The 72,089-nt window shown below is 36.4% G+C and overlaps 4 protein-coding genes across 5 annotated transcripts; 2 read left to right on the forward strand and 2 right to left on the reverse strand.

Annotated features, from left to right (window-relative positions):
* Positions 1-12,452: 12,452 nt before the first annotated feature.
* Positions 12,453-14,271, forward strand: LOC113273619 (probable phospholipid hydroperoxide glutathione peroxidase). 2 transcript variants are annotated; one of them, XM_026523276.1, is made up of 7 exons: positions 12,453-12,630; positions 12,730-12,775; positions 12,943-13,019; positions 13,120-13,181; positions 13,541-13,659; positions 13,812-13,979; positions 14,101-14,271. In XM_026523276.1, the coding sequence occupies exons 1-7, from the start codon at positions 12,470-12,472 to the stop codon at positions 14,134-14,136; spliced, it is 669 nt and encodes a 222-aa protein (XP_026379061.1). In that variant the 5' UTR covers positions 12,453-12,469; the 3' UTR covers positions 14,137-14,271. The 2 variants fall into 2 exon arrangements, with proteins under 2 accessions (XP_026379061.1, XP_026379060.1); XM_026523275.1 differs by having other exon boundaries at positions 12,453-12,775.
* A 17,104-nt stretch (positions 14,272-31,375) lies between these two features.
* LOC113274965 (BEACH domain-containing protein C2-like) lies at positions 31,376-51,530 on the forward strand. The gene is made up of 33 exons (XM_026524392.1): positions 31,376-31,502; positions 31,758-31,798; positions 31,964-34,064; positions 34,980-35,767; positions 36,482-37,192; positions 38,169-38,303; positions 38,840-38,944; positions 39,032-39,145; positions 39,451-39,527; positions 40,224-40,305; positions 41,100-41,429; positions 41,816-42,435; positions 42,957-43,041; positions 43,302-43,496; positions 43,655-44,200; positions 44,291-44,434; positions 44,546-45,025; positions 45,323-45,471; positions 46,022-46,091; positions 46,211-46,294; positions 46,388-46,444; positions 46,566-46,634; positions 46,786-46,872; positions 46,955-47,071; positions 47,277-47,426; positions 47,523-47,607; positions 47,703-47,823; positions 48,070-48,166; positions 48,249-48,362; positions 48,996-49,365; positions 49,621-50,393; positions 50,530-50,652; positions 50,863-51,530. Exons 3-33 carry the CDS (start codon positions 32,030-32,032, stop codon positions 50,935-50,937), a joined length of 8,988 nt encoding a protein of 2,995 aa, XP_026380177.1. The 5' UTR covers positions 31,376-31,502; positions 31,758-31,798; positions 31,964-32,029; the 3' UTR covers positions 50,938-51,530.
* An 11,291-nt stretch (positions 51,531-62,821) lies between these two features.
* On the reverse strand, positions 62,822-63,858 carry LOC113273620 (carboxylesterase 1-like). Its single transcript, XM_026523277.1, has one exon. The coding sequence runs from the start codon at positions 63,812-63,814 to the stop codon at positions 62,870-62,872; it is 945 nt and encodes a 314-aa protein (XP_026379062.1). The 5' UTR covers positions 63,815-63,858; the 3' UTR covers positions 62,822-62,869.
* A 1,306-nt stretch (positions 63,859-65,164) lies between these two features.
* LOC113274966 (berberine bridge enzyme-like 8) lies at positions 65,165-67,100 on the reverse strand. The gene has a single exon (XM_026524393.1). The coding sequence runs from the start codon at positions 67,014-67,016 to the stop codon at positions 65,403-65,405; it is 1,614 nt and encodes a 537-aa protein (XP_026380178.1). The 5' UTR covers positions 67,017-67,100; the 3' UTR covers positions 65,165-65,402.
* Positions 67,101-72,089: the final 4,989 nt, after the last annotated feature.

A 72,089-nucleotide genomic window follows, 5' to 3' on the forward strand; every position in this document is an offset into this window, starting at 1 on the left:
TTGTGTGTGACAAGCTAAGTTTCGATCTAACGGTTGGAAGATATTAGCTTGGTTAAATCAGGTTTTTCATCTAAAGGTGAATATTGAATGCTTTGTTACCAAGGTAACTTGGATTGCAAACCCTGATTTGAAAACTATATAAAGGAGACATCTAGCAACTGGAAAAACTAATCCCCACACCTCCTGTGTGATACTATATGGTTTTTCTAGAGTTGATTCTCCTTTAACCTTAGGTTTCTTCTCGAGACCCTGTAGGTTAACAACTGAAAGACTTCATTGGGATTGTGAAGCCAGACGAACTACTTCTCTTGTAGTTGAGCGATCTGATCTTGCCATTTTCTATCGTACGAGTTCAATTGAATAATTGACTTGATATCATATCTCCGATAGGGAAAGATAAAAAGAAATCACAAACATCTTCGTCTCATTGTTTGTGATTCCGCAATATCTAGTTTCGCTACCATACGATTTAGATTATTGTGAGGTGACTGATAATTCTAGGCTGTTCTTTGGGAATATAAGTCCGGGTTATCAATTGGTTTCTGTTCACCTTGATTTTATCAAAATACGGAACAAAACTCTTAGGTTTATCTGTGGGAGACAGATTTATCTATCATCGCAGACTTTTCTGTGTAATACAGATTTGTTTATTAAAGTCTTCGACTTTGGGTCGTAGCAACTCTTGGTTGTGGGTGAGATCAGCTAAGGAAATCAAATGCGTAGTATCCTGGTGGGATCAGAGACGTAAGGAGAGCAACTGTACCTTGAATCAGTCTGATATTGATTAGGGTTCAACTACAGTCCATACCGAAGTTAGTTTGTAGTAGGATAGTGTCTGTAGCGGCTTAATACAGTGTGGTGTTCAATCTGGACTCGGTCCCGGGGTTTTTCTGCATTTGCGGTTTCCTCGTTAACAAAATTTCTGTTGTCTGTGTTATTTCTATTCCGCATTATATTTTGTTATATAATTGAAATATCACAGGTTATGCGTAAAGATCAATCAATTACAATATCCAACCTTTGGTTGTTGATTTAAATTGATTGACACTTGGATATTGGTCTTTGGTACCATCCAAGTTTATCTCTCTAGTATTTGATAAAGGCTCACAGATTCCCATTTGCTTGAGTATAGATCAAATCGAGAGATTGAGATATTAACTCTTTGATATACGTTGATCTAGATTGAGTCTGACTGTCTAGTTGTTTCTCTAGAAAGTATATTGGAGTTAGTCCATACAAATTGCTAATCGAAATATTGGGTGAGGTTGTTAGACCCCCGCTTTTTCAATTGGTATCAGAGCAGGCAAACACGTTTAAGACCTCAAAAGTCTGTGTTTGTAGCGATCTGACTCTATGGACAGAGGTGCTATCTCTATTAACATACCACCATTCTTCGATGGATCAAACTACTTATGGTGGAAAATTGCTATGCGAGCTTTTCTTCAAGAACGTGATTTTCAATCATGGGTATATGTAGTTAATGGATATGATGCTCCCGTTGTGGCAATAGGTAACGCTATTGTTCCAAAGAATATTGGTGAATACGATGCTTCCGAGATACTTGCTGCAAAGCAAAACTCCGATGGTTTGAATGCCATCATACATGCCATTACACCAAATCTTCAGCACCATGTGTCAAATTGCACTAGATATAAAGATGTGTGGGGTATATTAGAAACCGTATCAAAGGAAATACCAGTGAAAAAGAAGCTAGGCTTCAAAACCTAAATTCCGATTGGGAAAACCTTCGTATGGCAGATGAAGATTCATTTCATGAGTTTATTCACAAAGTGTCTGAAATTGTTAATGCATCCTTTGCATTGGGTAAGACTATTCCTGAAAAGGACATTATGATGAAAATTTTCAGATCGCTGCCATCTAAATACGATTCTAAGAAGAATGCCATCATTGAGGGAAATAACCTTGATACTCTCTCCATAAATACTCTGGTTGGGAAGCTAAAGATCTTTGATCATGGACACTCGTCCAAATCCAAGGATGTGGCGTTCAAAGCACTAAAAGACACAAAATTACTTGATAAGAATAAAAATGTGTACATCTCTGAAGATGATCACTCTGAGACGGATTCATCAGATGAAGATATTGACAAATCGGTCTCGATGATCACAAGACAGTTTAGGGATCTTCTATTGAAGAGAAGTAAACGGTTCTCCAGAGATAAGCCAAAGGCATCAGTCAAACCTCATAATCATATTCCTCCTAAAAACATGGACGCTGATGAAACTGATGTCGAGGATATGCCTCAGTGCTTTAAGTGTAAGGGTTTTGGTCATTTTGAAAACGAATGCCCAAATCGTAGAAAATACACTGGGAACAAAGGTCTTGCTGCGACACTTGATGAGATGTCTGACAATTATGATTCTGATGAAGAAAAAAAATCAAGTGTTTGATTTTGTTAATTGTAGCAATACATACATAAATCTTGATAATCTTTTAGAAGAGAACCCAATCAAGATGGAAGAATCAATTGACCCTTCTCTTGGAAACTCTATGTTTAATGTTTCAGGATCTACTTTGTGCCTAGCAGCTTGCACTTCACAGGCGCTTGAATCATCTTATGCGTGGACATGCTCGTATTATTCTCTCAAGGGTCATGAAATTTCAAAGTGTTTCAAGTACAAACACAAGATGAGATATGTCAACAAGCTTCAACGAAGAGCAGATCGTCTTGCTACCAAGCTTAAATTAGCGGAGAAAACAGCTGAGGTATGTAAGATCTTATCTTCATCGAAGAAATTAGTTTCCAAAGATAGATTTAGACCACTAGACATGGTCTAAACATAAGGAAAGGCATGGTTCCATGAATTCCAACCAAAAGGGTCATGGTGGACAAATTGTTGTTCACCACAACACAACTTGATTGTGTTGTCATGTGCATCTTGTCTCTTGTGCCTGTTCAAAAGAGACAAGATCTTGCACACCACAGGCCTTAAAAATTTAGTTGTTTTTAGCTTTCTGTTGTTTGATTTTTGGAATTCCTCCATATCACTGTTGATATTGGAAATGACCGTTTTGTCAAAAGAAAAGGGTTATTATCGACAATTCTACTCTTTATAGGGTTGTGAGTTGGACATGTACGAACCTGTTTAAAGGTTTCGAAACCCTACATTCCTTTTTCCTTTTCTGATACTCTTTATATCTTAAGACTGCTTGTTGAGATTGTGAATTCCTCTCACAGAAAAAACGGTTGCATAAGGGTACTCCAAGCATCATGTCTTCTAATGGAAAAGATATCAATATGATTGTTAAGCCATCAATCACCAAGGAAAAAGAGAAATCTCCTTTGTCTCCAACTTTGAATAGAAAAAGAATGAATTTGAGGAATCCAAGAGCAGTTCCTTCTAATTCTCAGAATTTTCTGATGTTCTTGAAGAGTTGAAGCTGGAAAGAAAACAGATTCAACAAATAAAGGCTTGTATTTTAAGATCGTAAGAAATTCAAAAGGCCCTGCGGCCCTGGTTCTACATCATCAACCAAGACAGTTTACTGGTATTGACTCCTTCCTCCATAAACCATACGTACCAATGGCTGTTGACGACAAGGAGTTCGGGGACGATAAGGATTTTTTCAAAGATCTTAATGTCCAGTAAATCTTCTTAAGAGAATTTTTATTCTTGTTTTTGTTTAAGAAGGATAACTAGGGTTTGGAATAACCATTATCGTGAGTACACATAGCTATGTCCAACGTTTTTCATCTTGCAATGTTTTTAGATTTATTTATTTAAATTCAAAAGTGATTTGGAAGATGATGTTTGCAGTATTAATCTTTATGGTTTTATATATTACAATATGTTATGGGATATGTATGTTTGCGTCCGTGAACTATTATTGTCCCATACGATGTCAAAAGTTATCTCTTTCATATGTCGATATGCATGTATTGATACAAGATCGATGAACTTTTGACAAACAAAAGTTAAGCCTATCATGTCAATTCTTTGACGGAAGATAGGTTAAAATCTTTTGTTTACAAATATTATGTATATTATATGTCGTTATGCAAAAGATAGAATGAATCTTTGTACATTCCGCAGTATTGATCATCCCTGATCCATATTTTATGTATATATTGTGCGGCTCCATAAGTCTTCTTATGTGAGCATTTCCAACTAAACAAATCATAGATTCGTTTGTGATTAATTTGGTTGTGTATTCCGATTAAATTAATGATGGGTCCTCTTGTGATTAGTTTGATTGAGAATTTTTGGATACAAAATCATTTCCTTATGGTTTTTGGTGTCCAACGAAATCCTTATTTTCTTATAAAAGTAAGGTCGCTCTTGTTATTCTTTCGGGAATGACATCAAATGGGGGAGAGTTCTTTTGAACTTGCGCTTAATTTCCATATCTTTGTGGGGAGTGCGGCTGTGGAATATTTTAGGGGTTATCTTGTATCTTTATAAACTCCTTGATGAATGCATTTAGCTTCGGCTTTATGATTGCATCTAAACAAGTTGATATGTACTTTTCTTTAGTGTTGAAGCATCTCCGTGGAAATTTCATTAGGATCCCGTTTTCGTACCTTTGCCAATTTTATTGACAAAAAGGGGGAGAATTAATATGTAGTTCACACTACAAATACATATGGTTTACGTGTTTTACGGATCATTATGTAAGGGGGAGTGGTTTTCATGTTGAGATGAAAGTATTAACTAAGGGGGAGTGATACATATCACCATAGTATTGTTGTCGAAGTTGTGATATAAGAACTTTGATACTGTGTAATAATACTATGACAATGTATAAAAATGATCGAGAGATTTTGTTTTATCATTGTTATGGCTACGGATCTTCAACAACTATGATGCTGAATTGAACATCTATGGAAACATGGGAGTACTTGGAAAATACGAAGTTTTCGAGAATGTTGAAGCACCAAGGAGATCAAGCATGTGGACGAGAAACTACAAAGTTTAATTTATTTTGTAATCCATATGTATTGATAGTTTTGCCACTAAATTTACAAAGGGGGAGATTGTTAGAGCATTGATCGGTCGATCTCGCATGCGTTACTATCTCAATCATGTTTGTCAAGTTTAGTTGTCAAAACTATAAGTATTGATTTCTAGACTACTTATAACTAAGTCTCGGTTTAGGACAGTTTAGTGTAGTTGAGCTCCAGACTCCATGGCAATCATCTTACGAAGACGAAGAACTACTCAAGGAACCAGTGGAAATTTATCCGACTAAAAGGTATGTGGAGACTCGAACTTATCTATCACTCAAAAGTCTATCTACTCTATCTCCTACTCTTGAGACAAAGTCGTATAAGTATGATAGTTTTCATACATACACATTTGGTATTTCAAGCTGAGTTTACTCGCCTATCTTTTTCTCGAAATATGTGTTGGTAAGCTTTCGCTTTAAACACTTTTCATCTTAACCCGTGACGAAAGTCATGATGACGTTTCAATCTTGAAAATAGCTTTGATGACGATAGTTGTGAATAACGACTGTTATAACATTATAGAAGAATGTTTCAATGATTAAAATGTAGAGTTGAGATTACGTAACCAACTATGGATATAAGCATATATAGTGTGTTCACACATTAGTTTATAAATCCATGTGTCGGAAACCAAGTGTGTGCATATGTATGCATATGGTATTGGTGAAGGAGACAGGTTGGGTACGCGTACCAGCGGAAGTTTTCAAACCGAAAATTTCTGCTGAGTTTGTAAGTTTGCAAACTGTTAAAACAGTCACCTTAGGTACGCATACCCGTACGCGTACTCACGGAAGTTTTCGACCGAAAATTTCTGCTGAGTTTCTAAACTCAAATCCGGTAGCTATGGTACACGTACCCGTACGCGTACCCAAGCTGGTTATATTTCTCAAATCGGAAGTTCATGAACTAAAACAATAAATCAATAAGGAATGCAATCTTTGCAAACCGTGGCTATATTGTTCATGAATTGATTCAAGTGAATCAAACCGATTTGGTTTCAATTGTGTCTATTCGTAAAGACCTAAGCATTTGAACAACTCTTCAACTAGTTCTTATGAGTCATTTGAACTAGTTATGTGAAGAAGATGAATATGGTTAATATGGAAGTACTCATATGGCTAACCATTGGTTAACTATTTGTGAACCAACTAAGTGTACACGTTTAGGTACAGTTACTCAAACCTAAATGAAATACATTTCATTTGTGTGTGACAAGCTAAGTTTCGATCTAACGGTTGAAAGATATTAGCTTGGTTAAATAAGGTTTTTCATCTAACGCTGAATATTGAATGCTTTGTTACCAAGGTAACATGGATTGCAAACCCTGATTTGAAAACTATATAAAGGAGACATCTAGCAACTGGAAAAACTAATACCCACACCTCCTGTGTGATACTAGTTGGTTTTTCTAGAGTCGATTCTCCTGTAACCTTAGGTTTCTTCTCGAGACCCTGTAGGTTAACGACTGAAAGACTTTATTGGGATTGTGAAGCCAGACGAAACTAGTTCTCTTGTAGTTGAGCGATCTGATCTTGTCATCTTCTGTCGTATGAGTTCAATTGAATAATTGACTTGAGATTATATCTCCGATAAGGAAAGATAAAAAGAAATCACAAACATCTTCGTCTCATCGTTTGTGATTCCGCAATATCTAGTTTCGCTACCATACGATTTAGATTATTGTGAGATGATTGATAATTCTAGGTTTTTCTTCGGGAATATAAGTCCGGGTTATCAATTGGTTTCTGTTCACCTTGATTTTATCAAAAGACGGAAAAAACTCTTAGGTTTATCTGTGGGAGACAGATTTATCTATCATCGTAGACTTTTCTCTGTGATACAGATTTGTTCATTAAAGTCTTCGACTTTGGGTCGTAGCAACTCTTGGTCGTGGGTGAGATCAGCTAAGGGAATCAAGTGCGTAGTACCTTGATGGGATCAGAGACGTAAGGAGCGCAACTGTACCTTGAATCAGTATGATATTGATTAGGGTTCAACTACAGTCCAGACCGAAGTTAGTTTGTAGTAGACTAGTGTCTGTAGCGGCTTAATACAGTGTGGTGTTCAATCTGGACTAGGTCCCGGGGTTTTTCTGCATTTGCGTTTTCCACGTTAACAAAATTTCTGGTATTTGTGTTATTTCCATTACGCATTATATTTTGTTAGATAATTGAAATATCACAGGTTGTGCGTAAAGATCAATCAATTAGAATATCCAACCTTTGGTTGTTGATTTAAATTGATTGACACTTGGATATTGGTCTTTGGTACCATCCAAGTTTATCTCTCTAGTATTTGATAAAGACTCGCAGATTTCCATTTGCTTGAGTATAGATCAAATCGAGAGATTCAGATATTAACTCTTTGATATACGTTTATCTAGATTGAGTCTGACTGTTTAGTTGATTCTCTAGAAAGTATATTGGAGTTAGTCCATACAGATTGCTAATCGAAATATTGGGTGAGGTTGTTAGACCCCCGTTTCTTCAAATGTATCATCTGCAAATTGCAGATGAGACACCTCCAAGCATTCTCCTCCACTTGGAAACCATGAATTTGTTTCCTCAGCACAGCATCATCCATCAATTTTGAAAGAACTTCCACCACTAAAAGAAACAAAAAAGGAGAAATAGAATCTCCTTATCTCAATCCTTTAGCTGGCTTAATTTTATCAGTAGAACTCCCGTTAACCAAGACAGATATATGTGAAGAAATAATACACCATCTGAGCCAATTAATCCACTTGGAACCAAAACCATGTTGCTCTAGAGTCCTGAACAAAGTCTTCCATTTGACATTGTCAAATGCCTTCTCCATATCAACCTTACAAACCAAACCTAGAATCTTAGACTTCAGTCTTCTATCTATACATCAAAACCCCATCCAAAATTTGCTTGTTCTTTATAAATTCTCCTTGAAAATCAGACACCAATTTGTGCATCACCATCTTCAGCCTATTAGAAAGCACTTTAGACAAAGTTTTATAAGCACTGTCAAGTAAACTCAGTGGCCTAAAATCTTTAGGTGCACATGAGTCCTTCTTCTTTGGAATCAAGGACAAAAAAGAACAATTTAACCTCCAATCTAAAGTTTCTGCAACATAAAACTCCTGCATCATCTTCATAAAATCTTCCTTCAATACATGCCAACAACATCTATAAAACTCCATAGAGAACCCATCTGGTCCTGGAGATTTATTAGTTCCAAAATATTTAATAACATCAAAGACCTCCTCTTCTGTAAACTCCCTCTTCATCCACCTACATTCTTCCTCATCAATCTTCTTAAAGTCCAAGTTACTCAGGTCAAAAGCAGCATCATTCTGTTCAGAAAACAAAGTATTATAAAAACTTCTCATTTCCATCTTGATTCTATCCTGATCGAAACATTCTTCACCATCCACATCTAGCTTCACTATTGTATTCCTCTTCCTTCTAACACTGTCAATCCTGTGAAAATAGGAAGTATTAGAATCTCCAAATTTGAATTCATTTTGTTTTGCCCTTGTAAACCACTTCTTTGCCTCCATAGTTGTAATGCCTTTAAGTTTCAAACCACTAAGAGTTCTCTCCTCCAACTTCTCATTAGATAGCCTCCCTGATTCTTCCAATTGGTCAAGATTATCAATCTTCAAAGTAAGATCCTTCTTCTCCTGTTTGATAGACCCAAATTCCATTCTACTCCATCTTTTAAGAAAAACTTTTAAGTTTTGAAGTTTCTTAAAGAACACAAAACTTGGCTTACCTTGAAAGTCCATTACAGCCCACCATTCTTCAATTTTCTTCACAAAATCTTTATGAAATATCCAACTATTCTCAAACTTAAAATAAGGTTTACTTCTGACCATAGGCTTTGTAACCACCTTCAAAGGTTTGTGATCAGAGGTTACTCTTGTTAAAGCCATTTGAACAACTTCAGGAAAAGCTTCATCCAACTCCAAAGTGAATAAAAATCTATCCAATCTGCATAACAAGGGATCATCCTGCATATCTGACCAAGTGTAAGCACCCCCCAGCAAAGGCAAGTCAATCATCTCTTGATTATAAATAAACTCATTTAAGAAGGCATTGTTCCTACTATCACGTTTTCCTCTATTTCTTTCTTCTCCAGATCTTACTGCATTCATATCTCCTGCAATACACAAAGGACCAGCCCGCTAGTGTCTAATCTCCTTCATATCCTCCCAAAATGTAGCTTTGTCATTATACTCACAAGGAGAGTACACATTACACACTCCCCAATTGAAGTCATTACAAACAGATCTAAACAAAGTAGAGATACTGTTATATCCCAATCTTTCATCTTCTTTCTCCAACTTAGACTTATCCCAAATAGATAATAAACCCCCACTACTATCAACAGATGGGAAATAAGTCCAATCAAAATCATCATTATACCACAAGTTCTTCACAAACCAATAATTCATTTTCATAGTTTTGGCTTCTTGAATCAGACAAACAGTGCATTTCTTAGCAAAAATTAAATCTTTAAAAGCAGTAACCTTATCAAAAGAATTCAAACCTCTTATGTTCCAGCATATTATTTTATAATCCATTAACATTCTCCAATGTATGCTCCTTCTCCAATAGACCTTCATGTAGGGCTGTCAATGGGTACCAATTACCCGGAACCGGACCAGACCCGAACATAATGGGTCCGGTTCCGGATAGTGATATTGGACCCATTAGTAGATTTAGTACCCGACGGGTAGGCCCTATTAGGAACCGGTTCATATCGGATCCAAACCGGGTATAGCCGGCGGGTACCCGCGGATATCGGGTACCCGATCAAATTCTATACGATGCCCTGACATTAGATATGCGTTAATAAATTATCATTTCTCACCGCACAAACTTCTGTGTGATGCTACAATATACCTTTTTTTTTTTTCTCTCCTAGGCATAGTTATTCAATCTTTTAACGTTTTTTTAGTTTTAGCCAACAGCAGTAAGTGATGTTGCTGCTTAATCAAATATAATTGATATTCTTCAGGATTTCAACCGTGGATTTTATCAAATTTACAACAAGAGTAGCACTGCTGTTGTTATGTTATTATTCTGTAAAGCCCAACTGGTGATACAAGATTGGAAGCTAATAATGCTACTCAACTCTATACGAACATTTTTCGTGTTAAAGAATTTAAAACGTGATCTTATAGAGTGATCAAGAGCTGCTTTTTTTATTAGAGCTAATTAACTGGAACTTGGATATATTTTTGTAGTTTCTAACCAATTTAATAATGGAGCAACTAATCTTTTTAGTGTTAGTGAATCTGTATCTAGGTTTTACTTTTAACTTCTCTCTTTAGCTTTGGTTCGATGGATGATCAAGATTCTATGGATCTTGTAGTTGATGGTTATGATTTATTTGTGGTTGTATATTTAAACTTCCTGTAAACTTAATTTTGGGTTTTTAAACTTAGACTCTAACTTGATTTCGTAATTGCATAAGAAAATAATTTGCGTTTGCAGTGAGAGAACCTGATTTCAAAATGTCTAGTAAATACCCATTAAATACCCGGAACCGGTGGGTGCCTGTCTATTTAATAGGATCCGGTTCTGGGTCCACTAATTTAGGAATCGGACCCGTTAAAAATGATCGGGTCCGGTTCCGGATAGTATGATATCCGGGAGGAACCGGACCCATTGACAGTCCTACCTTCATGAACATTGTTACTACTGTTCATATTAACAGATGAAACTCTCTCACCTTCCTTTGTTGATTTATCAGCATTCACCCTTCTGAATCTCTCCTTGTACCTCAACAACTGCTTCATTATGTTATTCTTCACCGTCACCTTATCACCTTGAGAAATCTTCCCATAATTGCAATAGTGCAGTAACATCAATGTCTGTTGTTGTTTCACTGTTTCTTATTGCCTTATTTTTTGGTGGAAGAAAAAATATACAGTTGAGACTTTAGAGGACATAAACTATTTTTATTTATCGATGCTTTTGTTTCACCAATCGTAAGAGAAATTAGTATCGGCAAGATCTTTTTTGGCAGTGCTTAGCTACATGGTACAAAAATAAACAATGTTCAGGGTTTATAATCCACTTATTCACGGAAATAAAACATAGTTTGGCATTCAAAATGTTCTGAATCACATTATGCAATATGTAGTTTTTGTTGGAAAAAATGGGTTTCACAAAGGATGAATGACACAGAGAAGAAAGTGTTGCACTCCAAAAACTTTCAAGGCTTGTATAAATTTCTTTTAGACAAATATTTCTACCCTCCCAATAACAATTGGCGATTACAACAGGTATGCGAAATATTGCCTTCAGGATACAATGAAAGCCCTGCAACGAAAACTGAATTCAAGGTTTGTACCCCTTGATTCAATCAAGAACACACAAAGAGATTTCTGATTTCTGATGATGCTTTTTGAAATAGAGAAAACAAATTGATTTTTCTTATATGTTAAACGAAACTGGGAGAAGCTATTTATAAAGGGTTTTGCACCTGTTGGGAATAGGTTTTTTATTCGCCAACAGGTTTCTTTTCACGAAACGTCAGGTTCCTTCATCAACAGACATCAATGGTATCGACCACAGCCTGGGGGGCGATGCCCCCCAGGACCCCCCTTTGGTTAGCGGCGTTGAAAATATTCCAACAGTTTTTACTGTAGCCATGCATCCATTGTTTGTTTGCATTTTTTTATTTTTTATTTATTGGCATGTAGAATTGTATAACAAGAACTAGATTGGTTTACAGAGCAGGGAAAACCCTCCCCGTTACATCACCCACAAAAGGGTGAGATAACCAGACCTGATTTAGTTACAGAAGGAGAAATTACCCTTTTGGCCAGTAAAACAGCCGCAAAATTGCACTCACGGTAGTTGTGAGTAAAAGACATCCTGAAAAAGAGCCTAATCTCTTTTAGGATGTTACAGAATACTGGAGCCATGTTGCTGCCATTGTGGTAAGCATGTTTCGCAAAGGCTGCATCCAAGTTGCCATTTTCTTATCCGAGTACTCCTTCCCTTCCTGCTCAATGGTCATAATTAGCTGCTCCATTAGTGTTAAAACATAGTATAGCCTGTAAGGAGGACAAGACCAGTCATAGTAGTGGATGTCAGGTTGATAGGTAGGACTCGAGACCAAGAGCGAAAATAATTCAGCGGCTTTAGACATTGCCAGACGGAAAACTGTCTCTACATTACAAGTTGCTGCTGAAAGACTAATTTGGCTCTAATTTTTTGAAACTGACAGCGCCATTTTTGTTTGAAAATGGGCTAAATTAATAACGTGTAACTATCACTTTTTCTGAAACAGAGTTGGAATAATTTTTTGAACTACCCAAGATGCGCAAAAACGCTGATGTCCCATGGAACTTAAGCCGACAAAAAAGTTTGACACGTAAACTCTAAGCAAACATACACGTGTAATGATGTATCCACGTGGGCACTTGACGTGTTTCGCGTCGACAACAAATAATAACATTTCTTTCCACCACCGAGTCAGAAAGATCTTTCTTTTCACAACCCAGAAATTTCAATGTTCACGTCGTCTTATTCTTCTTCTACAGCTCGAATCATTCTCAGTCGAAGGAGCCCTTTACAAATTTTGATATCATCAAATATCTATCATCTCCGTTCACTCTCTAATCAAATCCACTTACAAATTTCTACAGCTAATTCTCCTTTAAGAGAGACAAGGTTTTTCTCTTCATCTTCTTCTCCTGTTACTTCTTCTTTTTCATCATTTTCAAGACCTAGTTTTTTAATTCCCTTAAGATCGTTTTCTGAAATGGCAAGTCATTTTAAGAAAACCCATGGTTCTATTCACGATTTCACTGTCAAGGTTAGTCTTATTTTTACATTTTGAGATTTCAAGGTCATATTTTTAATGGGTATTTAGAATTTTATTTCAAGGTCATATTTTTAATGGGTATTTAGAATTTTTAATTTTGCTCAATCTTTATATGTATTTAGATTTTTAAGGATGTGGTTATTGTTGTTATTTTGTAGGATGCTAGAGGCAATGATGTCGATCTTAGTACTTACAAGGGAAAAGTTTTGTTAATTGTCAATGTGGCTTCGCAATGGTATGTGTCCGTATGATTCCTGGTTCATTTATGGTCAATGTATGATGCAAAATGTGAAATGGTTCTGGCAGTAATTTTGATATTGAACTGATATTTGTAGTGGGTTGACTACCTCAAACTACACAGAGCTTGCTCAATTGTATCAGAAGTACAAGGATCAAGGTTTGTTTTTCGATTTCTAAGCCGCAGTACCTTTGGTTTATTTCGTCTGACACTTTTACGAGCAATTCACTGGACTTGACTGATAGACTAGTTTCGGCACTTAATAGCATGAGATATATTGACATATCTAAAACTGAACCAAGAATGTTGTTCATGTGAAACTCATCCATTGAATGTGCTTTATGACTCGGGGATTTGGATGATAGCCATAGGAAGTTTGAATCCTGTTTTTTTATTGTTTGTTTGACTTGTTTCATTTCTGTGAGGTTTCTGTTATTGTAATTGACTAATTGGATGTTTAGTCGGTTAATGAGATGTTTTAAAGGGCCTGAGTACCGACTCCTCTGTTGTTTTTAAAGGTTTAGAGATACTTGCGTTCCCATGTAATCAGTTCCGTGGGGAAGAACCAGGAACTAATGAGGAGATTGTAGAGTTTGCTTGCACTCGCTTCAAACCAGAGTATCCCATATTTGATAAGGTATAATCTGGCAAATTTTTGTGTTGCTTTTGTCCATCAGAGAGTCTGAACAAGACTTCAGCAGAACCTTTCTCGATGAAAATAGTTTTGCTGATTTTGTTTGTGTCAGTTGTCATCCACTTGATAGCTATTTGTGCAGCATTTTTGATTAGGTGGACGTTAATGGGGACAATGCAGCACCGATATACAAGTTCTTGAAGTCGAGTAAAGGTGGTCTGTTTGGGGATAGCATCAAATGGAACTTTGCCAAATTCCTCATAGACAAGGAAGGCCATGTTGTTGATAGATATGCACCCAGTACCTCCCCTCTCAGCATCGAGGTATTTTGATAACCATGATTATAAACAATTACGCGCGCCAAGTTTCCTTTTGGGCAAAATTTGGTGCTGATTTGTTTCAGTTTTCTTCACTTGGATTTGATTCCTTTGTTTGTGTTTGCAGAAAGACATTAAGAAGTTGTTGGGAGCCTCAGCTTAATTTGGGGCCTTGGCCTTTTGTAAGAGCGAGACAAGTGCGACCATTGTAAAAGAAAATACACTTTCCTGAAACACTGTGTATGTGGTAATAATTTGGTGTTGGTAAATCTTTCAGAAAAACTGTGGGTTTCTTTCATTGCTTACTAGTCTAGACGCGATGCGCCTGCCATATTTTTCGAAGACAAAAGAAATTTCACGCAAGGTTCATCCTGTCACCAACTCTGAATCAGACATCCAAAATTAGAGGCATCCCTCAAAGGTGACCTGCTAAGAGCACAGGTGACCTGTTAAGAATTTTATGACTCAAAAGTCATTGATTATAGAAGATAGGTTGAAATAAACAACAGATTGGGGTAGACAGCCTTGAGTATCATTGATCTCCTGTTACGACGATTAGACCCTAATGCTCTGTGGCAGTCCGCAAAGTATTTCCCTTGTGATCCATACCAGGTATATGTACCTTCCTGAGTTCACGAGTCCACATATTTTTGGTATCCATATCAGGTATATGTACCTTCCTGAGTTCACGAGTCGATAGATCTTTTTGGTATCCATACCGGGTATGTGTACCATCTTTTTGGTATCCAAAGCCGTTGCCGAATTATAGCTACGCCGGTACGTGTACTGAGTACATGTACTGCGGCTCCGGACCTATAACAGTTACCCCAGTACGTGAACTGGAATGTGTATTGTCCTGTATCCAAATTTACAGTAGTTCTATCTCTCTAATAATCAGTTTGAAACATTCCTGAAAAACACCAATAACACGTATCACTATTCCAGACTATTTTCAAATGATTAACTTGAATCATGATTTAGGTCATAAACAATAAATTGTTCTTAACCAAATTCATCAAGTATTGAATAAATGTTCTTAAGCTTAGTCGTACATATTTCGAGAATAATTAACAAGATAAACTTGACTCGAAATTTTTATTGTGCATGTTACAGTCCACTTAGTCCTGCGATTTAGTCTCATAGATAGAAAAGTGAAAATTTGAGTAATAACTGATTCAGGCTTCACTTACCTTTTGTCGATGAAGTTCTACACAGTGATGTCTGGTACTCAACTAAACACTTCTATCCTAATCCGAGACTTGATTAAATGTAAACTAGAAATCAAGATATAGTTTTGATCAACTAAATTTGACAACAAACTTGAAATAGCAACACTTGTGAGTTCGACCGAGCAATGCTCTAACAATAAGGATTGAAGGTGTTTGAGAAAACGCCTGAGAGATAAATTGTTTGTCATTTCTTTAGTAAATATAGCCATTCTAAGAGTTTCTTCTCTAGAATGGAGTCAGCTACTTTGACATGTATTTGGTGGTGGATGAACTTGTAGTAGCATGCAGAAGCTACAAAAGTGAAGTAATGGGTTCAGGCAAGAGAATTGATTTGTTGTTATGGTTTTGTATGAGTGCAGTTACAGATACGGTGGTATTGTTGGTGTTGCATCAGGGAACAAGGAATGATGTCGGTACTAGTTGTAATAAAATGGTCTTGCTTCAAGTTGTTGTAGGGGTATATGGATTGTACTGGAGGAACTGATGGTTGATATTGGCTAGAAATTGGGAAAATGCAAGCGCAATGGATGTCACAGTATGGTTGAGATGACTGTGGATTGCAGTTGGGTTTCTGTGGTTCAATAAATGATTTTTTTGTTACCATGCTCCTGTTCGAAAGGGTTAGAGGCCAATAAGATACACAGTCTGCGTATGAACTGACACTGTTATAAGTTAGTACGGCTTGAGTTTGTATTGTTTTTGGAGAAGAGGTTATTGCTGTTGGTGTTGGTCGTGGTTGTAATGGAAGGTTTCTCGCCAGATTTGGAAGCATTGGTGTTTGAAGTAGATGTTGTTGCAGAAAATAGTGTTACTGCTATGTCTTGAGTCGAGTGCAAGATGGGAAGTTAGGTTCATGGTTCAATTGAAATGATTCAGAGGCTAAGAAGAGTAGAAGATGGGTTGTATTGCACTGTAGGGAAATATGGTTAGAGTATGTTTTGCTTGATGAATAATGGCTAGGTCAATAGCTGGGTGTTGCTTCTACTTACGGGTTTGATGACTAGCTGACTCGGTCTGATTTGAAAAAAACGGTGACACTGACTTAAATCATCGATTCAAAAGACTATTTTGTCATTTTAAGTCCACTTAACTGGGCTAACTTTCCATCCACCATTTTAAGTCAAATAAGATCTAGTTTTGTAAGAAGTAAAAAAGCGTACTTAGTTTTGTAAACCATAAAATAAAAAAATTATATATTTTTGTAAGCCAAAAATAAAATTTTCATAATTTTATTTTTAAGTAAATTTTCTTTACGGTGGTTTCTAATTTCCAATTTGTATGACATATATATAGTATTTAATTTACTTTAAAACAGATCCATGGGATTCTTCTTTGTTATGTATTCATTCTTGATGCGAAAACGTGAAAATTTATTAAAACAAATATGTCACCAAGAAGGAAAAATAACAAAGAAATAAATAAAAAGAAAAATAAATAATAAATCCGACTAAGAAACAAAAGCTCCAATCAAAATCTACCTAAATTCTTACACTTTCAAAAAACTCCAAAGATACTAGAAGAAATAAACAACAACTTATCTTCTAAAATCTTTATTTTTATCCTAAATCGAGCATTTGACAACAATGATTCATTCATTATTATCGGAATCATGGTCGAAATCTCCAAAACTATCATTATACTCAATCAATGATGTTTTTTTTCTTCTCTCTAAGCGAGGATTTGCATTCCTCCCAATAAGATTTACACATAGATTTCATGGGATGGTCGGAGATACCCATTATTTTACTAAAAGCAATTTGACAATCTATTCGAGCATAGATTTCAACCTCACCGACAGAGATAGTAGCCTCAGCCTCTTGGTCTTGCTTCAACTGTCTGAAAATACGAGGGGTACCAAAATACACCACCAACTTTTTCTTAGGCAACCTGTATGGACTAAACCTAAATACAATTCCGAGAGTTCAACTTAATGAATCTCAATCGAGGAACAACATTCAGAGTTATATCTTTATCTCCCACAATCAGAAAGTCTTCAGACACAAGTCCGTGAACCTGATTTATGTGTGAGAGTACTTGGACGATTCCACGGATCAATATCCAGGAACCAATCAAGTCGCATCAAACAAACAAGGTTGGATATATCTACTTTGATTGATTTACGTACAAAATGTATTTCAATTATAAAGACAAACAATATAATGCGGAAAAAGAAATAACACAGACACCGGAATTTTGTTAGCGAGGAAACCGCAAATGCAGAAAAACCCCGGGACCTAGTCCAGATTGAACACCAAACTACATTAAGCCACTACAGACTCTAGCTTACTATCAACACTTCAGACTGGAATGTAGTTGAGACTGAATTAAACCCTCACATCAATACAGTGACAGTCGCGCTCCTTATGCCTCTTGAATCCAAGAACTCCGTGCAATTGTTTTCCTTAGCTGACGTTCTTTAGAGCCTAAGAGTTGCTTCAACTCAATTGAAGACTTTAAACCAATCTTCCTCCCACAAATAAGCCTATATGTGATTTACTTTTTGATAAAAGATCAAGGTGAGACTAGAAATCGATAGCAATAGACAAAGTCTAGCTAACCTCAAAATCCGGAACTTACAACTCCAAGAGAAGCCTAGATTCTTATTCACCTCACAAGTACAAATCCTTATGGAATCACAAAGTCCGAGACAAACAGAACTTTGAGATTGCTATGTATCTTGTTGATGGAGCATAACTCAAAAATCAAACATCAGGATACACGAACTATATAGATAGTTGGACCTGACTTCACGAATCCCTAGATTAAATATTTTAAGTCACTAAACCCTAAAAGGGTTTATAGAGAGGACGACTCTAGTTATGCAACTAGGACACACAAGAGTTGTGTTGGAGATTCAAAGATCCCAGCTGTTATAGTTTCTCCCTTGTATAGACTTCCAAATAATAGGTTGCTTTAGGTTTATGCTAAGATAGCTTTGGAACCAAGCAAACAATATCCACCATTAGATGAATTTTTGAAATCCGATATACATTAACAAGATATACACTCTGGTTAGGTTGAACCGTAACCTAATCGTAAAAAAATACAACGTTCATGAATGGTTAGCTGAAACTAGCCAATTGAATACAAACTTGATCATTTTCATGAACACTTAAGACTTTAACCTTAAGTCACAATCATGTGATCAAATATGTCTATAATGTTTTTAGAGATTTATCCAAACACTGATTATCTTATAGAAATAATTTTATGTGTATTTGAAAATAATCAACATGATAAGTAAGTGTACAAGGTACAAGTACTAAACCTTGTTCGTGAACAGTTATGTCATGGTAGTGTGCCGGTATGTATACCTTAAGACATAACCGAGTTCCGGAGTTCACAGAACTTTTCCGGTACGTTTACCGGTATGGATACCAAACGGTTTCCGAGTCCGACAATTCTTTTCCGGTGTGCATAGGGGCATGCGTACCGATTCGGTTTCACGAGTTCACAGACTTTTTAAGGTATGCGTACCAAAAATCTGTTGTCGACATATAGCTATTCCAGTACGTGTACTGAGTACATGTACTACGGCTAGGGACGTATAACAGTTCTCCCAGTTTGTAAGACTGGTATGCATACTGTCTTGTATCCGAATTTATAATAGTTCTATATCTCTCTCTAAATCGATTCGAAACATTCGCAAATAACATCAATGACACATATCACTGTTCCAGGCTATTTTCGAATGATAATTCTTGAATCACGATTTTGATTATGAACAATGAATTGTCCTTAACCGAAATTCATCAAGTATGAAAAAATGTTCATTAAGCTTAGTTATCATATTTCGAGAACGATATTACCAATTTAAACTTGATTCGAAATTCTTGTTATGCATGCATAGTCTAATTATTCATGTGACATAGTCTCATAGATAAAAAGGTGATTATAACTTGAGAATAGGTGGTTCAGTCTTCACTTACCTTTTTTTGAATAAGTTCTCAAAAAGCTTCAGTTAATCTTTGCCTTCAAACGGTAGAACGCAATGATGACTGCCGTGATGTTCGTTTCTCTACTACACTTTCATCCTAATCCGAGACTTGACTAATTGTACACTATAAATCAACATATATTTTTGATCAACTAAATTTGACAACAATCTTGATAACAACACTTGTGAGTCGACCGAGAAATGCTCTAACAATCTCCCCCTTTGTCAATTTTAGTGACAAAAATATCAATACATATGGATAAAAAATAAAAGCTTCAAAACTTCCTTGAGTGCATCATGCTTGATTTCTTTGGTGTCTTCAACTCCTTGAACTATTCGTTACTTCAAGTTGGTATGATTCGAAACGTGTTCAACTTAGCATCGTTGTTGTTGAAGATCCGTAGCGATAACAACTTTTGAAAACAATTATTCTCAATCATTGTTACAAAAAAACATAGTATTATTATTCTTCAAAGTTCAATTGTATCACAACTTCGAAGTAATACTATGGTGATATGTTTCTCCCCCTTAGTTAATACTTACATATTTTGCAAAACAGGTAAAACATATAGATTTTGATCTAGTCCTCCTTACTTAATGATCTGTATACCATATTTATGTAGTGCGAAACTAATAATTAATTCTCCCCCTTTTTGTCAATAAACATTGGTAAAGGTTCGAAAATCATGGGATCTTAATGAATTCAGACAGAAGATAATCATAACAACTTTAATTTAGACGATATCACATAATATAAAATACTTAGTGTCTCCTCTAGGAGATTTAAGATACAAGTTTCCCCTATAAATTATACAGCCACACACCGCACAAACATATAACAATTTAAGCACAAGTTCATTTAAGAACTCTCCCCCATTTGATGTTATTCCCAAGAGAACAACAAGAGTGACCTTACTTTCATAAAAAGAAAGATTTTGTCAGACATTAACGAATCACATGTATTTGTATCCTAAACATCGACATAAATTAATTCTCAAAGAGAAAATAAATTGCTCGACATAACTCAACATAAGAAAAATATTACGGAGTTTGATAATATAGTAATAACACCAGGTGTGATCAAAAAGATCAATATGCCGAAATTTTTCTCACAAGTTTGTTCTATTTTATAGTTTGTAAAAAACATAATAGATTTAACTTTTGAGCATATATGAGATATCAGTTCAATTCACATAAAGTAAAGGACACATATATCTCATAAAACTTTTGCAATACATATAACCAATAAAGATTAAATACTACAAGTTCATCTTCCAAAAACTTTAGAATTTAAATAAATAAACCTAAAAACATGCAAGATGAAAATTGTTGGAAATATCTTGTGTAGACACAATATGCTATACAAAACCCTGGTTATCCTTCTCGAACACAAGGATAAATCCTCACAATAAGTTTCCAAGCAATGCATCAGATTATTTTTAATCGCCCGAGCAGAGAATTCCTTCTCATTATTGAAAAAATCATTGATAATGGGATCATTTAGTTTTTCTAAGTTTTCAGAGATGTCTGTTAACTCACTAAGTTCTCCCCCCAGCTTACGCAGAGTAGCTTTCGACTGAGCCAACATATGTTCATAGTTAGTTATCTCATCCAAGGAGAGATTGATTCAATATTTCAAATCATTCCTCTTAGATACGAATTTCTTCACTTTACTCATAAAATCATTATCCTGTTGACACATATATAAAACACAAGTTGAGGAAGAACCTTTTTCATCTCCAGTTGATTTCCCCATTCTGTTCCTTGATGATTTGATTCTTTCACATATGTAGATTTTCGCAGCTTCTACTGCATCCTTCTTGGTGATACCTCTTGTTACAGGAGCCATGGAACGAATTTTCTCCAGGAAAAAAGAGTATGTAACTAATCCTTAATAAGGGAAAATATCCTTCTTTAGCGAGGTCCATGAACCAATGGACATATCATATACATTTCCGTCCGTGAGCCCAAACAAAAAATACACAAACCTTTACTACTTTATTTTTTACCATACCATTTTTGGTTATTTCTTTGAAGAGAATTTATATCTTCAATAGTTAGATTATCTTGGATTCCGGTTCGGGAATCCTGTTTCCCAAATTGTTTGTTCTTTCTCAGGATATTTTGGACTTACTGTGTGATCATGGATATATTTTTATCGTGATCAACACAACACCTTGTCAGCCCAAGACAAGCTTTCCTTCGAAGAATTTATGCTTGCTTTGGTTGTCACTTCAAGTGCAAAAGCAATATCTTTATCCATATTGTGCTCGTGATCAAAAACTTGCAACTCCCCAACGAGATTGTTTCTGGAAAGAGTTTCAAGGTTATTTCCTTCCATGATGACATGTTTCTTAGTCTCATATTTAGCTGGTAAAAATCAGAGAATTTTCATCACAATGTCCTTTTGAGGGATGGTCTTCCTTAATGCAAAACATACATTGACAATTCCAGACACCTTTTGATTAAATTCATCAAACGACTCTTCATCAGACATACAAATATTTTCCCAGTCAGAATTTAGGTTTTGAAGCCTAGCTTCTTTCTCTGAGGTATCTCATCTAAATACGGTTTTTAAGATATCCCAAACATCTTTAGACCTAGTGCACAAAGTCACATGGTGCTGAAGATCTGGACTTATGGCGTGGATAATAGCGTTTAACCCGTCAGAATTATGCTTTTCAGCACTTATCTAGGTATTACTATATTCTCCTAATGGCTTCGCAAGAGTTGCTTCGTCTCTAACAACTGTCAGATCTTCGTATCCAATTACTACAAGTTTCCATGTCTCAAAGTCACGGGCGTGTAAAAAAGAACGTATAATAATTTTCCACCATAAGTAATTCATGCCATCAAAGTCTGGCATTACGTTTATCGAGATTGTACTCTTGTCCATGTAGTCAATTACTACAAACACATATTTCTTAGGTCTTTAACGTGTTTGCCTGCTCCGTTACCAATTGAAAATGCGGGGGTACCAAAATACGCCACTAGCCTTTTCTTAGGAAACCTTTATGGACTAAACATAAATACAATTCTCAGAGTTCAACTTAATGAATTTCAATCAGGGAACAATATTCAGAGTTATATCTCTACCTTCCACAATTAGAAAGTCTTCAGACACAAATCCATGAACCTGATTTATGCGTTAGAGTACTTGGGCGATTCCACAGATCACTATCCAAGAACCAATCAAGTCGTATCCAACAAAAAAAGTTGGATATATCTACTTTGATTGATTTACGTAATGATATTTTAATTATAAAGATAAACAATATAATCTGAAAAAAGAAATAACACAACCACCAGAATTTTGTTAACGAGGAAACTGCAAATGCATAAAAACCCTGGGACCTAGTCCAGATTGAACACCAAACTGTGTTAAGCCGCTACAGACTCTAGCCTACTATCAATACTTCGGAATGGAATGTAGTTGAGACCGAATGAAACCCTCATAACAGTTCAGTTATAGCATTGCTCGGTCAAACTCACAAGTATTTCTATATCAAGATTGTTGTCAAATTTAGTTGATCAAAACTATATCTTGATTTCTAGTTTACAATTAGTTAGTCTCGGACTAGGTTAGAAGTGTAGTTGAGAAACGTACATCGGGACAGTCATCATTGTTTTCTACTTTTTGAAGGCGAAGATCAACCAAAGATTTTGGAGAACTTCTTCAATAAAAGTTAAGTGAAGACTAAACCACATATTTCTCAAGTTTTATTAACTTTCTGTCTATGAGATGATATCGCATAACTGATTACACTGTATGCACATATTCAAGACTTTGTAGTCAAGTTTATCTTGGTAATTAGTTGTCGAAATATAATGACTAAGCTTAATGAACATTTGTTAAGTAATTCCAACATCCTCCCATAATTCAAACATCTTCTTTGTCATCGTCATCATCATCATCATATCATCATCATTGACATCATCTTCATCATCATTTTCAAATAATAATCGTAGAGAATTTTGATAACGTGCCCCGCTTTTTTGATACCCACTAAAAAACTGTCCCGTTTTTTTCAAACTTGTTAAAGTGCCCTTACAGTTTACTTTCACGTCTTGGGCCCACATAATTGAGTCAACGATCGTTTACCTAGTCAAAATACCGGGTCAAATTACCATTAACCCAACACTAAACCTAAAGGGGTGAGAGAAGTAAATCTCATCGTTTTCACCGATAGTTTTCTTCCTTCTCTCATGTTTCAGAAAAGGGGAAAAAATTGGCGATTCAATTGAATCGATAAAATAGTTGAATCGATATGATATTTGATGATTCTGGTTTTATTGATCATTTTATTGAAGATTAAAGTGAATGGTTTCATCGATGACGACGACTGGAAAGGAAAAGGTGATGTCCAGATAAGAGATTTTGAAACCCTGCCTTTTGATTTTGTTAGATTTGTACTTGCATGATGTAGTCAAATGATTTCGAAGCTTTTTCTATCAATATAAAGTGAAACCCTAACTTTATTTTTAAAACCCTAACTTTTGCATCATTGTTTATCTGTTTCTTTTATTTTGTCTGTAAAGAATCTTCATTACCCATCATTCTTTTTTATTTTCTTCCTTTTCTTTTTTGTCTGTCACTTGAATCTGAAAAACCATGATGATGCGAAGAATCTGCACTTGCATCTGATAAAACACTTTTATAAAAATAAATAAAAATAATAATCCCCATAAAAAAATATTGTTTAATTTTGTTAGAATTTTTGTATGTATTTATGTATGTATTGGGTTTGTATTTTTATATTTGATCTGTATTTATATGAGTGGCTTATAATATTTTTGTATTTCTGTATATTTCAATGGCAACATTGATAAGGAAAAAACCAATTTTAGAGATTTAAGTTGTTATTGCATTGATAGTAAGATTGAGTTTGTTTTCAGACAGTTACAAAGATATGAGATGAATCTAAGGATATTTGAGCAAATGGTTCACAGAAAGTTATGTTTGGAAGATATAAATGAAGTTATTTTACTATGGATATCAGAACATGGACTTCCATGGACTCTGAAAAATGATCATGTTGTTTTTCTTTTGGTTTTGGGAGAATGTTGTGGTGAATGGCAATGGTTTTATTAAGTTGGTTGTCAAGATTCAAAATCCAGAATGAGAGGTCACACCTAGAAAACAGCATCAAAGTCACCTTAAGTGAGAAACATCCCAAGACTTGGAGGTGAGAAGAACAAAAGTGTAGGTGGTGCCACTGATAAGAAGTTGTTTGGGCAGGGCAGTTCACAACCTACTCAAGCAAGTGGTGTTGGTGATAATTTGAGACACAGATCAAGTAGTAAACCAATTTAAGTAGATGAGGAACCACTTTTAGTTGATGATGATTTTGATGAAGAATATTGGTTAAAGAACATGAAAGAAAATGATGAGACTGTATGTAATTCAACTTGAGAACAAAGAAGTGGATGAGTGCCATCTTGTAGAAGATCCTGAAGCTGCAGATGCTTATAATAGTGATGAAGACAATGAAGATTCAAGTGATGCTGAAAATGAAAGTACAGATGAATGTGCTTGTAACCTGCACACTTGATTTACGGTTTTTGTACCTTTGTGCATTTAATATGTACTGATGCATTAATTATTGTTGTACTAACTGATTCGAGTTATTGTTATACAGATAATGATGATTCAAGTGACGATGGTGCAGAAGTAAATGATCAAGGTAGAAGACTGACATGGCACTTTAATGTTCTTCCTTATTATGGGTGTAGCATATTATTGTTTTTGTTTTGTTATGGATTATTTAGATGAGTGATGAAGGTGTAAACTAACTAATTATTTTGGTTTTTACTTGTTTAGGTAAAGAGGGTGAAGAAGACCCACAATATTACAAGGATTTCCAAGCCGATAATCCTGAGTTTGAGGATGAACCTGGTGAGCTGTTTGATGACTCAGACCTTGTTCAACCACTGGATCCTTCACAAATGATTGTAAGTGCTGAATTTCCTGATAAAATTTCATTACAAATACATCTTTTCCGTATGTTAAATGAATGTGAGTATAAAACTGAGAAAAGCAATGCAATTGTCTACAATGGCAACTCAGAGGGTTTTTTTGTCAACATGTTGTTTGAAGCCATTCAGACCAGATTGGGAAAAGTAAGTACATAATAATCATCTTTTTTTTTGTCTCTCTCAACTTTAATATGTCTGTATGCACCAATAACAACTGCATTGTTGTTTTTATGGCAGGTATTGCTCTCATTGTTACACATTTGCTGCATACAGGGCCACATATGCTCCAGTTGTGTTTCCATTTCCTGCTCAGAAGATTGGTCTGGGGTACTTGCAATCATTTTGTTCTAGTTATTTGCACCTTCTCACATGTATCTTTAGGATACCATTCTAAGTTTCTAACTCATTATTATTGTTTTAGTTGGAAGAACATGAAAACATTGATTTAGAACCTGCTATCAAGATCAGGAAATCAAGAAGGCCTAGAGTTAAGAGGAGGAGAGCATGAGATGAGCCTAAAGCACCTACAAAGGCATATTCATGTTCAAGATGTGGTTCAATTGGTCATAACAAAAGTACATGTCAAGGAGGTGATGTTGGCAAGAATCCTAAAGCTAAGAGGCAAAGAACTCAAGTAGACCTTCACATTCTTTGACATACCTGCTGCATCTACTTCTAAGGCTAAGAAGAAGCAATCATCTCAACTATCTAGTGTTGGAAAAACAACAGTTGCATCTTCTTCTAAAGCTAAGAAATCTCAACCATCTAAAGCTCATGCTAAAGCTTGTACAACTTCAATGAAGCAGAACATGAGTCAGACAAAGAAGTGAATGGAAGTATAGTTAGTTATGTGGTTTGCAGTAGTTAGGGTTATGTTTTTTTAGTATTAAAGTTTCATCTTTATTTGAACATCTATGTTATTTTGGAACATCTTTATTTATGAAATTAGTACTTTTTATTCATTTTAAATCAGGCTTTACATATGAAATGAAGCATGTTTACATGTTAAGACCTTTTCCTAATTTTGTAACTAAGTCAACCATTTGTTGTGTAGAGTCTCTAACTCCCTCCTTTGCAGTAATGAAGATAGCATCTGAAGCCCATTTAAAAGCATCACATTTTTGGCAGATAAGGTAAGCTATTCCCTTGTTGTGTTGATTGTTGCATATCTTCAGGTACATTTTGGAATTTCAGGTTGAAAAGAAGCAAAGTTGATGGTGCAGTGGACAACTTTCAAAGCAATGATCATCTTCTCCACAAGCTTGGCAGCTTTTAACTGATGGTAACAATATCAACTTGGCTTTACAATTGCCGGAAGCATCTTCAAACCATTCGAAGTAATTGCAGGTAGGTATTGTGCACTTTAAGAACATTTTTCCATAGTTTTCATTTGTTGTAGTTCGAAGAAATGCTCTTACACCATTACAGGGAACATGCTTGCACCTGGAATATAGCCAATGACACACTTTTGTCTCATGATTACCTTGTTCACACATAGCATAATCAGTGATGTTTTTTTTCTCCATTCTCACCTTATTGTTGTTGCTGCTGCTACTATTACTACCCGAAGAGTCTTTTGCAACTCCACCCATCACTGTTTCAAAAAAATGGTAAATTTTTTTGAGTTGCAAAAACATATGGAAGATTATTTGTATATATACAGGTTGAAGAAGATGTAATTGGGAATAAGACCGTTGGTAGATTAGATCTTATTGGGGGCCGTTGATTTTTCTTTTACATTGATGGTTAGAAAGATACCACGTGTTTCGTATTGACTCGACTCGAATCGGCGATTCAAGTAGATTCAACTATATTCAGTTGGAAGGGATTTTTAGACTTTTTTGGCACTGCCACCTAAGCATTAACGTATGCTAACTACCGTTTACCGTTTTTTGAATAAAACGGTCAAGCCAAGGGTACTTTAACAAATTTATATAAAATGGGGGAATTTTTTTAGTGTGAAGTGAAATGTATGAGTACTTTATCAAAAAACCCTAAGATTAACTCTTCTTCATCATCACATCACTTTTCACACGTCTAACACTTCCTAATTGTTAGGAATTAATTCATAACTTTTCGTAAAACCAAATAAGCAAATTTAACCTAAAATATATTTTAATATAATTGACTAATTCCTTTATATTTTGAATTATCTCCAACACAACACACCGATACCATGTGGGATTTCCCAGCATAGCACAGAAAGGAGTGAGAAAGAGATTGAAACACACAATAGAAATTATAAATACATTGATAATAATCTTTCTGCATATCTTTTTCAGTAACAAAATAGCCTTAAATAAGCTTTACATAAGAATAACCCACTAAACCACTAATTAACCAACTAATATTTAATTTCTAATTGGTTGGAATTATTCTCCAAAAACACATTTAATTATTCCTAACTAATAGGATCATACCCATACCAATTTCACTTTTTACATGTCTCGCGCTTCCTAATTGTTAGGAATTAATTCCTAACTTTTTCCTACGACCAAATAAAAAAATTTAACCTAAAATATATTTTAACATAGTCAAAATATTACCTTGTTAGCCATAACATTTTATCATCGTCACGATCATCTTCAAAATCAACATCATCTTCAAAATCAACATCATCTTTGATTGTTTATCATCATCATCATTATCATCAAGATCATTATCGTCATGATCATCATCACCATTAGCTGATCAACATGCTGTATCATTCAACTAACCTAATATATTATGCAAATTAAATATTTGCACCTTTATATATTTATTTTTTCAAGCAGAATATCAAACACCTGTAAGATAGAAAAAAGCGAACCCATTTTTTTTTGAATCCCTCTACATACTTTTAACAAAAAATCTTCATCAGAAAAATAATTCCTCCATCATCAAAATCATCTCTTTTCTACACTCAGAAAATTTATTTATCGTAACAATTTTCTTTCTCATTTTTTTGTTGTTGCTAAGTTCAATTTTTTCACTCAAACTATAAACAAACATCGATAAATAAAAATAATTTATTTAGGTAACTCTCTCCCAAATCACCTCTCTGCCCCAGCTCTGGTATCATGAACTTTAAAAAAAATAATCTATATTGTTAATCTTTCTGCATATCTTCATTGATAAAAATATGCCTTAAATAGGCTTTACATAAACAGAAACCATGACCCACTCACTAATAACCCACTAGCTTTAAATTCCCAACTTTTAGAAATTACTCTTAACATTAAAACACATTTACTATTCCTAAATATTAGGATCACACCAACTACTTTCACACGTCTAACATCTACCATTTCCTAATTAATAACATTTTCAAAAGACCAAATCAATTAACCGAACTTAACAAATAACTTGATTAATTTAAATTCTAACATACCATTAATAAACGTGTTTGGATTATAATTCCAACACATTTCCTTAATTTAAATATTATCTTTGTCATTGCATCATCCACCATCACCATAAATCAGCAACATCCTTGATTTATTGCCGCCATCATGATACCATGTGGGCTTTCCATCACGATACAAAGAGGAGTGAGAGACATTGAAACACTCAAAATAAAATAAGATGTACATTTTGTTTAATCTTCTAAATACATGTTGATGTATTATTGAAAAACAAACAACGAGAAACAAAAGAAATAACAATAGCACCCCCACTTTTATTTCACCATAAAAAACCCATCATTGGTTCAAAGCAGGGAGAAATCTTGCTTCGTTGGGAGAAAAAATGCGAACATTTTATTTTCCTGGGTGCCTAACTTGACACGTCATAGATTGGGTGGTTATGATTTTCACAAACGGTATATTCTTGATAATTTCCAAATCCTCTCCCCGATTTTGTACCAATCTTGCTTCAAATGAAATTGCCATACCCACCACTTTTAATTCTTAAACCCTTAATTGATGTGACCTCTCAAGAAAGCTCTTCATTATCAGACAACTACGTAATTGCAAATGATTAAAGTTTAAAAGCGCTCCTTCCTAAACTACAACTTCTCTTAAGTGATTAAGAAGAATGAGGTTCAACACTTGAAATTGAAGAAACTTACCTTATGGGAATATTAATTTACCAATTCAATGTTAAACTTTACAAGTTGAGCAATTTCCCAATAACATTTATCAGTTGTCTACCAGACCATTTTGAATCTATTAAAGTCAACCTGATCAAATTTGTTAGGAACCAAAAGTTGCCTAGTAACTTACCTCCAAGCTTCAACTTTCTCATATTATTATTTAGTAACTTTTCACCTGGGATCTCGCCCTGTACTAGTAATTGAAGTGACTGTATAGTAGTCACTCCCATGATATGTACTAGAATTTCACTTTGATATGGGAAGTATCCGCACAATCTTATCTTTCAGAGCATTCTCAATGTAATGCCTTACAACTTCTATTGCAATAACTATGAATATCGGTGTAAATAAATGAGCGAACAGACAACAAGTTATGGAACTGACACATGTACTTCTTTGGTTCATGGTTTGTGTTTATCACACTGTCACTACCTTGAATAATAACTCGACAAAAATTGTTGGATTTACGTAAGTCATCAACATTAGTAAGTACTCGATAAAAAGGATCTTCTTTGGCTTCTATCAGACACATATCACGTAATAAATCGTGAACTCTGCAAGTGTGAACCTTCACATCAATGGTCATTCTTTCAACTTGGATTAACTTGATTAACTTTTCCTAATAATCCTCTCAAACATATTTCTCAAACTCCTTAACATTTTTGAAACTCTCAAACATTTTTGTAAAACTCTGAACATTTGTTTTTGAACTCTTTTAAAACTTCTTTTTCTTTATAACCCTCTCCCTCAACTCAACTCTCAACCCCAATTCTAATACCATGTTGTAAAACCCATAATGGCACAAAGAGGAGTGAGAGAGAGATTAAAATAAATATAAAACTCAAAGGTACATCGATAAAAATTCTGCTTGAAAAGAAAAATTATGAACATACAAATATGATTTGCACAATATGTTAGGTTAGTTGAAATAATGCGGATTTATACCCAATTTTATCAAAACAAAAGATTTTTTTATTATTTTGTTAGATAATTTATACCCGTGAATTGCTGTTATTTGGATTTTAAACTAACATATACCTTATCCAAATAAATAAACAAATTCAAGTGGTGGAATTGATAATTTTCACACCGTTCCTCAAATATCATTAGTTTGCTCATGGATTAAATGTATTTTGTACTTGTTTGTATCTTAGAATACATGAATGTTGTATTTTTTTATACTTGTTTGTATCTTAGAATACATGATTGCTGTATTTCTTCGTGTATCCCAAATAAGATGTATCTGATGGATTATTGATCCATAAATAATATACTGAAATTAAGAACATCTGCTCCAGTTCCTTCAAGTAAATAAATGGAAACCAAACATAAAAAAGAAGGCATACAATAAAAAAACAAAAAAAAATGATTAATTAAAATTTTATTAAGACTCAATGATTAAGGCTTCATAATTGAACATTTGCTTCAAAACAAAAACCATAATTGAACTTTTATAATTAAGTCCCAGGCGTTGGTAAGAAAATTTATTGTTTCATTTAAAGTCTATAAACGACAACTTTAAATGTAAATGAGAGAAAAATGGCGATCCCTTAACCTTTGCATATGGAAAAATCAGGAATTTAAATTGATTTTACACCCACCATTTCTTTTGTTCCCTGTTACAAAAATATGCAACCAACAACTCCCAAATTGGTGTTAATCAAGAAGTTCATTTTTGCGTATATGTTTAAAGGCAAAATAACTCATCAACGTCATAATCATTTATGATTAGTCATATCCATAGATGCACATATACCAAAATAGCTCGATACATACACATAAAAACAAATAACTTGATTCATACCCAATTAATTACATTAAAAGAAGACGTAATTCTAAACACACGACATAAAACTTTCAAGGTACTTGACATTATATGAGCTCACACCATCCTGTTTTTTCTAATCACCTCCCTACTATTTGCATTCCTCACTTGAATATTTTTACCATACTAATAAAGAATATGGTATTGACTGGTTTCGAACTCCGGTCACATTGGTATTATCATAGATTGGGTGCTCCATTGGCACCCTTGGACAAGAGAAGAAAATCCAGACACTCGCAGAGTAGTCGCAGTTGTGCGGATAGAAAATAAACTCCATTCCTAACACCTCGGCAGTCCCATTTACTATTTTAACCCTCTAAAATTTACTCTCTCTCTACTTTGATTAATTCTTTCTCCCTTTTAACTTTTCATTTTTTTTCTCATCCAAAACTTTTTTACTAAAATAAAGAAAAAAAAAACACTCCCTTCTTCTTCATCACGAAGGAAAAAGAAGAAAAACCAGTCTCAATTTCGCGATCCAGTTTTCTAGGTATTCCTACTAAACATTTCCATTTCCTGAATCTTCTTTTGATTTCAAATCTGGATCTGTTTTTAGTTTTTAGCTGCTATTCATATGATTATTTTTATTTATTTTTAGATTTTTTTTACATGTCGTAATCAGTAAAAGCTAATTTTATAATTTATAATTTGTCTAAATGGAAGCAGACTTAGTTGAATCATCTCGCGTTTTGTCAAACAATGTTTGATTTGATCTCATTTTGAGGAATTTGTTGATTCATTGCAGGTGAGGATTACACGAAATTGGACTGCATTTGGAGTTGAAAGGTACTCACATTCACATTCACATTTGGAATTTTGAAATAGTTATATCTATTTATTTTTTTTTTGGCATTATTCGATGCTAGTTGGAAATATTCGATCTATTTAAACATGTAGTGTTGTTATATATTTTAGGTTTAAAAATATCTATTTGTTTATTGTGTTTTACAGAGTTGAAATTTGGGGAAATTTTATAGATGAGGAATTGCTAGGTCAAACATAAACGTAGGGTACATAATGGAAGAAGACTCAGAGAAAGTTACAGAGAATGAGTCATATATAGGAGGTGGTGTAGATAATAATAAACAACAAGTTGGTGGTACAGGGGAGGCTAGGGAAGTTTCTTCTTCTGGGGATGCTAACAAGGAAGGAAATAAGGTTTTGGAAGTGAGTCGTTCATTTAGTACGATCACGTCGATTGAAGATTTGGGTGGATCTCGTGAAGAAGAAGGCAATTTCGAACAGGTGAATTTGAAAGATCAAGAAAAGAATTTGCTAGAATCTGCTCAGGGTAATGAGTATTCAATCAGATCATCTGATTCAGATAATGTGAGTCAGTTCTCTGGGAACGAAGAGAATTCAGGGTACTTTGGTGACAGCAGGGACAGTTTTGAGATGCAAGACAGCATGGGCACTTGGTCTGAGAAGCAGTTCGGTCGTCCTATTAAACAATCTTCATCTGCAGCTAGTTTTGATTCTCAATCGAGTTTCTATGGAGATGCGTATGCTTCACCTACAGGTTCACCTATTAAACACAAGCCCAAAGCTGTAATGCCCAATGTATCCCCAGAGCTTTTACATTTGGTGGATTCTGCTATTATGGGAAAATCTGAAAGCTTGGAGAAACTTAAGCGTGTCGTATCTGGTCAGGAGATTTTTGGAAAGGGAGAGGAGGGTGATAGCGTTGCTGTATTGGTAGTGGATGCGCTTATTGCAACAATGGGTGGTGTTGAATCTTTTGACGAGGGGGAAGATGATAATCCTCCTAGCGTTATGTTAAATTCTAGGGCTGCCATTGTGGCTGGTGAATTGATCCCTTCTTTACCGTGGGAAGTTGAGTACGAAGGACTCATGTCACCTAGGACGCGTATGGTCAAAGGACTGCTTGCAATATTGAGGGCCTGCACAAGAAACAGAGCAATGTGTTCGACTGCTAGTCTTTTGGGAGTTCTTTTAGGTTCAGCAGAGAAGATTTTTGTTCATGAATTAGGTTCGACAACAACACAGACACATTGGGATGGTACTCCTTTGTGCCACTGCGTCCAGTTTTTAGCGGCACATTCTCTCAATGTGATGGATTTAGACAGATGGCTTAAGGTCATCACAAAAACACTTACCACAGTGTGGGGGAAACCCTTGGTGCTAGCATTAGAAAGGGCTATAAGTGGAAAGGAAACACGGGGTCCAACATCCACCTTTGAATTTGATGGTGAAAGTTCCGGTTTACTTGGTCCAGGCGAGAGTCGCTGGCCTTTCACCAATGGTTACACATTTGCAACATGGATCTACATAGAATCATTTGCTGACACTCTAAATACAGCAACAGCTGCTGCTGCAATTGCAGCAGCTGCTGCAGCTAGGTCAGGAAAATCCTCTGCCATGTCTGCTGCAGCTGCCGCAAGTGCCCTAGCTGGTGAGGGTACGGCACATATGCCACGGTTGTTCAGTTTCTTATCCGCCGATAATCACGGGATAGAGGCGTATTTTCATGCTCAGTTTTTGGTAGTTGAAAGTGGTAGTGGAAAGGGAAAAAAGGCTTCCTTGCATTTTACTCATGCATTTAAACCACAACACTGGTATTTTATCGGACTTGAACACACGTGCAAGCAGGGTATAATTGGAAAGGCCGAGAGTGAACTCAGACTGTATATTGATGGTTCTTTGTATGAAAGCCGACCATTTGAGTTTCCTCGGATTTCTAAGCCTCTTGCATTTTGTTGCATTGGAACAAATCCCCCCCCTACAATGGCTGGTCTGCAAAGGCGTAGACGTCAGTGTCCTCTCTTTGCCGAGATGGGGCCTGTTTACATTTTTAAGGAGTCAATCGGCCCAGAGAAAATGGCCCGCTTGGCTTCTAGAGGAGGAGATGTACTTCCTTCTTTTGGTAATGGAGCTGGGTTACCATGGCTAGCAACCAATGATCATGTGAGGAGTTTGGCAGAAGAAAGTTCAGTTTTGGATGCGGAAATTGGAGGAAGTTTACACCTTCTTTATCATCCAAAGTTGCTTAGTGGCCGTTTCTGTCCAGATGCTTCCCCTTCTGGTGCTGCAGGTTAGCAAAAATCACTCGTGTTTTCACCCATTAGCTCCTTTTTATCTTTACTTTTTTTAAGAGTCACTATGAGATTACTTATCTTGCCACAGAAACGTGAAAACCCCTACTAGCTCATTTAATTCCCCATGTCCAAAATATCTGTAATAATACACTACAGGATCAAGGAATGGCACTTGCGACCCTTTCACGATATAACCTGAGGTTAAGATTTGGAGCAGGATGTAGTTGTATATGAATTTGTGCTACATCGTGGTTTCTTTTCCTATGTTGTCGTATTTCGTAGTATTTACTCGCAGAAAATGGAATTGCTAGTTCATCAAAGATACTAAAATAATAAACCGTTTTTTTTTTAATAAGAAACAACTGATATTTATTTCATATTTTTTAAATAATTTTTCACAGTGGAAAACTTGAGATTTTAGATTATTATACTTAGCACTCACCACCCATCCGCGCCGTTCTTGGCCAAACATAGGCGAAGATCACCTTTGCTTGATTAGTATTAGCACATTATACAAACAAATGAAACACAAACAAACGGAAACTGTTGCTCAAACACCTGCTTTAAACCATGCTATATCTCGCTAACCAAACTCTCCGGGCCTCTGGCTTAGGAGGGTAGGATTCCCTAGACTTCCTACACTGATGTAGAGTGCCCTGGCGATGAGAGACTAGTCTAACAATGGGCAGGCCATGCGCCTTGTCAGTGGAAGCCGGAACATTTCTTGCATGGATAATCAGGCTTCACAGAACCTTCAGTCTGTAATTCCTGAAAACATTTTTCAACCAATATATTCAATGCATTTACTCGATGAAATGATATTAATTGAAAACCCACATTTTTTTTTCTTTTTTCTGTTCTTTTAGTTTGGTTTAGATGTTTACATTTTTCTTTGTCATACATTTGTCCAGGAACCCATCGTAGACCTGCTGAGGTTCTTGGGCAAGTTCATGTTGCTACACGCATGCGCCCAGCTGAGTCTTTGTGGGCTTTGGCCCATGGTGGACCCATGTCTTTGCTTCCATTGGTAGTTAGCAATGTGCAGCAAGATAGCTTGGAACCATTACGCGGGGCTTACAATTTGTCGTTAGCCACCACCTCTCTTTCTGCCTCAATATTCAGAATTATTTCAATTGCGGTTCAACATCCTGGAAATAATGAAGAGCTGCGTCGCACTAGGGGGCCTGAAGTTCTGTCTCGAATCTTGAACTACTTACTGCAAACTCTGTCGACCCTGGATATTGGAAAGCAAAATGGAGTTGGAGACGAGGAACTAGTTGCGTCAATTGTATGTTTATGTCAATCCCAGAAAAACAATCATGCACTGAAAGTGCAGCTTTTTAGCACGTTGTTGTTGGATCTGAAAATGTGGAGTTTATGCAACTACGGAATACAGAAGAAGCTTCTCGCATCACTTGCAGACATGGTTTTCACAGAGTCATCAGCTATGAGAGATGCTAACGCTATGCAGATGCTTTTAGATAGTTGCAGGAAATGCTATTGGGTTCTCCGTGAAAAGGATTCTGTGGATACCTTTTCAATGAACGAATCACAACGCCCAGTTGGGGAAGTGAATGCTTTGGTTGAAGAACTTTTAGTAGTTATTGAACTCCTAGTGGGAGCAGCAGCTCCTTCAATGGCAGTTGCTGATGTTCGCCGTTTGATGGGGTTTCTAGTTGATTGTCCACAACCTAACCAGGTACGATGTTTGATTAAGTTTTCATTAATTTGTTTCCTGGCAACGGTATTTGACTTGTTTGGTGTAATGTGTATTATATGTTTTGATTCATGATTTTTATTACTGAGAGTTACATTTTAACACATTGCATATTACCCTCGTTTAACTACTGATAGTCATAGGGGAGGTATTCTTATATATAACTAAGTTGTAGTGGTTATGGTGTACTCTTCCACCATTTTCGTCTAAGTTTGTTGCTATGCTGCTGTGGAATCCAAGGCTATTCTTTTGGGTGGATTCGGTGCTCAGTTTGACCTTCAAAAGTAACATGGGCGGGTTCAAATTCCATTTTTTTTTAATTAATGATGTAGTATGCAGACTGATCGCCCTGAGGATCCCTAAGTGTTTGAAAAAATTGTGAAACAAAATTTCCTGAACCTGTACACATGTATTTGAACTTGTAAGGATGACATTGACATTGTGCTCATCATTAATTATCTGTTGGCTGTAGCTTCATATCTTAAAATTTTACTGAAGGCCTGACTGTTTGAAAATTATGTTAGTTTGGTTGGTTGCTCTATTTAGAACTGTTTATAACTGCTTATCCTGCTAATAACTAATCCCCACCATGACTGTGACTGCACTATGATGCTCTAAAGGATTTTTTTATTGAAAGAAAACAACATTTCTAGGAATAATCATTTGGAATTTGCTCCTAATTAGTCTTTCTTCCAGGTTTCCAGAGTCTTGCACCTAATCTACAGGTTGGTGGTACAGCCAAACACATCTAGGGCTAACACATTTGCCGAGTCATTTATCTCTTGTGGTGGTGTGGAAACACTTCTAGTACTGCTGCAACGAGAAGCAAAAGCTGGTGATCATGCTCCAGAATATGCAGGCAAAAAGAAGGATGAAAATGTGTCAGTTCAGGGAATTGTTCAGGATTCTTCCGGGGTTGATCAAAGAAGCACTGATGAAGTGCTAGGATCTTTTGGAGGAAAGAAATCTGTTTCTCGTGAAGGGGGTTCTCATCTACATCAGCAGTCTTGTAGTTATGGCAGCTCTTATATGGGTTCAATGGGTACAAACATAGAAAGATTGTCATCTGCCACTGATGTTATAAAGATTTTGGGTGGTATTAGTTTTTCAATAAGTGGGGACAGTGCTAGGAATAATGTCTATAACATTGACAATGGTGATGGTATTGTTGTTCGAATCATCAGCTTATTAGGTGCATTAGTAACATCAGGACATCTGAAATTTGGTACAAGTGCCCCTCCTCAGAATACGTCCATTAGCATTCTTGGTAATGCGGCGCATGATGGAGGGGGAACAATGTTTGATGATAAAGTGTCTCTGCTACTTTTTGCTTTACAAAGAGCTTTACAAGCTGCTCCGCAGAGGCTTATGACAAGTAACGTGTACATGGCCTTATTGGGTGCATCGGTATGTCTATCTGCTCTTTCTTTTGTTTTCTATTTTCTCCCTACGCTTTGAAGATAGGCACTACAAATGCATGCAATCAAGTGATTCCTGAAAGATAGTCATTCTGTTTTTATTTTCTTTCTACATGATAAGTTACCCTTCTAAAATTGCCACTTTATAATAATTATTTTCCTATTGCCATCTAGTTTTTTCATATCTCCTGAGCACAATTTGTGGGGTTTGTTTTCATGGGCACCAGGGCATGTTCATATGGTACACTGTTACTTTTCCGTACCTTCACTTCTAAGTTTTTTAGTGATGCGTTTTGATAGCCTGCAAGTAATGGGATATATGCGAAATACCATTGTGGTTATGAATGTCAACAGATATTCTGATCTTATGTTCTCAATGTACCAGTACTACCCATATTTAATATAACCTGGAAATTAAAAACAATATTTACATTTACAAGAAGTAGTATCTGTTCATCATTAACTAATTTCTCCTCAAGCTCTTGTTCTTAGAGATCACTGTCGTTAGCATACTTGCTTTTCATGAATTTCAGAAGGCTTAACATTTTTTATATTTTTTAGTGACCAATATAGATGGCATAGTCTTTCTTGAAAGTGTTTTACATGATGTCTGGTGGTACTTTGTCTCTAGTCATTCTAAGTTGGACTTCAGTCTTTAGACAAATTTGTTTGGTATAATGTTGTTCCCCAGTGTGTTGGTTGTGATTGATAACAAGCTTTCACTGCACTTGGATGCTAAAACAACACAAGGAACTTAAAAACTGATTTCACTTTATCTTTTATGTGTCTACTGGTCACCGTGTTGCTCTACATCGGGCAGTACGTTAATGTCTACATTTTTGTTGCACAAATTTGCATTTGTGAGTGATGATGCTAAATTTGTGCTAGAAATTTGACCCTCAATTATTATGATTACCTTATTGTTTGCATATGAGAATCTTAAGAAGTATGTTTCCTGTTTCCAGATAAATGCTTCTTCAACAGATGATGGGCTAAATCTTTACGACTATGGCCATCAGTTTGAGCATGTTCAACTTTTGTTGGTTCTTCTCCGTTCACTTCCATCTGCCTCTATGGCATTCCAAGTTCGAGCCATACAGGTATGACCTCTGTCTGTTCTTCGGTGACTCTCGTGACTCTGTTGGGTGCTTTGTGTTGCCCTGGATATGCAAAAGGCTTATAATGATCAGTAGGAACTAGGAAGTTGCATCTTAGTAAGGATATTCCAAGCTTTGGCTACATGTTAGTGAAGTGTTATTTAAGTGAGATTTTAATCTCAATTGGATTTTCACTCTCTTAAATCTAGTTATATTTTATTTTGTGTTTCTGAACCCATCCCAATCACCTACCATAATTGCATCATTTTTCACTCGATAGGGTGTTTAACATTTCCGTCAAATGTGGTATCACGTAATATATATTTTTCTCTTGGTCTCTGTGTTGCGTAATGCAGCTCTGTTAAAGAAAATTTCCACCTAAGCCACTGAAATCTGCATGCATATTCGCGTATTCTAATCTAGTGAAAAGAACTGATTTCTGGATTTCTGTTTCAATCACTGAATTCTATCCATCTATTTCTTGTGAAGAATCTCATTAACTACCTTTTTCTGAACTCTACCTCTGCATATGATTTCAGGATCTTCTGTTTTTGGCTTGCAGTCATCCAGACAACAGAAGCAGGCTCACAGACATGGATGAATGGCCAGAGTGGATTTTGGAGGTTCTTATTTCTAATTATGAGGTACGAAGTTGATTTCACCCTCGACTGTGAACATTGCAGTATGTTACAAGACAGTACACCACTTAATATATTTACCTGTTCCATCAGAGGGGTTCGATTAGATATTCCAATGGTGCAACTGGTGGAGACATAGAAGACCTCATACATAATTTCTTGATTATCATTCTAGAGCATTCTATGCGGCAAAAGGATGGTTGGAAGGTTGGTCGATGACATTCACCTGCTTTAGCATGTTTCATATATTTGTATATTCTATATGTATCCTCTCTCTATATACAATGTTTATGTTAATTCTTTTGGAACATGGTTGCAATGCATGCACCTAATTCCTTTGCAACTGGAGGATATCTATCTGGAAAACCATTTTGTGTGAACATGCTCTCATCTTGATTCTATTTCTCTTATACATTGGTCATCTTGCACTCTTGGTGTAAAAAAAAATAGTTTTCCGTAGAAGTTGGTTTATCGTTTTGCTTATGTTTTTGGACCTTACTTTATTTTTACAGGATGTTGAAGCTACGATTCATTGTGCAGAATGGCTGTCTATGGTTGGTGGATCTAGTACAGGAGACCAGCGCACCAGGTACCTGAACATATTTTGAGTTCTATCAACTAACTAAAGTACTGTAAGCTCATCTGATTTTGACAATTCATGCAAGTGATTCTGTAGCCATACTCAGTCATGCTAGTAGTAGGAGATATGAACGTTTCTGTCCAGTGGGAAATCTCTAAAACAAAGATACAAAATCAAGATGTGAAATTGCTTTACCTCTCTAAAAAAATCAGGGTTTTTTATTGTGGTGATAGGCGAAGTGAATATATCTTAACTCAGATGTACCTAGTAATCTCTTTTTCATATATTTGAGCACAGACTTCGAGTATGAACAATAAGCTGCAAAAGCTGGTTCAATAACTAGTTATGATTATTTTCTGGATAATTTTCTTTACTTGGCAATGAGTTAATAATCTAGGCTGACTTCTTGGATAAATTTGTGGCAAGAGAAAACAAAACCATTGTTGGTATTTAGCTGGCCATTAAATTAGTTTAACAGTACGAGATGCATGCTCTTCAGTCAAGCTAAGTAGACTGGCTTGAGCCTGCACCTCGCCTTCAAGGTAGCAAATAATGTTTAAGAGTGGTTAACTATCAAATTTGATTATTTTCTTTGCAATTCATTCTTAATTTCTAATATCTTTTCAAGAATAGTTGCTTTGGGAAAGTAATTTATTCATTCTTTGGTCAATCATTGCCTTATTTTCTTGTCTTTTCTGTTGGAAGACGTGAAGAGTCATTACCAGTATTCAAGAGGAGGCTCTTGGGTGGCTTGCTGGATTTTGCAGCCAGAGAACTGCAGGTCCAGGTAATCTTTTTTTTTTTTTCCTTCTTCTTTATGATCAATTAATTTTGAAAGTCAACATCCTATATATAAATTGCAGTCTGACATTGCAAGCCTGTTTAGGAAATGGATATGCATTTTGCCCCCTTCAAGATTTTGATTTTCCTAGTTCATTCTTATAATAGTGAATAAACTTCTCATCACAAGCTGTTACGTTTCTTCCCTTCAAGCTATTGGTTGGATGGGTGTGTTAGACTAGCTTTTTAAATTGTGTGATGGTAGGAGACGAATAAATCTGCTGGAGGAAATTTGGTGTGCTTGGATCATTTGTCATTGAATTTCTGAACTGAAATTTCCACATTCTTATATTTTATACTGTACCAATGAGCCAAAAATGTCATGTCCTATCCATGAAATACATCATACGGCTAAAATCACAACAATCTGCAATTTTGTAATCAGTATCACCAGATTCATGCACATTGTACAATGGTTTTTCACAATCAGCAGTCTTTTTAACAACGGCTACAAAGCCTAAAGAAAACGATATTTTATATAGATAAGGTTTAAGGTACAATGATAAGGATGGTATGTTATGTTATGTTATGTTTTGATAAGATTTGTTTTGAAAATCTTAAGTGGTTGAGCAATATTCGATTGATTAACCTTGCCGCGTTTAATATTTTTTAGCCTTAGGAGTTAAAAGGAGCAATCCATCAGGTTTCTTGCCATATTCTGCAATTTACTTTAAGTGCACTGAAGAGGATCCTGTCCTTGAAACCCGGTAACATTCAGTTCTTTTTCTGTGTGCGTGGCAGACTCAAGTCATTGCGGCTGCAGCTGCTGGAGTTGCTGCCGAAGGTCTATCACCGATTAATGCCAAGGCAGAAGCAGAGTTTGCTGCTCAGCTTTCTGTGGCATTGGCGGAAAATTCAATTGTGATCCTAATGCTCGTTGAAGACCATCTACGTCTGCAGAGCCAGTTATTTAGCAACTCGAACTTGGTGGACGGAACTGAAACTCCCAGTTTATCAGCTTCCAGTGTTGATAATTGCTCAACTTCGATTGGAAAAAGTCCTGTAGAATCTTCAGAGGTTTTGGTTCCACGAAGGTCAAACTCATGTGATTCTGGAGGGCTTTCTCTTGATGTATGTGCACTGTCACACTAAACTCTATGGCATGTATTTTACACTCTGAGGACATCTGTTTATTTTCTTTGAGTCTCTGAAGCCGTTCGAGGTCTTGCATGACGGTCACTTCATGGCTGATCTCTATACCTCTGCTGATCTTGGTTTTCTTGGTTGATGATAACTAAGCATCAGACTAAGAATTACATGGCTCTGAAGCCCCATTTCTTGACATATTCAGATTCTCACATGCATTAGCATCATAAAACATGTCTCCCTTTGTATAAAAAGTAGTTTCTTGGTCAAGGCAGTAGTCTGCCTTTTAGCTTGTATATTACCTATGCTGATTTTCAATTTCCATCATATTCTGGGGTCTGATATTTCATTCCATCGTTATGTCTCATCAGGTTCTTGCTTCAATGGCTGATGCAAATGGACAAATTTCTGCAGCAGTTATGGAACGCCTTACTGCAGCTGCAGCAGCGGAACCGTATGAGTCTGTTAGGTGTGCTTTTGTGTCATATGGTAGCAGTGCTTCAGATTTAGCAGAGGGTTGGAAGTATAGGAGCAGGATGTGGTATGGTGTAGGTCTTTCCTCAAAAGATACTGACTTTGGTGGCGGAGGCAGTGGTCTGGATTCTTGGAAAGCTGCTCTAGAAAAGGATGCAAATGGAAACTGGATTGAGCTGCCTCTGGTAAAGAAATCAGTCGTCATGCTCCAGGCATTGTTACTAGATGAAAGTGCACTAGGTGGTGGTCTGAATCTTGGTGGAGGTTCTGGTACAGGAATGGGAGGAATGGGTGCACTCTATCAATTATTGGACAGTGATCAACCATTCTTATGCATGCTCAGAATGGTACTTGTTTCAATGAGAGAGGATGATAATGGGGAAGATGGTATTTTTATGAATGTTACCATGAATAATGACATATCAGAAGGATTAAATTCCCAGACAGGAAATGTGATGTCATCAGATAGCAATACGCGTTTGTCAACAAGGCAACCACGATCTGCATTACTTTGGAGGTAAAACATAAGTTTCTCTATTCATTATATCTCTGAATATTTCTCCATCCTAGCCTTGTCAGTAGTTCCTTAGTTTTCATGACCTGCATTACTGTGGAGGAAAAACAGAAGTTTCTCTATCAATTATATCTCCGAATATTTCTCTATCCTAGCCTTTTAGTTTCTTAATTTTTCTTGCCTTAAAATGCTCGGATAGAGTACAATTAACACCTGAGAGTACTTAGGATGTAGACTTTATTGAGATAGACATCTAAAAAGATAATTATGGTATTTCAGCGCTATGCCTGTGTAGCTAGCATTAATTTGTTGATGTTCTCAGTTCATTGCCATTAATTATAAATCTCAAAATCCTTCATTATTTTGTATACTTATTATATCTCCACGAAGCAGTAAAAGTCATGCACAATGCACCCTACTACTGTTTAACAAAACATTTTCCTACTGTTTTTACATGGTTACTTTACTTCCAAATTACTGTTCTATACTAATTGAGGATATGTTTTTGCTTTATGGTATGCCAGTGTGCTTGCTCCAGTTCTTAACATGCCAGTTTCAGAATCTAAGAGACAGAGGGTGTTGGTTGCAGCTTGCATTCTATATTCTGAGGTAAAATCTAATTCTGATAACCTCAACAGATTTCTCGGTAAATTAGTGCACTTCATCGTTGCCAGTTATTATCTGCGTCATCTCCTTGGCTCAGATGTTGCTTGATACAATTATACACACCCACGAAAAAAAGAAAGAAGAGGAAAAGCATGTGTGCATCTTTAAATTTTTGTTCTTTGCATTGTGGTAGTACTGCTTTCTATCAATCAGATGGTAGTCATTGTTTATTTTGGTCATACGGTCATACTTCCATAATGCAGGCCTGGCATGCGTTCAGCAAAGACAGAAAGCCTCTTCGTAAGCAGTATCTGGAAGCTATTTTACCGCCATTTGTTGCTATTCTTAGAAGATGGCGACCACTGCTTGTCGGTATTCATGAATTTACTTCTCCAGACGGTCAAAATCCTCTTGTTGCTGATGATCGTGCTTTAGCAGCAGATGCACTTCCTTTGGAGGTGATTGAACTGATAAACTCTCTTCACCTTCTCATTCCATGAAATTTTTTTCTTTAATCTTTTATGGCCTTTTAGATTTTTCTGCCGATGTTTCAGTCTGGGTCTCTTAATAATCTCTTCTCGAGTTAGTTTTTGATCATCTTAGTTGCATGTTTCAGGCTGGTCTCTGCATGATTTCTCCAGGGTGGGCTTCTGCCTTTGCATCTCCACCAGCAGCAATGGCGTTGGCCATGATTGCAGCTGGTGCTGCTGGTGGTGAAACCATAGCACCCGTGAAAACCACACACCTAAGACGTGACATATCTATGTTTGAGCGAAAGCAAACTAGGCTTCACACGTTTTCAAGCTTTCAAATGCCTCTGGAGACTCCTACAAAATCCCAGGTTGTTCCAAAGGACAAGGCTGCTGCAAAGGCTGCTGCCTTGGCTGCCGCTCGTGATCTTGAACGCAATGCTAAAATTGGTTCCGGAAGGGGTCTTAGTGCTGTTGCTATGGCAACATCTGCACAACGGAGGAGTTTAAGCGATGTGGAGCGTGTGAAGAGATGGACACTCTCTGAAGCCATGGGAACTGCGTGGGTAGAATGCATGCAACCGGTTGGTTCAAGATCAGTTTCGGGAAAAGATTTTAATGCTCTGTCTTATAAATTTATTGCAGTGTTAGTTGCAAGCTTTGCCTTAGCAAGAAACATGCAGCGGTCAGAGGTGTGATAACTATTTCTTCGATTGATATCTTACTTACATTAAAGCCTTAAATAGAACAAGATTAAAGACAACTTATTACCCTTTTTGCAGATGGACAGACGCACACAGGTTGATGTAATAGATCGACATATTATATCTACTGGAGCTCGTGCGTGGCGTAAGCTCATTCATTGCTTAGTTGAGATGAGAGGTCTTTATGGACCTTTTGGAGATAGTCTATACAATTCTGGCCGAGTATGTAATCAGAATGCATCTGGAGCTGTCAGTTCATTTGTGAATAGAATCTTCGTGTTTTTTATTTCCTGGTGACCAATTTATGGAGTTTATTTTTCTCAAAAAACGCAGGTATTCTGGAAGTTGGACTTAATGGAGAGTTCTTCAAGGATGAGAAGATATTTGAGGAAGGATTACAAAGGGTCTGATCATTTGGGTGCAGCTGCTGATTACGAAGATAATCAGCAAACTAAGCACAACCAGGAGAGTATGATATCTTCTTCTACTGCCTCTATCCTTGCGGCAGAAGCAATAACAATAGAGGAAGCAAAAGAAGATGATGAACATACAGAAACTGATACGTTGGATGATAAATCATACCCTGTGGGTCAGAGTGGGGAGAATGAGCAGCGGCTGTCAGCAACTGCTGAGCAACCTGCGTCAGCGTCAATGGATCCTATTGTTTCTCCAGTAGCTGGTGATGAAGACTTGGTCGAAAATCCATCAGCAGTTGCACCTGGATATGTTCCCAGTGAATCTGATGAAAGAATTATTCTTGAACTTTCTTCGTCAATGGTTCGACCTTTAAGAGTCACCCGGGGAACCTTTCAAGTAAGTGCAATATTTCCTAGCCAGAATGTCATTTGTGCATCCAGGGTTTCTTGTGCTTTCAACGCCTGCATCTTGAAACAATGATACTTCCCAACTTTCCAGGTTCTACTCATCAATACATGAAAATAAATGGGGATGCTGAAACTAACCAAGTCTAAATATTTTACATTAATCCTAATTAAGTTTCACTACGACTAGATTCATAGCTGATGATCACATTGATGAGGCAAAGTCAAATATACCATTATAATACTGTGTCTGCTGTTCCTGAGCTTTTGAAATAATGCTATTTTTCAGATAACATCTAAGAGGATTAATTTCATAGTCGATGATCATGTTGATGAAAATGTTGCGGAGGGGGGGTTGGATCCGAGTGCTGAGAAAAAGGAGAAAGAGAAAGATCGGACCTGGTTGATGTCATCCCTTCATCAGATGTTTAGCAGGAGGTGTGTGATTACACTATTTGTTTTGTTTTTTTCCTTCCATTTGACTCTTCTGTTTTTTTAATCATTGTGTAGTATTGAGGTATCTAATACTCAATTAATTGAGCCTCGCTGAAATGGAAAAGCATTTAGATGTTCTGGTTTCCAGTAGGTTTTGCTTCTCTCACTCGTTTACGCCAGACTTCGATTGCGTTTATGTGTTACTAAACCTTTTCTGGGTCAAATGTGTTTAACTTTACCTAGGCTCCATATTCATATCTCAGGGTATTTCCTTATTGGTTTGCCTCAGTGCCTCAATGTTTCATTTTACATGATGACGTGGTCAGGTTGGTATACATGTAGTCATGCCGCACTTGTTACCCAAGGGCCTATATCCTTAGCTGAGTATGATCACAATAATTAAATTGTTATCTTCCAAAAAAATAAATAATAATAAGAATAAAAAAAAATCTGATACAATAGCTTGCAACATGCGTGGTGCGTGGATTACATTCCTAAATTATTTTGTTTGAATATGTACTATGGTGTGCTTATGGGTGACTCTGTTTCACAGATATCTTCTGAGAAGAAGTGCACTGGAGTTGTTTATGGTTGATCGGTCGAACTTCTTCTTTGATTTTGGGGTATTGTTATCTTGAGATCAGTTTAGCATTATTATTCTGTAGATATATTTTCAAATTCTACTCACTGATAATTTTAATTCTTTGGCATCTCAATTTTATTCCTTTTGGTTCTGTTCCAGAGCATTGATGGGCGAAAAAATGCGTATCGAGCTATTGTTCAAGCACGGCCTCATCATTTGAATAATATTTACCTGGCAACACAGGTTTTCTCTTCTAAAGCTTAAGACAGATATGATGCATTAATTAAATCAAACTCTATGAACTGTCCTTACAACATAATTTCCTTTTGGGTGTAGAGGCCTGAACAACTTCTTAAGCGAACTCAGCTGATGGAGCGATGGTGTCGCTGGGAGGTAAGGATCCAAATAATGATCTCAGATATAATCAGCTTTATGTGTCTCCATTTCAAATGAATAATTTACATTACTTGTTGGATAAGATATTGAAAGAGTTAAGCACTAAATGTTTCTGCAGATTAGCAATTTTGAGTATCTTATGCAGCTTAATACATTGGCTGGTCGTAGTTACAATGATATCACTCAGGTGCGTCTGCTAGAATTGTATGTTAAGTTTTAGTTATGATGGATGCTGAAAAACTTACTTTGTAACACGAACCACAACAATTTTTTTGACATTAGTTTAAAAACTTGTTTCTATTTTCCTTTAACTTTTTTAGTATTTCTGGTTTTGGCAGTATCCCATCTTTCCCTGGATTCTTGCTGATTACAGCTCTGAAACTTTGGATCTTGGCAATCCTTCTACTTACCGAGATCTCTCCAAGGTAGCATAAGTTCCTGTTTAATTTTCTCCAGCATGTTATTCTTTTGCAATGATATCCCCTTAGATTAATTTTTATTTTGCAGCCTATCGGAGCATTGAATCCTGATCGTCTCAAAAAATTCCAAGAGCGATACTCGAGTTTTGATGATCCCATCATTCCTAAATTCCATTATGGTTCACATTACTCAAGTGCTGGAACTGTACGTATCCACTGACTTATCCATAAAATTGTTTTAATCCTTTGTTTGGTATAGTTTTATCTGTGAACTTTAATAATAATTTGTTAGATTTTAGTTAACACATTGTTATAGGAAGATATGAGAAGCTATAGTCTTATGCTGTTCGGGCTTCGTAAATTTCTTTTAGGTGTCTGTATACTTCCTCTGACTGCTTCTACTTCTTCAGGTGCTGTACTACCTCGTAAGGGTTGAGCCGTTTACTACCCTTCAAGTTCAACTGCAAGGTGGCAAGTTTGATCATGCAGACAGGATGTTTGCAGATATAGGTGGTACATGGAATGGTGTTCTTGAAGATATGAGTGATGTAAAAGAGCTGGTAAGAATCTTTGGATGACTACTGTTCGGAAGAGTCATTTTTGATGATTTGGTTTTTAAATGATATATACTGAGTTGCTTCTCTTATAAACCTTAGGTTCCAGAGCTATTTTATCTACCAGAGGCTCTAACCAACGTAAATTCAATTGATTTTGGTACAACACAACTTGGAGGAAAGCTAGGTATGCATTTTACTAACTAGACTCAAATGCTTTTTTCAGAACCTTCAGTTTTTGGATTTGGCGTTGTACCTATTGATTTGAATCTACCATTGCAGATACGGTCAGACTTCCGCCTTGGGCTGAAAATTCTGTTGACTTCATTCACAAGCATCGAATGGCTCTTGAGAGTGAGCATGTTTCTGCTCATATGCATGAATGGATCGACCTGATATTTGGGTAAGTGTGCTTATTCCAAGGAATGTCAAGTATCAAAGTAGTCCTCCTGCTAGGTCATTGATGATGTTTTCCTCAACTTTCTTTGATTAATGTTGGAAATGCTGATACTCGAAGTTTCCAGATTAGGAATGTCAAGTCTTAAAGTAGATCTCCTGCTAGGTTCCTAAAATTAATAAGTGCAAAGTTCTCATATTCTCTGCACCCTCTCTTACAACCTAAATCTTCATCAATCGATTTTATTTCCAGATATAAGCAACGGGGAAGAGAGGCTATATCTGCCAACAATGTGTTCTTTTACATAACCTATGAAGGAACCGTTGATATTGATAAAATTTCTGATCCAGTAAGCATACTTCCCTCTATCTGTGAACTTCATTTGGTTTATGTTCCAGTACTTACCTTCAACTCTCGGATTTTCGCAACAGGTGCAGCAGCGTGCCACTCAAGACCAGATAGCATACTTTGGACAAACTCCTTCCCAGCTATTGACTATCCCTCACTCGAAGAGGAAGCCATTGGCGGATGTTCTTCACCTGCAGGTACTTCTTTGTGATATACTCGCATATCTTTGCACTGTATACACATTTCCATATTCTATTTCTCAAATATTTCATGGAATCATACTGAATTGTGTAACATGGATAATCTGTAAGAAATAATTACCAAGGTCTGTGAAACTTATGATTTTGCAATACGAGAGTTGTTTTTTCATGTTTTACGCCAACTTGTGTGCGCAGTACCTTATGAATGGTTGGTTGGTGGCTTGATGCCAACCAAATTAATTCATTCGGTGTCATTTAGGATATTATCATCATTTTTATATATCATGCGATATCTGCATAACATTCCATATATGCTGCATGCCAAGAATCCATAAGAGAGATTTATTGTGAACGTTGTACGAGGCAAGAATAATTGTATGCGTACCTGTGTTCTGTGTCAAATATAATGGATCTCATCTTTCATTCTGAACCTACACTTCCCCCCCTTTGAGTGTATTCATTTAATTGTGTAATATGCTGAAAAGAAAGCAAAATAAGAGAGGATAAAGTCGTGTAGAAGTTGAGCAAGTGATTATGAACTATATTAACTTTTCTTTATTATCGCACTCAGAGTTGGAGTTGAACAAGTGATTATGAACTATATTAACTTTTCTTTATTATTGCACTCAGACAATCTTCCGAAACCCGAAGGAGATCAAACCTTATGTGATTCCAAATCCTGAACGCTGCAATGTACCTGCTGCTGCTATGTACGCATCAGCGGATTCTGTAATAGTAGTTGACATAAATGCTCCTGCTGCACACGTTGCTCTGCACAAATGGCAGCCAAATACACCTGATGGTCAAGGAACGCCGTTCCTTTTTCACCATGGTAAATCTGTCTCCAACTCCAGTGGTGGAGCATTCATGAGAATGTTCAAAGGTCCAGCTGGTTCTGCTTTTGAAGATTGGCAGTTTCCCCAAGCTCTAGCATTTGCAACAGCTGGAATCAGGAGTTCATCTGTAGTTGCTGTGACATGTGACAAAGAAGTTATTACTGGTATGGGTTCGGTACATATCAGATTACTTTATGTTGTCCATTGTCTTCTCGTGCGAAGCTATTGTTTCAAATTCATCTTGGAATGTGTCCTATGTGTTTCTTTGGCTATTTCGGGATAGCGGTAGATTCCAACTTTTACTTGTTGCATTATATGATATATTTTGATATTTTCAAAGAAACTTTACTTCTTTCTAATAACTGGTGTTGAATGATGGCTACCGGAAAGTATTTATGCAATCATTTATCTTTCTGCAGGTGGGCACGCCGATAACAGTATTAAGTTGATATCATCAGATGGAGCAAAAACCATAGAAAGAGCACAGGGTCACTGTGCTCCAGTTAGTTGCCTCGCTCTTTCGCCTGATAGCAATTACCTCGTAACAGGATCTCAAGATACAACCCTAATACTTTGGAGGATCCATCGAGCATCAACATCAAATTCAAGCACGATGTCAGACTCTTCCTCTTGTCCTGGCACTCCAACTTCTAGTAGCAGTAGTAATTTAGCTAATCTCATAGCTGATATTACCAGGAAGCGTCGTATTGAAGGCCCCTTGCATGTTATGAGAGGTCATTTCAGGGAAGTAAATTGCTGCTGTGTAAATTCAGATCTGGGTGTTGTAGTTTCAGCCTCCCATTCTTCAGATGTTTTAATTCATTCTGTAAGGCGGGGTAGGTTGATCAAGCGTTTAGCTGGAGTGGAGGCAAACTCAGTATGCCTTTCATCTGCTGGAATTGTTATGACTTGGAACATGTCACAGCAAAAGCTCTCCACTTTCACGTTAAATGGGGTTCCAGTAGCGACTGCATTCCTTCCTGCTTCCGCCACAATTAGTTGCATGGAAGTTTCTTTTGATGGAATGAATGCCCTAATTGGTACAAGTTCCTGTCCAGAGAATGAAGCAACATTCTCTGATTTCGGATCAGATTTAGATCGAGATGCAGATTTGGGTAACGGAAAGAAGAGTGAAAACAAATTGGTTGTCCGGCCACCTTCAATTTGTTTCCTCGACATGCATACACTCAAGGTATGAAGAAAAGCTGAAAACACAACTTAAATCTATTTCCTTTTTTGCTGTCGGGATCTTCTTTTTCTTTTGATTTTCATAATTATAATATATGAATTTGCCGATAACAAGAACCTATGCCGTTTCTTCCTTGTAGATATTTCATTCGTTGAAGCTAGCAGATGGGCAAGATATAACGGCTTTGGCTTTGAACAAGGATAACACGAATTTGTTGGTATCAACAGCAGATAAACAGCTGATAGTGTTCACAGATCCAGCTGTAAGTTAGATTAGTTTAAACAGTATTTTATAATTCCTTTTGATCTTCTTCTTTAATGAATTTGCATCTGAACTTCCTCTCTGAAGATGAATATTGTTTGATACCCACTACGAAAATCAAGTATGATAGTAAATACATTATTCGACCAAATGGTTACACAACATCTTCATCCTTGACGTGTATATTCCCTGTTTCTTTTCTTTCTTGTAGTTAAGTTTGAAGGTTGTGGATCAAATGCTTAAGCTCGGGTGGGAAGGGGACGGTCTCAGTCCTCTAATAAAATGAAGCGACAGTGATTGAATTGGATTTCGGAATATTTCTTAAAGAAGGAAAGTATTACGCGCCATCCCCGGAAATCATCATCAAATCCCTCGGATCAGGTTTGAGTCACCTCCCATTTAGAGCTTAGGCGAAAAGGATTTATAAATGTTTTGCGGATAGGTAATTTTGACTCGCTGACCTTGAGGTTGTAATATATTGTTGCATCCTTCTCTCTGATACGGAACAACTCAACATTCTTTTGTTATCATATATGCCACACATAGTTTGTAACGGGTTGTTTGTCCCTGCCCTCTCTTGCCATAGTTGTATGTCGGCTACCATGGTGAATTATGTTTGGGCTTCAGCCACTCCCAGGAAAAATAATCATATAGTTTTGTAGTGAATTTTTTTTTTTTTTAATCTGGTTCCGGAGAAGGGATTCAGAATATCAATGCTGGAGAGCATTTGTAAATAAGTTTTATAGGTCGAGATTTCAATAGAATGATTATGGTTTTGCTCATCTTCTGGGATGTACAGTTATTTGTTATGACCTTTAAATGGAAGTGGAAAGTGGTTTTCTGTGAGTTTCAATACATTCAGTATGTTAAGAGTTGATACAGAAAGTCTGCTTTTTAGGTTATATAAATTTAATGGTTTCACCTATTTGCTACCCATTCTTTTCCTATTTGCCACCTACTTAAAATTTCTAAAGCCATTCTACTTTTCCATTTTAATTTTTCCTATTTACCACCTATAAAAGTCCAATTAAATTTGACTAATTATTATTCTTATTTGTCTTCTTCCTCGTTAATCTCCATTTTTATCAAAACCATTGAAGAATTATTAACTTCAATTAGAATTTTGTGAAATCTACACCAAAAGCTTATTAACCTACGACTGTAAGATTTACTTAGCCAGTAGTCCAGGTCCCAGGATTGGACGACTACTAATCACTATCTACTTGGATAGTGCCTGATCTCGGTGAAAACAATTATAGTGTAGGAGAAATAATTACAGTTTCATCTACACAATTCAAGAATAATGTAGGATTAACATTTGTCCCATTGATCAAAAAGAAACAAAAAAACATTTGTCCGCTTTTAAATCCAACTAAAGTCAAAGACTCAAAGTTCCTCATCAATTTGCAGAATTAAACATGAGACCATTACTGTTCATACAAGTCGTTTTCGTCCTTAATTTGACAACGTACGTATCGTTTTTGGATTTTTTGTTTTTTTTGATGACTTGATCATTCGATCAAGAGATTAGAGGGAAAAGTATTGAAAGAGGCGGTGGTGGTGGTTGCGGCGGCGGCTTGGATAATTATTAGATATTTGGGTTTTAGGGTTTATATGTGGGGTGGACAAAAAAATATGTAGGTATAAAAAAAGAAGGTTATTATTGAGGCGTCACCTAATAGGACAAAAACGGGTCACCCATAAGTAATATAAAAAACCTCTTATCTCAAATAATTTTGTAATGACTAAACAACCCTTATTTAGTTAATTTTAATTTAATTTAATCAGATAAAAATTAAATTAATGAATTTTGTTGTATACTTGATCAATTCTGGGACAGTTTTTGTGGGAAGAAAAACTGGCTGTAAAATAAACATCCACGGTTGGAAATAATCCAAACCTGAACGTAAAATCACTTCTACGGCTGGAAATAATTCAAACCTGGACGTAAAATCACTTCTACGGTTGGAATTAAAAGAAAACTGGACATAAAATCATATTCTACGGTTGGAATTAAAAGGAACCTGGACGTAAAATGAGCTTCTAAGGTTAGAAATAATTCAAACCTAGACGTAAAACTACATGCAAATAAAATTCTACGGTTGGAATTAATCCAAACCTGGACGTAAAATTTCCAAACCTGGACGTAAAATCACTTCTACCTTTGGAATTAAAAGAAAACTGGACGTAAAATCGGATTCTACGGTTGGAATTAAAAGAAACCTGGACGTAAAATGAGCTTCTACGGTTGGAACTAATCCAAACCTGGGCGTAAAATTACATGCAAATAAAATTCTACGGTTGGAATTAATCCTAACCTGGACGTAAAATCACTTTTAGTTAAAGGGTAATCTAGACATTTTGTATATGGGTTAGGATATCCCATAACCATTTTTTTGGACATTAAGAATCCAAGTGAAGCCTCTCTATTGGAGTGTGACGCCCCAATGGTAGCCTTCATAAAAAAGAAAGTCAATATATATGAAGGTAGTATTTAGGAAATTTTACAATATACATGGGTGGCAAATAGGATAAATAGGAGTCAGGTGAAACCAATTTAATTACTGAATTAAAACATTTTCTTCAGCTTCACCTTTGGATTAAGATTTCTTCTGGAAATATCTACATGCAATTAAAAATGGTCTTCTATTCCTATTTTGTTCTGTTTTTAGCAATTATATTGCATTTTTTTACATGCTTATTACGTGATTCTTTCATATAGGCAACAGGATGAATGCAATGTAAAGCAATCAGTCTCAGATTGCAGCAGCATTAGCAACAGCACTACCGATATGGTTGCTTCAAAATGAGCCCTGAAACCTTTATGGGCTATAGACTCAATTCTAACCATCTTAAACCAACGTGACATGCAGTATTTCCACTTGAACTACACCCCACCCCATGATGAAACATTTTGAGAAATCAACATAATCTCTCAAATCATCGTTAACTGCGTCTAAGGCTTGATTTTGAACCCAAGGCTTCAACGGCATCGTCGTAAGCTTCTGGGAGTCGGTTTTCTGGAGCCGGAGTCATGGTCGATAGTTGTAGCTGCAATGGTGAAGAATGAATCCACCAGCTTGGAAGTAAATTATGAGAGGGAGTTTGTTCATGTCTAGAAATATATCATGTTGTTTAGACGATAGTCTTAAAAGCCTAATCCATGTTTTGATCTTTTCCTGTAACCCTCTCCTCATTTGCCCGCACTACTGATTTAGTTGCTTCCAACTCCACCATATTGAAGCAACTTAGCTTTCCAAAGTCGGACAAGAAAGTAGTTTCCAAATTCCAAGGTGCGTGGAGTGAGGGTTTTGCTGCATCCTTACCTGGATGACAGCACAGGCAGCTAGGGTGTTCGAGTGGTTTTATAGACTTGGTACGGTGGTGACGGTGGTCAATGATGATGATTGTTTCTTGTATAGCTAAAATGTAAAAACACATGGGATTGGCGGGCTGGCTCTATATCGAGGCACAAAAAGTTTGGACAGGAAGAAGTGATACCCAAGCCTTAAAGTCCAAAATAACATCTAGGTTTATGTTGTAACAAAATGATATAGCTGGGCCACTTTCCTAACTCGCAGTAGCTGAGTTCTCATATATCAATATTATACGAGTACTGGTTTACGATACAAATGCAAATTAAAGGAAAGAACCAACAACAACTAACAGTGCTAGTATACAAAGACATAAGAACGAAATAATGAGTGAGAAATTTCATTCTTCTTTTCTATCACAAAGTTCACCGTATACAGCACCCCTAAATGGGTATTTATACTTGTACTAGAGAAATGGATATACATTATCGAGATATAGTTAAGTGATAACTATCACTGTACATGAGACACATAAGAGCGGATGTGTCTTTTACTTGCTGGATGTTGTGGGACCCACAGAGACGTGTCCACCGGTGGATCAGCCACCTAGCACAAACTTGTACAACACTCCCCCTTGGATGATCCACCGTTCCAAAAATGTTGGCTCATTGAAGCTTCGCTGTAAAATCTTTTGGAACTTTAGAGTGATGATGGTCGTCTTGAATTTTCTCCTCTTGCCAAAGTTGCGCCAGGAAAACCATTTAGGACAAAACCCGAGCTTAGAAAGAGGGTGGTCGCCGCCACAAAATATTTTCTTTGACAAGATTTACGCCAGGAAAACCACTTGGGATAAAACCTTAGCGCCGAGAAATATTTCCACCATAAAAATTGCGTTAGGAAAACCACTTGGGGACAAAACCTGAACGCTTGTGCCAGGAAAACCGCTTGGGACAAAACCTGACCACAAAAATTCAGAATAATGCCGACGTCGAAGAGCATGTTGCCTCGTTAAAAACCTCGTCTGGAAAACCACGTGGGACAAAACCAGATCAAAGGAAAAGAGTACAACGGACGTCGCCCAATGACAGTGCTGGATACGCATACGCTGCCTCGTTAAAACCTTGACAAGAAAAACCCATTGGGAAAAAACCTTGATGAAGGAAAAAGAGTACAACGCGTTTAAGCTCAGCCAAAGATTCTACGAGTTTACTCCCCCTGAAGTATGACTTCTTAAAGCGGTTGGTGGTGTGGACATTTTACAGCCTTTAGAAAAACTGCTTTACTAAGTTCAGTTTATGGAGGATTGACTGCCAGATTTTGCGCCGGGTGAACAATCGCCATTGTACACCTCGCATTTAAATCCTCCGCCCATTGCACACCAAATTCATTTTTCCGCTTTAACTTCAGGCATAACAATGAAAGGCCTTTTGTAAACTCATAAATACCGTAGAATCAATTTCAGCCTCTAAAAGTGTAACCTGCAATACAATAGTTAGAACACAACAAGATAATGCATGCATTATATTCGTATATGGTACTTCTGGACCATAAAGTATTATTTCTATGTACGTATTAGATAGATCGATCACTTCCCATTTTTGGGAATCACATAGTAATGGTGTAAATTTTAGTAGCACAATAAGTATTACCAGTATCAAAAGTTAGATACCCTAGTCTGTGCTAGCATATTCTCGAACTTCTGGCCGAGAAATATTTCAATTTCGACGAGATCTCAAAATTTAATTCAAGCGTGGATTTTGGCGCTATTAAGTGCTCGTTAAGAGGCCAAGGATGATACCATCAGCTTATCCGGACTTTAGTCATTTTTCAACAATTAAAAACACACAAAAGATTTTTCACAAAATTCTCCTCTTCTAACTGGTGATTATGACTTGATTTCAAGCCTCACATAGTTCATAAAGTCAGGTGGCTGCCTGAGTTGGAAACTCGAATCCTTCAGGGATTCATTATATTCACTAGTCATAACAAGATGCAATATGAGTCCTTCATGGAATACCACGCTAAAGTGCATCAATATTAGGAGAATACCTTAGAACCAATCTTGGGATTCAGCAGGAAACCCTTAAATCACACCTTGAGCGATTATATTACTCTCTCTGCGCTTCATCTCAAACACCAGCCTGTAATATTCAGGCCTCATGATTTTTTTACGGTGTGAGTCGGATCCGATCTTTTGCGCTTTTTGGAGAGATTCTATCCTTTACCTTATTTTGAGGGGAATAGACTATATGCCTACCAATCACAATGTCGATGTTCCTATGCAGAGGGGTACACAACTACTATTGTAAACAATAATCGACAATTATATATAATCCAACACATTCTCTAGTGCATGCACATTCATGAAAATTTCATAGACCGGTACCAGCGCCACTTCAGGGGCATTATGATATCCTCAATTTAATGAAGTATAAGCTTAGAGAATCTGGGTCATATTCTGATAGTCTCCACGAGCACTATCTGTAGTCTCTCTTTAAGAGCACTACATATTGGAAAAATGATTGGACTCTCTTTTAAGAGGCATATATGAGGCAGTTATTCAGGCCTCAAGCGTGTTTGAATACACGACTTGGTCATTGCAAGATGCATGATTTAACCTGCTGTGACAACTTCTTGTGTCTGCATCCTCAAGCAAGTAACAAACAAAAGTTTCCAAGAGCTACTGCAGTTATTTGTTTTAATCATGAGTAATCTCCAACACCTCAATTACATCCAATATCTTGGTGTGAGAAAACAAATGAGATGTTTCACGCCAATTCTAGTGGAAGCCAAACTTTGTTTGATCAGGATAAATACTTAATCAGATAACCTATTTGATTGTCGACATCTCTTACTACAACCTTTAGGTGGTGTCTGTCATCTTTATGACTTCAAGGGAAAAGTCCTTAAATTTGTCGAAATAATTCGTGCCATCTTTAGATGGCAGTCATTCCCCCCTTGTTTAGGCGGGAAAAAACCTTTTTAGGTTATCATAATTTGCACCATCCTTTTATGGTGGCGTTTCTCCCCCTGACTAAAGTGGGAGAACCTTAAAGGTTATCAACCCTACTCTTGCCAAACTCTGGTGGCGGGTTTCCATGCCAACTTCTGGTGGCATTTTAGTTTTCCTGATCATGGCGGAGACATTACTATCTCATTTTTGGAAACTTCTGGTTCCATAATTGCCTATTTTCAAAGGCAATTCTGCTCATGATAGTTTTTGGGTTTTAATTTAACTGCACAAAAAGTACCCAAAAACAGATGCAGGCTCGACAGAAGATGAGAGATTTCACGCCGTTCTTTATAACGGTTTACTTCCTCCCCCTAACGGCGGGAATACAGTCTCATATTCAATAAGACATTACCAACACATGGTTTTAAATGTCTTATGAATCGAAACCAACATATATAGCTAGGTGACGTTATGGAACAAACACGTAAGTTGTAAGGTTGCTTCCCAAGATATAATTCATGGTAAATAGTTGGTCGAGCAATAAACTAAAGATGCTTAAACAAAGAACTCAACTAGACCATGTCGATTGCGCACATGTGCTAACTATATGCTCGATATAATACCAACTAAAGGCAAAGCATCAAAAGCTTATAAATTTACCACCAAAATAAATGGACTTAGCTGGAAAGTCCAAAAATGGATACGCAACCTCAAGATTTGCACAAACAGTTTGGCAAAATCTAACATCACGTGTTAATATAACAAGAGACCATCTAGTAGATGTGTCTATCAATACATTAAAGTATTGAAATAATTGTCCATATTGCAGGGTGAATAAGTTCTGCAATTTCCACCTTGAATCCTTTCTAGGAGTTAATGTTGGTGACTCAGTAATGGGTTACCATAATGTTAATGTTAATGCAATTTAACAACTAATTGTCTCAGGGACCAATAACACAATTTACATCCTTATCTAATAGAAGCTTCAGGTTCAGTAAAGGATGTCCATGAGCATTTTGAATCGTCTACTCATCTTGGTAGAATTTTGGTGTCCATACTGATCATGGCTGAGCATGAATAATTCAAGGGTCATTAAACTTCTGGCTAATGACACTATGGAACTCGACTATTTGAGTTCTTCTATGGCACACCCCATAAAAGAAAGCCTTACGTTTCTTTACGATGTGCTTCTGGCACAGAAACAAATGAAGTAACAAAATACTCCATAAAAATGCTCGTTTGTCATTTCAAGGTGGTAACGCCAAATATTCTCAAAAACTCAACAGATTCTTCAGGAATCCAAAATATTATAAGGCGTTAATAAAGATGACTGTTGTACCACCAAAATGATACACGCTCTTCCGGAGCCATCTATCATATTATTTGAACCCGAAATGGCATTTCACATTTCCCAAAACCTCTACAAGGTTACAGAAATGGTTCGAAAAATTTGTGTTTGTTGTTCCCTTGTTTAGAGACAAATATCTCTATCGTCTATTTAAAATGGATAGATTACTTCAGGAATCCATATCCGATGTCACAGTTGGACGAGAGACATACATTAATAAGTCATTAACAATATCATTATGTAACCATGGGCTACTTCGGGAACCCAAAAATTCGTGGTTGATTCCTGGAATCCAACTATTTCGATAGACCACTTCTGGAGTCTATTTTATGGATTATTACAGGAATGCACAAAATGTATGTTGGACTGCTTCTGGAGTCGACAACATCTCATGGATTGTTTCTGAAATCCATTACTGACAAAAATAAGCAAAGAAAATAAACAAAATTTAAAACAAAGGATAAACATCAAAACACATATGGTACTAATACAATAACAATAAATCTCCAATTTTGTCGCCTTTAAGGTCAACGAAATATTAGTTTACAAGTGTACAAATGGATACACTATTTTATGGAAAAGTTTCCTACTTGGTCACTTCAGGGACCGCAAATAGGAACGACTAGCACTTTTATAACGGGTCACTTCTGGGACCAGCGGCTAGCGGACCGTGCCTTTTGCATCCATACTATGCTAGACGAAATTCCAGCTTCTGGCGGAATTGTTTCAAAATCTCTGGAGATTATTTAGAGCAAGAGAAATTAAATTTATGTTATCCTCTAGGGATACAACAATTTCTCGCTTCGCCGGTATTAAAACCGCAAGTACCATAACAAAAATAATATAGCGGAAAATTATTAAAGTTTACGGAGTCGCGGTTCTCACCATCCCGCACTTACCCAAAAACATCCGTACAAGTTTGTAATACTTGTATAGAACAACTTGCCTCCATTAATAGTGTTATTACCATGATTAATAAAAGCAACAGAGTCAGTACTACTATTCACATATATAATCAAAAACACAAATTCAACTCAAAACACAAATATAAATTGTGAAGTTGATTATATGGCTTTGTGGATATCATCCCCGGAAGCTTGGCATAAACATCGTCGAACACTGGTTTATCAATTGGCGGCATCGAGCTATTCGTGCTGATAACGTGTTGTAACAAAATGATATAGCTGGGCCACTTTCCTAACTCGCAGTAGCTGAGTTCTCATATATCAATATTATACGAGTACTGGTTTACGATACAAATGCAAATTAAAGGAAAGAACCAACAACAACTAACAGTGCTAGTATACAAAGACATAAGAACGAAATAATGAGTGAGAAATTTCATTCTTCTTTTCTATCACAAAGTTCACCGTATACAGCACCCCTAAATGGGTATTTATACTTGTACTAGAGAAATGGATATACATTATCGAGATATAGTTAAGTGATAACTATCACTGTACATGAGACACATAAGAGCGGATGTGTCTTTTACTTGCTGGATGTTGTGGGACCCACAGAGACGTGTCCACCGGTGGATCAGCCACCTAGCACAAACTTGTACAACAGTTTAGATGTATTATAAAATGCAGGATTTTCACCATTTTTATTTATCCTGCTGCCCTGCTGAAACCTTAGGAATAAGAAAGAAGATAAGAAGATGTTGAGGCTGCCAGAAGAGATTCAGGTAGATGTTTTTTTAAGGTTGCCTGCGAAATTTGTTCTAAGATGTAGATGTGTTTGCAAACCTTTGTGCAGGCTACTTTATAACCCTAAATTTATTTAGGATCACCTTAACCATAACAAGAAGAACCCCAACCTCATGCTTATAGTTCGCGAGGGTCTCCGTACTCCTTATTGGTGCTTATTAGATTATGATTCAATATTATCAGCATCAGCAATGTCTGCACCATGTACATGGGATGGAGCTATTCCAAATCCAATGTATAAATATTGTTGATTTTTGATATTTTTTTGATGATCATGAAGATGCATGAGCTAGTGATTAGTATTGCTCATACAGAGCTCCAAGATATGGAACAAGATTATTCTTGTAACTCTTTTCTATTAGATTATCTTGCTCGCTTACAAATGGTGTACAACATGCCTATTTATAGGCTTCATATTACTTCACTCTAGTTGTATCTAGAGTTCTCTAAATGTAAACTAATTTGACCTACTTGGCTTTCTCTAGAATACCCTAGTAGACATTTAGACTAGGACATCTTTTTGACTAACATTTCTAACTTAGATAAGTCTCGAAGGACTTTGGCTCCTCTAGTACATTTTAGAATACTTGTTTTCTACATTTCTCTATATTTTTCTAGATCATTCTAGACAATTACAAATTAGATGTTCCAACACCCCCTCTTAATTCGTAATTGGCTTAGCGTTCAATTTGTTCTTCACCCAATCTCTTGATAGATCTTGGCTTCTCTTGCTCGTAGTGTATTCATTTCGGACTTGTCGTCACATTGAAACCAGCTCGCCTTCGTAGTGTCTCCATATCTTGTTTTAGATCTTCTTTGTTGACCTGGCATTTTCGCAGCATGTTCCTTGTAGATTCAGAGCCTCTTTCTTGTGCCAATTATCTCATTCTCCTTCACGGTTTAGACCGAACTTGACAGTCTTAAATTCAGAGGCTTTGCCTTCTGTTGATATTCCTCGCCTTTCACGAAACTTGACCATCGTAGGTTCAGAGGTTCCGCCCACTCAACTTTATGAGTAGAATATTTTTACAGGATGACTCTCATTTTTGCGATCTCTGTTATTTGAGGAGGAATTTCTTTGATGCTCTTCCCTCAATTTTTTTTATAGAAATGCACTCTTTGGTGCATCTCCTGCGAGGATGGAAACTTCTCTTATTATTTTTGTTATTTATTTTTCTTTAATGGAAGGAGGTGAAACTTATACATTTCTTACTTGTGTTTTATGTTATATGGAGACTTATCATTTCTAGGAACTACTTCAACTTCACGAGCTGCTATGTTCTTTTCATATTTTTCTAAACTTAGAACTGGGTGATAACTAGATTCTATTGGGGGTTGTAAAATAAGTAGTGAACTTGAATAGTTGAGACATACCTTGTGTCTTCTATTGTGCGGAATTATCACCTTCAGCTTGTAGCGGAAACTTTAGTGCCCATTTGGATCGAACCCGCTCTGATACCATGTTGAATTCTGATATTTTTGATGATCATGAAGATGCATGAGCTAGTGATTAGTATTGCTCATACAGAGCTCCAAGATATGGAACAAGATTATTCTTGTAACTCTTTTCTATTAGATTATCTTGCTCGCTTACAAATGGTGTACAACATGCCTATTTATAGGCTTCATATTACTTCAGTCTAGTTGTATCTAGAGTTTTCTAAATGTAAACTAATTTGACCTACTTGGCTTTCTCTAGAATACCCTAATAGACATTTAGACTAGGACATCTTTTTGACTAACATTTCTAACTTAGATAAGTCTCGAAGGACTTTGGCTCCTCTAGTACATTTTAGAATACTTATTTTCTACATTTCTCTATATATTTTTCTAGATCATTCTAGACAATTACAAATTAGATGTTCCAACAAATATGAACCTATATATGGCCGGTTGAATGGAACGAGGGTGCTCGAATAGTGGGCTCTTGTAACGGTTTGATTTGCACAGTCCTAAAGAAGAGTGGTCCGAGATTTTATATTTGGAATCGTTCAACTGGTAAACCTATCCCATTAACATTACCCCATTCACCGTTAGAACCTTATTTTACACTGGTTACGACTGCCACCTTGATGTTTACAAAGTGATAAAAATTGTGGAAAATGGTCCAGGTTTTGGTTATTCTCAAGTTGAGGTCTATACATTAGGAGGAATCATGTCATGGAAAACTATCCGAACCATGAACCGATACACCTGTCTTCCGGTAGGTGACTTGGTTGCTTGGTTTTTGAATGGAGCTCTCCATTGGAAAGGCTTTATAAGCGCAAAAAATTCCTGGGTTGTAGTCTCTTTTGATATCAGCAGCTATAGGTTTGTAGATTTCCAGTATCCAGAAGAAGTCAACTCTGGAACATATAGCTATTTGGGGCTATTGGAAGACCATCTCTGTTTGGTTGTTTATGATTATGATCAGCGTAAATTGACTGATGTTTGGGTGATGCAAGATTATGGAGTGAGTGAATCTTGGACTAAACAATTCAGTTTTAATGCACTATTAAAATTGAAAGAGGGTTATGTAAGTTGTTATGGTCTTTTACAAACGGAGAGGTTTTAATAGATGGTGGCTATGGTAAACTTTTATATAACCTCAAGAATGGTTCAACCAAAATTTTGGAAATCCCCGGTTTTAGAACAGAATGGAGTCGACCGGTTAGTTATGTGGATAGTTTAGTATCCGTTTTTAGATCACCTACTTTCGTATGGGAAAGGAATGCAAATGAAGTGACAAAGAAACAAAGGCTAAAGTAACAAGAAATCGAATCATCAGATCATAGTACGTACAAAGGTATGTTTTTGCATGCTTATTATGTGATTCTATCATTTAGGAAATACGATGCACGAAAATGTAAAGCAAACAGTTTCAAATTGAAGCAGCAACACTAATGACATTAGCATCATTTACTACTAGAGAAGATTATTTCTCTCATTACATTAAACAATTCTTCAGCTATTTCGGAATCAAAATGTGCAACTAAACGGTATCCACCATCTTTCATCAAACTTACAACTTTCATGGGACTTTCATTCTCTAACATCTTGACAAACTCTATCTGACGGTCAATCAACAGGTCTTGAGTAAACCCAGTAACCAAACACCGCCACTTGATCAACCTTTCATCATCAAGCTTTTTCCTACTTGTTGCATCTTTGGCTATCGAATTACAATACCAGTGATCTCGATTAGCACCATGTGGCAAAGCTAGTTCCCACATCACATCAGTTTTAGCTAATGACAATACTTTATCATTAATCAATCTCAATTCTGATCCAGTTCTTTCTAATCCACCAAAATATGGTTGGTTCAAAATGAGCCCGGAAATTTGTATGGGTTCTAAATTCAATTCTAACGATCTTAAACCAACGTGATATGCAATATTTCCACCTGAACTGCACCCCATAATGAAACACTCAGAAAAATCAACATAACCTCTCAACCATGGATCACCATTAACTGCATCCAAGGCTTGGTTTTGAACCCAAAATAAGGCGTCTTCAGCATCCTCGTAGGTTGCTGAGAGTCTATTTTCAGGTGACAGACGATGATTTACGGGTAAATGGATTGCCATGGATTTGCAAAAGTCATGGTGGACAGATGTAACTGGACAACTGAACCCACCAGAATGGAAGTAAACTATGAGCGGGAGTTTGTTCATGTCTAGAGAGATATCAGGTCTGAAAAGTCTAATCCATGTTTTGTTTTGAGTGTTAAGAGGGATATCTCTGAAGTAATCTAGATTAACGTTTTGGGGATCATAGACTATTTTGAGCAAGTCATAGGAACTTGTGTTGGAAGAAGATGAATTAAGGGTTGGGTTAGACAGATGATCATGATTTTCCATTGTTTTGATGACCTCGAGAGTGCATTTTTGATGTATTGAACCGGCGATACATATATAATGCGCAAATTTTTAAAAAAGACTGTATTAATTAAAAAAATATATTATTACGTTGATTGTCTATAATTATAGCAAAGACCGAAAGGTTTATGCGTCATCGCAAATGTCACCTTAAAAAAGGTCCAAGACACAATGTAGAATTCAGAAAAAAGAACATTCAAGAAGGAAATGGTTTCTCTTATTTAGAGTTCCGGACATATGACCATATTGCGAAAAGAAAAATGCATGCACATTTTTCTTGCGGGCTCTTTAGTTCTTTGCGCCATTGTGTTTGTGTGCATGGTAGAAAGATTAAAACTTATTGCTGAAATACTTCTTTTACAGTTATATTTTCTACGCTGGCCGTAGTTCAATTGAGTTATAAGAACAAATCTATTACTCTTATCCTTTTTTTTTTTTTGAAGCATCTTTTTTTTTCGAAGCATCTTTTTCTTTTGTCTGATCTAGTAAACGCGACTTTTTTTTTTTTTTTTTCTTACGAAACCAATAAACAAATGTTATAAACGTCAACTTCCGACTTCTTCTCTTGATTTTTTTCTTTAAAGTTTTTTTCTTTTTGATTGAAAGAGAGATATTAACATACTATTATGAATAGAAAGAGAATGCACACGGGTCTACAGGAGGTGCAGGCGGAGAAGTTATATCAAAGGAAGAAGAAGTAAAGACAAAGTCCGAATTTAAGACTTATTGAGCAAAAGTAGTATGAACGCTGTATCTCTCGAGGCATCTCTCTTGATTCTGTGCTCTCGAATTGTCAGGCCATTGTAGGGTGAGATCGTGTTTAGTTTTTCTTTGGTTCTTGGCAGGTTACTATCTGAATTGGTGCTTTTCTCTCCACTTCTTTGCGGGGGAAGCTCTTTCTCTTTTTGATAAACCTTGCTCTTTTTGCGTCAAAAATATGAATGCTATATTTCCAAACCTCAGTCTTGTAACTGTGTTTAGCTTCAAATCTTCTACGGTTCCTTTCCTTTTTATTTCGAGGCAAAACCGGTTTGCATTCATTCAAGTATGTAAGATCACCATCCAATGACCTCATTAATCCTGTAAGCAAGCATTCTGCCGGTTTCTGCGTACATGCATTCCCTGTGGTTCATTGCTAAGTACTTCCATGGCATTTACCAATTTGTAACAAGTTAGTAGAGACAACGAGCTGTACTTTAAGTCATAATACCATAAAATATTTTGGCCACATCAACAACATTAGACTATTTTTGTTTAGACTTTGAGAATAGAACATAAAGTCTTTGAGCTAACTTGTATAACTAAACATAAAATCTTAATTTACTACTTAGGTTCAACATAAGTAATCATCATATATAAAGTAAAATAAAAGTATCAAACCAATACAAAGAAAATTTGAAAGACATAAACTCTTTCAAAGCTTATTACATAAGAGAAGAAAATAAATAAAATACAAACGCAGCTTATATGGACTGCACTGTATTAGTTATTTCGAAATATATATACTCCTAATCTAATAACAATCTGGTATATGTATACGTAGTTAACTTCTGTCTGTCAATGGCCATCTCTACTGCTTGCCCCAAGTACTAACAGGAGGAATACTTTGTTTGTTCTTGAAGAAATTACCAGGATCAACCATGCTCTTAACTTTGACTAATCTTTCAAAGTTACTTTTGAAGTATTTTCTACCCCATGATCTTGCTTGTACGTACCCCACCGCCTCGCTAACGTTGTTACGGTTAACTCCTAAGTCGAGATCTTTGTAGTTGATATATGCTGATCTTGGATTCTTGGAAACATAACGAGCCATGGAGTTATAAAACCTTCTCATCCAATCAATCTGCTTCTCTGATTCAGTCTCATTCATCCAATTTCCGACGTACATAATGTTGTAAATATTGCCAGCTCTATGTGGGTAAGGAGTTTCAAATTCCGAAATCTCGTTCATTCTACCACCAAAAGGAGTCCATAACATTGCTGGTGAATCTCCTCCTACAAACCTTCTCCAAATAGCTTCTAAACCGGATTTTGATATTGGTTCCCTCACGTAATCAGCTTTTATTTTTAGGAAACTCTTTGTTGCATGATCTCTATCCCATAATAGCTCGATTGGTCTACCTCGTGCGTAGAAGTATACATGAGATTCAACCCATTTCATTTCAGTAGTTTCATTTCGCTTCAAACCCAATTCAGGGAAGCTCTCCTCCATGAGTTCAAGAAGTCTGTCACTGCCTCCTAAGAACAAGAACGCGAATTGAACTGATACCGTTTTTCCTCCTGCTCGGCTAGAGTTAGCGACCGAAAATGTGAGCCCAATGTATACGTCCTCGTGGAGTCTATCGGCAACAAATTGCCACTTATGAACTAGGTCCGTGGCACCTTGTTCTAATGTTCTGCTGATCGTAGCAACAGTCACGACGGGTGTGACAGGAACCAACTTGACCTTCCAGGAAAGAAGCACTCCAAAGTTATTAGCACCACCTCCTCTAATAGCCCAATACAGATCTTTCCCCATGGTTTCTTTGGTGTAAATTTTGCCGTCAACAGTGACAATGCGAGCATCAATGACCTGGTCTGACGCAAGGCCATATTTTCGTACCAAGGCACCAAACCCACCTCCACTAATGTGTCCAGCAACACCTACAGTAGGACAAAATCCTGCCGGAAATCCAAGGGTGTTGTTGCTCTTGTTTGCAGCTTGATAATAAACCTCTCCAAGTGAAGCACCAGCTTGAATCCATGCAGTCTTTTCTTTCAAATCAACAATAATGTTTCGAAAATTAATTAAGTCGACCAAGACGTATGGCGTGTCAGATACGTAAGATAAACCTTCGACGTCATGACCACCACTTCGTACTTTAAGATCAAACCCATGTTTTTGAGAACAAACAACAGCTGATTGAACATGAGATTCATGGGTTGGTGTGATTATAAACTGAGGTGTTTGTGTTGAGTTGGGTGTTAGAAATCTAAGGTTCCGAGCCGAAGACCGAAAGATAGTTGTAAATGAAGAATTATCAGGTGTAAAAATTGGGATTGGAATTGAGGAGTACTCATTCTTCTTAATGCATTGGAGAAAATCTCCATTAAGTGAATTATTAGCTGCCCAAGAACCACTTGAGAAGAATACTAATACAAGGAATGTAACTAAGGGGAGAATATTAGATGAACTCATCATCATATTTAGTGTGTGTGTTGGCTTAATTTCTTGTATATCTGGATATGGAATAAGAAGCGATGAATGATATGGTTTTAGCGTCTCAGAGTTAGCTCTATATATACAATGCCATCAACATATTTAAAATCTTTTAAAATCTACTTTCAACTAATCCAAGGCATCAACTAGTCCTATTCTAGAAGTTCAATGTTCTTTTTTATTTTATTTTAAATCAATTCATTGGTTACTTTTTTCAATTTAGTTCTAGAAATAAAGATAAAAGATTGTGATCATCCGTGTTAGATTATGAGATTTCTTGAAAAGATTTTCTAACATACACTAGATTTGATTAGGTTGGCGAAGAATAACTTGACTTCAACTCTTTGACTTTTATTGACAAAATCCTACATAATTTTTCTTGCACGAAGAATATGACTTATCGTTCTGGCGGCAGTCCGTGAAACTTCCTTCACATTTTCGATTGACATATATCCACCACAAATTTAACAGCATGCTCCCGGCGACCAGGTCAGGGTAGCCGCGGTGGTGGCCAGGTCCAAACTAAGATGCTAAAACCTAAGTTCAACAGCTGCCCAAGACTTAAATGAGAAGAATGACGCTAATATTATGGCTAATTTAGAGTCGCAACGGTTTGTGGTTAAGTTTGTAGTATTTGATACGGAAAATGGGTCATTTTGTCCAAATATTTTTAAAACATGATTCAAATGATGAGTAAATATTAAAATTAGTATGGGTGAAATGGATACCAAAAAAATAGCAAGGATGAAACTGGATTCATTCTGGCTTAAACTTAAAAAATAGCAAGGATGAAACTGGATGCATCCTGATATAAATTAAAAATAAAAAAAATATTTAAAAATGGTAGGATGAAATTGTTTACATCCTTGCTATTTTTACATTTTTGTTCATTTAAACAGTATCAAAATCTAAATATCTTTTTCACCAATAAATTATCGATTTTAACCAATTTTGTGTATTTAAGAGAGGTGAATATACTCGAATAGTTTTGCCAGATCTTCCTAGAAAACACTCTTAATTAATGGAAGTGTAAAGTGTTTATTGGGTCACTTCAGAGTGCACACTCCCCTTCACACCAAACTAGTGATCTTCTCTTTTATTTTAAGCAATCAATAAAATACGAGCGTAAATAAACGATGTACAACCAAACATGGGTGCCCGTGCCCACATAAAACCAAATGCGTGTCACTGGCCGATTTTTTATTTTTTGTTTTGGCGGCCAGTTTACAACTTTTACTACTAAAAGTAATTCCAGTGGTCGGGCAAATTTATCCATTTCAACCTCGAGTGGGATAGACAACTGATTAAATTGGATTGGCAAAGGTTTGTATCCGAGCATTTGCCCATTCCGTCTCAAGTCAAGTCGATGATCGAATCAACTTCAACCGATCGGCCAAGGAAAGGCCGAGGCTCAGTTCTAGTTGAGACCATCATCGTCTCGGATTGAGATGGCCGGCCTTTTATGATCGCTGATAACCGCTAGTTCATCCGATGACTCTAATTTCATTTCCTATAAATTCTATGATTGAGATGGTCAGTTCACGATCACACTTTCTATATCCAAAATTTCTTATAATTTAACTTTCGATCTGAAACTCCTAATCTCTAAATCATAAGAAAAAAATGCTCCAAAAAAATGTCCAATTGATCACAAACACAAAATACCTCAACAAAAAGTGTTTCATCACCAAAAGCTCTCGTTCCAAATTATAGCATGGATAAAGATAAAGTTATTTATAGAGGTTACTTGACATTTACGCTTGATCCTATCAATGATTTTCAACAACAACATAACACACTCTTGCAGAATATTTTAAGCATTTTAGTTAGGAAATTGGGGATACTCAAAGAAAGGACGCTACTGGGTTGTCATGTCGTTTTAATATAATCAACAAGGAAACGAACATTTGAGTAGCCTTGATGATGCAAATGAGTCATTGCAACCGAGTGGTGATACGTAAGTCGATGTGGTAGATCGCATTTAAAATTGTGTAATTGATTTTTAAACGTGTTATGTTTGTGTAATAACTAACTGCAGTAACTAAAAACTCGAGAGGAATAGCAAAGAACATGAAATGCAAGTTTCAAGCACGAAGCATGTTTCCAAATCCTCAGAATGATAAACTGATATGACCCTGATATGTTGAATGGATATCACGTACCAAAAAAATCACCTTAAGAGGCTACAAATGTTTTTCGACAACAAGAGTCTTCTTATTCTTCACCATAAACAAACCCAAACCCTCAACCAAATACATGCGGATCTCACGACAATTATAATCTTAATAATAATGGAAATGCAGAATGATATGATGGACCTGAAAAAAAACAAAAAGAAACAAAAAGGCAGCTTATCAAGATGTCGCACAATCATCACCGTCAGAATTCAACATCCAAGAAATCTTTGAAAAACCAGAAAAGACCAATAATGTTAAAATAGTGGAACTTAAGATAAAGACTGCAAAAAAAATGAAGAAAGGTCGTAAGGTTCTTGAACAAATTTTTTTTAATGTGCACATGAGAGGAATCCCGGGAATGAACATGTCAAGGATGAACAATGCACAACTAAGACTCTGGAAAGTTGAGTTTCATGGAATTCGAGCACAAAAGGCCCAATTAAGCCCAACAAAAGTTGACATTGATTCTCGAGAAGATGACACCTTAGACGAGGATAAAAATAATGCCATTACACTGGTTTAATTAGTTATTAGTTTTAGAATCTAGGTGTAATAGTTAGTTTGAATTTCAATGTAATTTTTAATTTTAAATTCAATATGATCATTTGTTTCAGTTTCAATGTTTGTTGAATCAAATTACAAATATCAAATTATATTAATAGAACTAAAATAATTGAAATGATAACTTTTTTTTTATAAAAAAACCAAATCCGGTGAGGGTTTCTTCTTCCGAATTCATCCCAATTATGCGTAGTAAAATCCTCCCCCAGTCTTAAATATACAACTCTGTTTTGAATTCTCTCTTCCACCATTCTATACTCTTACGGGAACACCATGATGGAGATGAATTTCTTTCCTCAAATCTTTATCTGCAAAACTTGTCCAACCCTTATCCCGTTGGGTATCCTCGATTATCATATTATGTAAAATGATGCATGTGAGCATAACCCTAATCATTTATATTAGTTTAACCGAACAATATGATCCACAAATTATATGAAACTTTCTCTTCAAAATTCTGAATAGTCGTTCGACATCCTTCCTACTCCCTTTCTGCTTGTTGTTAAAATACCTTATATCAAGGTTCTCATCATGTTCAAGTATCTCAGTGTAAGCTTGAACAAAATTTGACCATGTTGTATAAATTCCATCCACAAGAAAATACCCCATTTATAGTTATTTCCATTGATAGTGAAATTTGTAGCTGGATCAGTTTCATACTTCAGTTCTTCAAACCAAGGCGATTTACATAGAATATTGATGTAGTTATTTAAAACCAGGAGTCCAAAAATGTCATGTCATATCCAACAATCATAAGAAGCCGACAATAATTGATTTTGAGTAGTGTCCCTTATACTGACTTTTCCAAGCATAAAAACATCTATGATATACCCAATGCATGCAATCAGCTCTACCTAACATTTTTGAAAGCTTGTGTTTGCATTTTCAACTAGTAGTCATTCGCATCATCTTGCGTTGGTTGTCACAAAAACTATGGACCAAAACGGTTGACTACAGTTTCGCAAAATATATTGAGATTTTTGTATGATGTTGTTTTTTCCATACAAATATACTCATCACAGGCATCCGCTGGCAACCCATAACCTAGAATCCTTAGCGCTGCAGTGACCTTTTGTTCAGGATTATTCCTCGTACTTTTCATGCATCAAATTGATAGTTGAATTTAGGTTTTACCCAAAAAATCTCTTTAATAGTCCTAATAACCAAGTGTTGCTACATACAGAAGCGGTGTTGAAAATCTTCACCAGAATACACACATCCGTTGTAAATATGATCATATGCATCATTCATTGATGTCCTTCCTCTCAAAATATCCACGTACATCTTCTTATTAATAATTCTCTTGGTTATGGAGCTCGGGGAATTTTTCCCGCGTATAATTATATCACTACGTTGGTGATCGTTCTCTCATCGTCTGAATATTCATCTGTTTGATCCCATTGCTGCATAATGCTAGTCCTCATTGAAAAAAGATTAGTACAACTGCGTCCCTCATTTTTCAATTAAGGATCCATAAGAAAAAAAAAATTCTTGATTGAAACGACTAAAAAAATAAATAATATAAACTGGATAAAATTTTGTGAAAATATAATATAGGTAGAAATTGTATGTTAATTGGTAGATGGGCGGAGATTTATAAAAGTAGAAAGGGCACATAGCCGTTGGATAATGGTTAAAATTTAGCCGTCGTCGTTAATTGTTGGAACGATCGCCCGAAAAACCTTCCCAACAATGGACGATCGTCTCAAACATCAACGATAAACTTGTCCTGATGAATAGTTGATATAAACCATAGCTCACAAAACGTACCAAAAATCAGCCTCTAACAAGAGAGCGACCCCTTTTTATCTTTTCATTTCCTCCCATGAGAAGAGATACAAGGACGTAATAAATAGCCTTTACAAACCTAATAAATCTCTTTCATAACACATCCTGACTGTTCACTGCTAATGACAACGGCTACTTACTTAATTAAATAACTAGATTAACTACTAATTAAGCTGTACGGACTAAGTTACTGCTCGCGCCACTTATTTAAATTGAAGCACCCCACAAAAATAATTGAGTATCTCCCGTGATATGATAATACTCCTTCCCAAAAGAACATCCTTGATCTCAAGGATGAAAGTTTGGGAAATGAGACTTGGTGTTGCTAGCATCCTCCCAAGTGATATCTTCAGGTGGTGAGTTTAACCATTATATGAGAAGTTGTGGAACTGAAAATTTTTCCCCCCAAGAGAGCAATCGGTTTCATGATGATCAGTCCCTGTTGATCAACCAATGGAAGTTGAGGAGTGGGAGTAACTGCAGCTCCAATCTTTTTCTTCAGATGAGAAACGTGAAAGACTGGGTGTATCTT

The sequence above is a fragment of the Papaver somniferum genome, chromosome 4, assembly GCF_003573695.1.
Source record: "Papaver somniferum cultivar HN1 chromosome 4, ASM357369v1, whole genome shotgun sequence".
Taxonomy (NCBI): domain Eukaryota; kingdom Viridiplantae; phylum Streptophyta; class Magnoliopsida; order Ranunculales; family Papaveraceae; genus Papaver; species Papaver somniferum.

Excerpts from the sequence above, each read along its gene's own strand:
- LOC113273619 (XM_026523275.1), top strand. The coding sequence starts at position 12,470 with ATGTTCACGTCGTCTTATTCTTCTTCTACAGCTCGAATCATTCTCAGT. Across the intron at positions 13,182-13,540 it reads TCAGAAGTACAAGGATCAAG|GTTTAGAGATACTTGCGTTC; the intron begins GTTTGTTTTTCG and ends TTGTTTTTAAAG. Across the intron at positions 13,980-14,100 it reads CCTCCCCTCTCAGCATCGAG|AAAGACATTAAGAAGTTGTT; the intron begins GTATTTTGATAA and ends TTGTGTTTGCAG.
- LOC113274965 (XM_026524392.1), top strand. The coding sequence starts at position 32,030 with ATGGAAGAAGACTCAGAGAAAGTTACAGAGAATGAGTCATATATAGGA. Across the intron at positions 47,608-47,702 it reads ACAACTTGGAGGAAAGCTAG|ATACGGTCAGACTTCCGCCT; the intron begins GTATGCATTTTA and ends CTACCATTGCAG. Across the intron at positions 48,167-48,248 it reads TTGATAAAATTTCTGATCCA|GTGCAGCAGCGTGCCACTCA; the intron begins GTAAGCATACTT and ends TTTTCGCAACAG.
- LOC113273620 (XM_026523277.1), bottom strand. The coding sequence starts at position 63,814 with ATGGAAAATCATGATCATCTGTCTAACCCAACCCTTAATTCATCTTCT.
- LOC113274966 (XM_026524393.1), bottom strand. The coding sequence starts at position 67,016 with ATGATGATGAGTTCATCTAATATTCTCCCCTTAGTTACATTCCTTGTA.